Source organism: Muntiacus reevesi, chromosome X (assembly GCF_963930625.1).
Source record: "Muntiacus reevesi chromosome X, mMunRee1.1, whole genome shotgun sequence".
Classification (NCBI taxonomy): domain Eukaryota; kingdom Metazoa; phylum Chordata; class Mammalia; order Artiodactyla; family Cervidae; genus Muntiacus; species Muntiacus reevesi.
Window position 1 is genome coordinate 120,140,723 of NC_089271.1, and position 72,089 is coordinate 120,212,811.

Genomic DNA, 72,089 nt, shown 5'->3' on the forward strand with positions numbered 1-72,089 from the left:
GCCATAAGGGTGGTGTCATCTGCATATCTGAGGTTATTGATATTTCTCCCAGCAATCTTGATTCCAGCTTGTGCTCCATCCAGCCCAGCATTTTGCATGATGTACTCTGCATATAAATTAAATAAACAGGGTGACAATATACAGCCTTGACCTACTCCTTTCCCAACCTGGAACCAATCCATTTCATCTCCGGTTCTAACTGTTGCTTCTTGACTTGCATGCAGATTTCTCAGGAGGCAGGTAAGGTGGTCTGATATTCCCATCTCTTTAAGAATTTTCCACAGTTTGTTGTGATCCACATAGTCAAAGGCTTTAGTATAGTCAATTAAGCAGTAGTAGATGTTTTTCTGGAACTCTCTTGCTTTTCCTATGATCCAACATATGTTGGAATTTGATCCTTGGTTTCTCTGCCATTTCTAAATCCAGCTTGAACATCTGAAATTTCTCAATTCATGTACTGTTGAAGCCTAGCTTGGAGAATTTTGAGCATTACTTTGCTAGTGTGTGAGATGAGTGCAATTATGCGGTAGTTTGAACATTCTCTGGTATTGCCTTTCTTTGGGATTGGAATGAAAACTGACCTTTTCCAGATCTGTGGCCACTGCTGAGTTTTCCAAATTTGCTGGCATATTGAGTGCAGGACTTTAATAGCATCATCTTTTAAGATTTGAAATAGCTCAGCTGGAATTCCATCACCTCCACTGGCTTTGTTCATAGTGATGCTTCCTATGGCCCACTTGACTTCTCATTCCAGGATGTCTGGCTCTAGGTGAGTAATCACACCATAGTGGTTATCTGGGTCATTAAGATCTTTTTTGTATAGTTGTTCTGTGTGTTCTTGCCACCTTTTCTTAATCTCTTCTGCTTCTGTTAGTTCCATACCATTTCTGTCTTTTTTTGAGCCCATCTTTGCATGAAATGTTCCCTTAGTATCTCTAATCTTCTTGAAGAGATCCCTAGTCTTTCCCATTCTATTGTTTTCCTCTCTTTCTTTGCATTGGTCACTGAGGAAGGTTTTCTTATCTCTCCTTGCTATTCTTTGTAACTCTGCATTCAGATGGGGATATCTTTCCTTTTCTCCTTTGCCATTTGCTTCTCTTCTTTTCTTAGCTATTTGTAAGGCCTCCTCAGACAACCATTTTGTCTTTTTGCGTTTCTTTTTTCCTGGAGGTGGTTTTGATCATGGCCTTCTGTACAATGTCACAAACCTCTGTCCATAGTTCTTGATGCATTCTATCAGATCTAATCCATTGAATCTATTTATCACTTCCACTGTATAATTGTAAGGCATTTGATTTAGGTCATACCTGAGTGGTCTAGTGTTTTCCCTACTTTTTTCAATTTAAATCTGAGTTTGGCAATAAGGAGTTCATCATCTGAGCCACAGTCAACTCCTGGTCTTGTTTTTGCTGACTGTTTAGAGCTTCTCCATCTTTGGCTGCAAAGAATATAATCAATCTGATTTCGGTGTTGACCATCTGGTGATGTCCATGTGTATAGTCCTCTCTTGTATTGTTGGAAAAGGGTGTTTTCTATGACCAGTGAGTTCATTTGGCAAGTCTCTGTTAGCCTTTGCCCTGCTTCATTGTTGTGACCTTTTAAATCTTCAGCAAGTTTCATTACCTTAATGACTATTATGTTTGATGTTAATAGAGTTGTGCCAACATTTTGTGGTTTGCATTTTCCTGTTATCAGTTTAACCATCCTATTGATTTCTACATTTCTGTATTGGCATTTTTTCATTTTATTCTTTAAAAATATTTTTTTTAATCGGAGAATAATTGCTTTTCAATGCTGGGTTAGTTTTTGCTGTACAAGATGAGTCAACTATATGCTTGCATAAATCCCCTCCCTCTTGGACCTCTCTCCCACCCCACCCCATCCCATCCCTCTAGGTCATCACAGAGCCCTGGGCTGGGCTTCCTGTGTCATATAGCAGCTTCCCACTAACTATTTTACTCATGGTCATGTATATATGTCAATGCTACTCAATTCATCCCACCCTCTCCTTCTCCCCTCCCTGTGTCCACAAGTCTGTTCTCTACATCTGTGTCTCTATTTCTGCCCTGCAAATAGGTTTATTGGTGTCATTTCTCTAGATTCCATGTATATATGTATGTTAATATATGATATTTTGTTTCTCTTTCTGACTTACTTTACTCTGTATGACAGACTTTAGGTTCATCCACATCACTACAAATGACCCAATTTCATTCCTTTCTATGGCTGAATAATATTCCACTGCATGTATGGACCACATCTTCTTTATTCATTCATCTGTCTCACCAAATAGGGAATTCCAATAAAGAGAAATTATAAAAAATAAGCTTGATATAAATTCTGGAGCTGAAAAATATAACTAAAATGAAAAGTTTACTAGAGAGTTCAAAATATACTTGAGCTGGTAGAAGAAAGAATTAGTGAAATTAAAAATAGACCAATTGAAATAGGAAGGACAGGTTCTCTAAAGAAAGCAAGTTGAGAGAGGAATGATAAAATAGGTGTAGGTATAGATTAGTTCAGATTAAGGAAGATGAGGGAGTTTTTGTCAGATGGATTCTGTTCTTTTTTGATAGTAGAGATAAGGATGAATAGGTGGGGCACAGGGCAGTTTTAGAGAAGTGAAACTATTTTATATACATAATGGTAGACATATAACATTATGTATGCATCAAAATCTATAGAGCTGTACATCAGAAAGAGTGAATCCTAATAAAAACTGTGGACTTTAGTTAATAACAATATACCAACATGATTCATCAATTGTAACAAATGTATTACACAAATGCAAAATGTTAATAATAGGAGAAATTGAGTGTGAATGGCATGGAGGGAGGAGAGAGGGGAGGTGTGTGGGAAGTCTCTACTTTCTGACAATTACTCTATAAACTAAATTTTTTTTTTAAAAACTTTAGAAGATTTTAGTCTATTAAAAATAATAAAATATAAAGGAAAATATGGGTGCTGCTAATCTAAAAATTTTCCTGTTTAGGAATAATAGCAATAGAAATTTTCAAAAACTAAAAGAACTTATCCATTTGACTATACAAAATGAAAGTGAATTATATTATGGTGGGAAATAAGTCTCTAATTATTATTATTAAGTTTCAAAAACAGGAGCCATAAGGAAAAGAGTTCTAGATTTGAGTAAATATAAAAATTAAGCCTATGGACACCAAAAATTGCTACAATTAATGTTAAGAGGCAAACTACAAAAACTATTTGCAATAATCCTAACAAAGAGCTAATAGTACAATGTATAAGAGCTCCTTGAAATCCATAACAAAATCATTTATTTCTTCCAATTAGGCAAAATATAGTAATATAAAATTGACAGAATAAGAAACACAAATGTCTAATAAATGTGTCAAAATGTTTAACATTACTGGAAATCAAAGTCATACAAAATTAAACATTGATGAGTAACATTTTCTTGTTAAATTGGTAACAAAGAAGGTGCAATACCTCATGTTGGTTTAACCAACATGAAATTATGAAATTATGAAATTATGAATTATTATGAGCACTTTGATATGCTAGTTGTGTGTAGTATTGATATACCTTTGAAAGGGAATTTGATAGTAGTATTTACTTAGAGTTTTAGCAAGTTTAGATCCTATAGAATATAATGCCATTAAAAGAAATTTAGAAAAATACTTGAAAGATCTACATCAAAAAGTTGACAACATTCCTAAGTGATGGTATTTTTGGTGGGTTTTTCCATTTTCTGTTTTTTCTAAGTTTCCTCATAATATACCTCACCTTTATAATAAAAACAGGCTAAGAAAAAACTTAATCCATCTCTCAGTTGGCAAGAAAGGCTATCTGGTCATTTCATGAAAAGATCATGATATTGTGAACATAAAATTGCCCTAAAAAATAAAATTCTTTAAAAAAAAAAACAGAAGATAAAAAGATAATATTGTGTACATAGTGTTATCTGCTTTTTTCCAAGTAAACTCTCATTAGCAGTTTCCCCTGTCATAGTAAATAATTTTCAAACATCCAAAAAGACAGCTAGTGATAGGTAAAGGTCATAAAAAGATAAATTCATCTTCCTGAATTGATAATAAGGGGAGAAATAGCTATAGTTAAAGCAACATTGTTATTTTAAGAAAGTAAAAGTCATAGCATTAAATACAAGGAGATAAAGATTGTTACATGATAAGAACTAGCTTATCATCTCAACCAGTACAGAGTTCCCAAGGGAATTTTTTTTCACTGGATGTGTCTCTCTGGTGCACTATGTTGCATTTAATATGGAACTAGTGTGAAATAAGCACCTTGTCTGAAAGTAGGGATAGGAACTGTAAGATTTTATTCTCTGTATTTTCAACTTTTACAATGGAAAATGCATATACAGCTACTATCTTTTGCTTGAGACATTAGAAAAAACATACTAAACCATGCTTGGGTTTCATATTTATAAGGATTAAATGAATACACAAGCCCAGCGCAATTCTTATTCAATGTCTTGGTCTGCTCAGGCTTCTGTAACAAAATACCATAAACTAGTTGGCTTAAACAACAGAAATTTATTTTCTAACAGCTCTGGAGACTAGAAATGTCAGGTCAAGGTGCCAGTATAGGAGGTTTCTGGTGCAAACTCTCTTCTTATATTGTAGACATCTGCCTTCTCACTGTATGTCCTTAAAAGGGAGAAAGAGAGAGAGACAGTGAGAGACAGAGACAAGAGAGGGAGGGAGGGGGAGAGAGAAAGAGAGAGAGATCCTTTTGTTGCCTTCTGTTATAAGGGCACTAACCCCATCATAAAGGCCCTACCATCATGACATTTGGCAACGTTTTTTCCAAAGGTCTCATCTCCAAATACTATCACATTGAGGTTTTGTTGGTGGAGTGGGGACACAATTCAATCCATAGCATTCAAAAATACAAAAATCACCAGAAGACTAAAGAACTGGTTTGTCATTTGGCATTTATTCTTTGTTTGTTTTAGTATTTCTCATTTCAACCCCATTATAGATTATGGATCTTTCTCTTATGTTTCTTTATGTTCAAAATGATCTTTGTCCAAGACATGAAATAAGTTTTGGGGTGTATAAATTCCAATTTGAGCAAGAAAAAGTCACAGGACCAAGAAGAAGAAAACCACAATGATGACTATTCTTCTGGCTCCTTTTTCCATCACTTTACTCACACTTATCCATCATGGAACTGGAATTCCAATAGAGCTATTTTAAATCCTAAAAGAGAATGCTGTTAAAGTGCTGTACTCAATACACCAGCAAATTTGGAAAACTCAGCAGTGGCCACAAGACTGGAAAAGATCACTTTTCATTCCAATCCCAAAGAAGGCAATGCCAAAGAATGTTCAAACTACCACACAACTGCATTCATCTCACAAGCTGGCAAAGTAATGCTCAAAATTCTCTAAGTCAGGCTTGAATGAACCATGAACTTCCAAATGTTCAAGCTGGATTTAAAAAGGACAGAGGAACCAGAGATCAATTTGCCAACATCTGCTGGGTCATAGGAAAAGCAAGAAAGTTCCAGAAAAGCATCTACTTCTGCTTTATTGACTATGCCAAAGCTTTTGACTGTGTGGGTCACAAAAATCTGTGGAAAATTCTTAAAGAGATGGCAATATCAGACCACCTTACCCGCCTCCTGAGAAATCTGTATGCAGGTCAAGAAATGACAGTTAGAACTGGACATGAAACAAGAGACTGGTTCCAAAGCAGGAAAGGCTGTATATTGTCACCCTGCTTATTTAACTTATATGCAGAGTATATCATGCGAAATGCCAGGCTGAATGAAGCACAAGCTGGAATCAGGATTGCCAGGAAAAATGTCAACAACCTCAGATACGCAGATGATACCACTCTAATAACCAAAAGTAAAAAGGAACTAAAGAGCCTCTTGATGAGAGTGAAAGAGGAGAGTGAAAAAGTTGGCTTAAAACTCAACATTCAGAAAACTAAGATCATGGCATCCAGTCCCATCACTTCATGGCAAATAGATGGGGAAACAATGGAAACAATTACAGACTTTATTTTTTTTGAGCTCCAAAAATCACTGCAGATGGTGACTGCAGTCATGAAATTAAAAAAATGCTTGCTCCTTGGAAGGAAAGCTTGACAAACTTAGACAGCATATTAAAAAGCAGAGACATTACTTTGCTGATAAAGCTCAAAGCTATGGTTTTTCCAGTAGTCATGAACGGATGTTAAGAGGTGGACCATAAAGAAAGCTGAGCACTAAAGAATTGATGCTTTTGAATTGGGATGTTGGAGAAGACTCTTGAGAGTCCCTTGGACTGCAAGGAGATCCAACCAGTCCATCCTAAAGGAAATCTGTCCTGAACATTCATTGGAAGGACTGATGCTGAAACTGAAACTCCAATACTTTGATCACCTGATGCAAAGAACTGACTCATTGGAAAAGACCCCGGTGCTGGGAAAGATTAAAGGCAGGAGGAGAAGGGGATGATAGAGGATGAGATAGTTGGATGGCATCACTGACTGACTCGATGGACATGAGTTTGAGCAGACTCTGGGAGTTGGTGATGGACAGGGAAGCCTGACGTGCTGCATTCCATGGGGTCACAAAGAGTTGGACACTACTGAGCTACTGAACTGAACTGATCCATCCTCGAATAGAACGTTTTGCCCTAAACTGACTGCAGCTTTAGAGCATGCAGCTAAGGAAAGAAATCAAGAAAGAGATGAAATCTGGATAGCCAAAGAACCTAGTCTTTATGCCATTTACAAAATCAAATTTGCCACAAAATAAAATGAAACAGGATGTGCTATTTACATAGTTTCCAGGTGTAAAGACAGATGATTGTATATTTTAAAAACAGAAAATACTGAGTAATATGGATGGGGAAGTATTATTGTTAATATATTAGTTTTCAAATGTCTGATTTAGGCCATGGGTTTTCAGTTTACAGTAAGACCCCAGAAAATATGTTGCTGTTCAGTCACTCAGTTGAGTCTTGACTCTTTGTGATCCCATGGACTGCAGAATGTCAGGCTTCCCTGTCCTTCAGTATCTCCCAGAATTTTCTTAAACTCATGTCCATTGAGTTAATCATGGCATTCAATCATCTCATACTCTATCTCTTCCTTCTCTTACTTCCCTAAATCTTTCCCAACATTAGGGTCTTTTCCAATGAGTCAGCTCTTCACATCATGTGGCCAAAGTCTTGGAGCTTCAGTTTCAGCATCAGTCCTTCCAATGAATATTCAGGGTTGATTTCCTTTAGGATAGACTGGTTTGATGTCCTTGCTGTCCAAGGGATTCTCAAGAGTCTTTTCCAGTACCACAGTTAGAAAGCATCAACTCCTCCATGCTCAGCATTCTTTAGGGTTCAACTCTCACATCCTTACATTACTACTGGAAAAAACATAGCTTTGACTATACATAGGACTTTTCTTGGCAAAGTGATGTCTCTGCTTTTTAATACACTGTCTAGGTTTGTCATAGCTTTTCTTCCAAGGAGCAAGTGTCTTTTAATTTCATGGGTGCAGTCACTGTCCACAGTGATTTTGTAGCCCAAGAAAATAAAATCTGTCACTGTTTCCACTTTTTCCCCTTCTATTTGCCATGAAGTGATGGGACCAGCTGCCATGATCTTTGTTTTTTTAATGCTAAGTCTTAAGCCAGCCTTTTCACTCTTCTCTTTCACCTTCATCAAGAGTCTCTTTATTTCCTCTTTGCTTTCTGCCATTAAATTGGTTTCATCTGAATATCTGAAGTTATTGATATTTCTCCTGGCAGTCTTGATTCCAACTTGTGATTCATCCGGCCTGGCATTTCCATGATATAATGGCAACCCACTCCAGTATTCTTACCTGGAGAATCCCATGGACAGAGGAGCCTGGTGGGCTACAGTCCATAGGGTCACACAGAGTTGGACACAACTGAAGTGACTTAGCATACAAGCACGCACTCTGCATATGTTAAATAAGCAGGGTGACAATATACAGCCTTGACATGTTCCTTTCCCAATTTGGAACCAGTCTGTTGTTCCAGGTCCAGTACTAACTCCTGCTTCTTTTCCTGCATACAGGTTTCTAAAGAGGCAGGTCAGGTGGTCTGGTATTCCCGTCTCTTGAAGAATTTTCCAGTTTTTTTTTGTGATTGACACAAAGTCTTTAGCATAGTCAATGAAATAGAAGTAGATTTCTTTTGGAATTCCCTTGTTTTTTCTTTTTTTTTTTAATGATCCAGTGGATGTTGGCAATTTGAACTCTGGTTCCTTTAGCTTTTCTAAATCCAGATTGTACATCTGGAGATTCTCGGTTCACATACTGCTGAAACCTAGCTTGAAGGATTTTGAGCATAATCTTGCTAGCTTGTGAAATGAGTGCAGTTGTACGGCAATGTGATCATTCTTTGACATTGCCCTTTTGGGGGATTGGAATGAAAACTGACCTTTTCCAATCCTGTGACCACTGCTGAGTTTTCCAGATTTTCTGGCGCAGCACTTTAACAGCATCATCCTTTAGGATTTTAAATAGTTCAGCTGGAATTCCATCACCTCCACTAGCTTTGTTTGTACTAATGCTTCCTAAGGCCCACTTGACTTCACACTCCAGGATGCCTGGCTCTATCTGAGTGATCATACTATCATGGTTATCTGGGTCATTAAGACCTTTTTTGTATAGTTCTGTGTATTCTTGCCACCTCTTCTTAATATCTTCTGCTTCTGTTAGATCCATACAGTTTCTGTCCTTTATTGTGCTCATCTTTGCATGAAAAGTTCCCTTGGTATCTCTAATTTTCTTGAAGAGGTCTCTAGTCTTTCCCATTCTATTGTTTTCCTCTATTCCTTTGCAGTGATCACTTAAGAAAGTTTCCTTATCTCTCCTTGCTGTTCTCTGGAATTCTGTATTCAGTTGGGTGTATCTTTCTCTTTCCCTTTTATAATTGAAACTTCGTATTTCTTGTCCTTTGAGACCCACATGATGTGAATGCTTATACATTGGATGCTGTCCCAGGGTTCTTTTAAACTATCCTCATCTTATCAAATTCTCTTTTTCTCTTCAGCTAGATGATTTCCACTACTATGCCTTCCAGCTCACAGATCTGTTCCTCTGTATCATCTACTCTTTTGCTGATTCCTTCGACAGTATTTTAACATTCCAGTTATGGAACTTTTCATCTTTATTTCGTTCTGCTTTATAGTTTTTAACTCTTTGTTAAAATTCTCACTATGTTCATCAATTCTTCTCCCAAATTCATTGAGCATCTTTATGATCATTACCTTGAACTCTTTACTGGGTAGATTTTTTATGTCCAGTTTGTTTAGTTCTTTTTCTGACATTTTGTCTTGTTCTTCATATGGAGCAGATTTATCTTTTCTTCAATTTGCCAGCTCTCTATGCTTTTTTCTATGTATTAAGTAGGTAAGTTACATTTTCTGATTTTGGAGAAGTGGTCTCATGTAGGAGACACCTTATGGGCCACAGCAGTGCACTACTGGTCATCAGAGCTATGTGGTATAGAGGTGTCCCCTATGTGTACTTCATGGACCCTTCTATTGTGGCAAGGCAGATGAATGTGGATATAAATGTAGGCTGGGCTGGCTTGGGTTTCGTTGCAGCAAGGCTGTGTTGTCTTCAGTGGCTGCTAGCCCACTCATCAGTGGACCACATCTTGGGAAGCTGGGAAAAGAGCATGTGGGGTTCCAGTGCCTTTCAAAAGAAGCTTCACTGAAAGTACTTACATGTGTAATTCCATTATTTGAAGTTCTAAAACAAGTAAAACCAATATGTGGTGAAAAACATAAAAACAGTGGCTGCCCCTAGGGCATGAGGATGAGACTATTTGTGAAGAGAGCCTGAGGAACCTTTTCATATGAATCAGTCAGCCAACTCCTGGGGATATACCGTAGAGAAATGAAAATTTATGTTCATATTAAAAACTTATCCATGAATGTTCATATCTGCTTTATTCAAAATTGCCCGAAACCTGGAAACAACCAAAATGTCCTACAATAGACCAAGGGTTAAAGAAACCCTGTGGTACATCCACACAATGGAATACTACTCAACAATAGAACATAACTGCTGATACACACAACAGTCTCAATGAACCTCAAAAGCAGTATGTTTAGTGACAGCAGCCAACCTCAAAAGCTGACAGACTTAATGAATCCACTTACAAGACATATGCAAAAGGCAGGTTTTTTTGAGATGGAGAACAGAGCAGTGGTTGTCAAGGATTAGGTCTGAAGAAAGAGTTTGACAACTATTGAGAGTTTAAAGTGAAGTCGCTCAGTCGTATCTGACTCTTTGCGACCCTGTGGATTGTAGCCCACCAGCCTCCTCCTTCCATGGAATTCTCCAGGCAAGAATACTGGAGTGGGTTGCCATTTCCTTCTGGAGAAGGAGAGTTTAAAGTACTCTATAAGATTGTGTTCTTTTTGTGTGGCTAAGGGGCTTGCAGGGACCTTGGGTGGACACAAATCTATCCTCAAGTACATGCCCTGGATGACAGTCAGCAGAATCATAAGAAAGAGTAACTGATATGACTTCCCCAAAGGCCTGGGTGATTTAACAATCTCTTCCGCCTCCCAGCTCCTTCCTCTTATGGGTCCCTTAGATAGAACTCCCACAGAGCTTACTAAAACTTTGCTGGGTTTTTTTTCGGTTTTGAATTGACCAGTTTGGCCTTATCCAGGGAACCCTAGAAGCACTTAGCCTATGGGACCTAATAAAAGCTATAAATCCCAGATCCTGCTGCCTTCCCTCTGACTATAGCCTGCTCTGACCTCCTGTGCCACCCTCCAGGAATGCTTTGTGCCTCCTCCAGGTCTTATGAGTAATAAACTTCTTCATTTCACTTTCCCTTGTGGTCTTTCTTGAATTTTGGCTCACCATCCAACTCCCCACCCAGGGTTCTATTTAACAAGCTTTATTTTAACAAAAAGCAAGCACTGAACAGGGACCACAGTACCAGATCAGGGACTTTCTGAGTTGATGGAGCTGTTCCATGTCCTGAATGTGGTGGTGGATGCACACATGTATACCTGTGGTAAATTCATAGAACTGGGCTCCAAAAGAGGTTGTTTCATTGCATAATGTAAGAAAATAAAAAGATATAACACAGTGCCATGGACTGCATACAGAACTACCCTTACTACTTAGTAAATTCTTATTTTAGCACAACTATACTTTTATATGGGCTTCCCTGGTGGCTCAGTGGTAAAGAATCCCCCTGTCAATGCAAGAGAAGCAGGTTCAATCCCTGGGTTAGGGAAGGAAATGGCAACCTGCTCCAGTATTCAAGCCTGGGAAATTTCATGGACAGAGGAGACTGGCAGGCTACAGTCCATGGGGTTGCAAAGAGATGTGACTGAGCAACTAAACAGCATGTTTTTGCATATTTTTAAAAATATCTTTTATGTTGTATATTATATATCCATCATATATGTTTCCAATTCTTCTAACCATTATTCTGAAATGGTGGGCAGGTATTTTGTTCTCATTATTTAAAATGAAGAAATAAAAGGTCAGTAAAAGGCTAGCACCCTATCAGGGAAGCAGCAGTAGGTATAAAGTTTCTTACTAATCAAATCCAAACTACCTAAGGCATAAAGAAATAGCATTAATTTTAAAACGTGGGTCTCACACGTGGTTACTACTCCAACTTTCTAGGCTAAAGGTCCATTTCCATGGTGATATGCAAATGAAGTTGCAGGAGGCGGAGCCTGGCCCCGGAAATGTCGTATATGCAAATTGCGGGTGGTGGCATGGCCCACCGTTGCTAGGTGACCTTTTTTATGCAGGTTGCCAAGCAGGGCATCTCCTGGCATCTCTAAAGAAACATGACCAAGAAGTTAACTCAACCCCACGTGACCCTGATTCTGACCTTGCATACGTGCTGGTTGTGTCCTGCCCACCCCAATCTCCATCCCACTACAGTCTTACTGTCTAGGCCCCCGCCCCCATGGGAATTCATGTTAAGCACACTGTCCACCAACCCCTGCATCCCATACCATGACTTTGTCTGTCACCTTGCCGTCTTCGCCCTATTACAACACCGCCCTCACGGGACTGAGCGTCACCACCAGGACCCCGGTCCCTCTGCGGACCTGGCCTGGCTCCCACTTGCTCAGAGCCAATGGGGGAGCCTTCCATTCCCTTGCCTCCCCCAAGACCCCACTCCACCCCCACCTCTGCTGTAGCCAGCCTCTCCCACCCAGGGCCACACCATGCACTATCACCGTGAGCGACTTCTCCTTTTTGCCTGCCATCCCCGACTCCACCCACACTCACAACACTCCCCCTCAGCTCCAACCAGACCCCCGACCCCCATCCCTCCAACAAAGCGTGTCCCACCACCACCTTCCAGACCAAGTGACTGAAGCACACACAAGGATATCTTGAAACTCTTTATTGATTTGACATTACTGGGCCCAAGGCACTGGCCAGTGCAATCGGTCGGTGAGCAGGCCAGGCACCGGACAGCCGGAGGTCTGTCTGGGGGCCAGGGACTGGGCACTGGGTACCCAGGTGTAGTTGGGCACCTAGCGTGGACCCGGGGCCTCCAGGGAGATTGTTGTCATCCAAAAAAAGCCGCTGAGCAGAGCATTGTTGTGGATCGCCATGTCCACCAACTCGGGGGTGATGCACCTTTGACCAGTATTCTGGGCCTCGTTGCCTGCCAGCTCCAGGACCTTGGACGTCAGGTCCTGAATGATCGCTGCTAGGAAGACTGGTGCAGACGAGCTGAGGCGCTGGGCATAGTGACCTTTGCGCAGGAGGTACTCCATGTGGCTCACTGAGAAGGACAGCTCAGCTCGGGCGGTGCGGGAGCGGTGACGAGATGACCTTTGACGGCCCCTTTTCTTCGGCATGCTGGCCGTTGAACCCGCTTCCTCCGAGGCCTCGATCTGCAGTGCGGTGGGAAGAGGTGCGGTGGGATAAGGTGTGATGAGATGAGGTGCTGTGAGATGAGATGGCGGTGAGATGAACCAGTTGGTTCCAGTGTCTCAAGACAACTGCTACTCTCAGATCTCTACTCCGTATCCTAGAAACCACGGGCCGGCGCCTCATTGGTCAGGAGCATGCTCTGTGACACATAGACCCAGTGAGGTCATTGTTTCTCGCGCTCCCCACCCCGCCACCCAAACCCCACAGGCCTGGACCTGCAAAGAAATGACGCTGGCAGGATCCTTCTCACCCTGCCCACTGGACCCTCTCTGTCAAAACTCTCCCTTTCCACTTCACGGAACCTTTGTACAGAAAAGGCAGCAGACCACCCAGTGACACCGAGTATACACTGGCGGTGCTGGGCCACCATCATGACTGTATCTAGTTCCAAAATGTTGGCACCACTGCAAAGAGAAACCCCTGTACCTGGCCAGGCAATCACTCCCCATTGCCCCCTCCTGCAGTTTCCCCTACCCTACCCCACCCCATAGTCCTCAGGCAACCACTCATCAGCTTTCTGTCCACAGCACTTTGCCTATTCTGGAGACTTCCCAGAGATGGAGGCATACAATAAATATGTGGCCTTCTGTCACTGAGCATAGGGTTCATGCACATATGAATGAATCAGTAGCATGAATCAGTACTTCTTTCCTTTTCCTGGTTGAATAGTATTACACTGTATGGCTAGACTACACATGTTTTGTATCCACTAGGCAGTGAATGGACATTTGGGTGACTTCTCCTTTGTGCATACTGGGAATAGTGCTGTGATGGACATTCCTGTACAGGTTTCTCTTTTCCACTCTTTGGGATTTATGTCTATGAATAAATTTATGGGTTTATTTCCATACTATTAATTCTATTTCACTGATCTATGTGACTATCCTTATGCTAGTACCACACAGTTTTGTTAACTGTAGCTTTGGAGTAAGTTTTGAAATCCAGAAGTAGGTGTCCATCATGCCTCAGTACACTTTACTGAAATATATATTGTTAGTCTGTTTCCCAGCCTTCCTGAAAGGGACCTAGAGCTTTTTAGTCAGTGTGATTTTGAATTAGGAGAATACCTTTTGGTGACTATTGGACACTGACTCTGATCTCACACTAAATCCAAGATGGCCAAGTGTCACTATGGTCTATCAGTCATAGTAGGAGCTTATGGAGGTCAAGGGATCAATGAAATTTCAGCTCAGGCTCATCTCCACTGGGGCTGATGTGTACCCAAACCAATCCCATGCTTATCTACACAGTTCTGGAATGCTAAATTAGGATAGACATATTCAGCAACTGGCAGACTCCACAACACATCTGTTCCCTGACCTGCAGAGTGAGGGCTATTTTGGTAGGGATGGCCAAATGGAAGCAATTAGAGTTGCCTCTATCTAGAAATATAGTAAACCAAAAGCCTTGCACATACCTGAGTGAGATTTCAGAGATTTGCAGCACCATCAAGGGCTACAAACATGCAGGAGTGACGATTTACTCCATACTCCCATTAAAGTAGCCTATTTGGCCTGTGCAGAAGACAGATGGTCTTGGAGAATGACAGTGTATTTGCATTAGCTTGACCAGGTGGTGATTTCAATTTCAGGTGCTGTACCAATGTAGTTTCATTGCTTGAGCAAATTGCTACTTGCCCCCTTCATGGATCACAGCCTTGTTGTGGTGAAGGTGCTTGCATAACTCAGTGAAGCTATGAGCCATGCTATGCAGGGCCACTGAAGACAGATGGATCTTAGTGGAGAGTTCTGACAAATTGTGGTCCATTGGAGGAAGAAAATGGCAGCACACTCTAGTATTCTTGCCTCTAGAACTCCATGGGCAATAGGAAAAGGTAAAAAGATATGACGCCAGAAAATGAGCTCCCCAGGTTGGAATTTGTCCAATATGTTACTGGTGAAGAGTGGAGGGCAATTACTAATAGTTACAGAAAGAATGAAGTGGCTGGGCTAAAGCAGAAATGACGCTCACTTGTGGATGTGTCTGGTGGTAAAAGTTAAGTCTGAACTGTAAAGAACAATATTGCATAGGAACTAGGAAAGTTAGGTCCTTGAATCAAGTAAACCGGACGTGGTCAAGCAGGAGATGGCAAGAGTGAACATCCACATCTTAGGCATCAATGAACAAAGTGAATAATGGGAACGGGCCAATTTAATTCAGATGACCATTATGTCTACTACTGTGGGCAAGAATCCCTTAGAAGAAATGGAGTAACCATCATAGTCAACAAAAGAGTCTGAAATGCAGTACTTGGGTGCAATCTCAAAAATGACAGAATGATCTCAGTTCGTTTCCAAGGCAAACCATTCAATATCACAGTAATCCAAGTTTAGCCCCAACCACTGATGCTGAAGAAGCTGAGGTTGACTGGTTCTATGAAGACCTACAACACCTTGTAGAACTAACACCAAAAAAAGATGTCCTTTTCATCACAGGGGATTGGAATGCGAAAGTAGGAAGTCAAGAGCCACCAGAATAACAGGCAAATTTGACCTTGAGGTACAAGATGAAGCAGGGCAAGGGCTAAGAGAGTTTTGTCAAGAGACAAAACTGGTCATAGCAAACACCCTCTTCCAACAACACAAGAGATGACTCTACACACAGACATCATCAGATGATCAATACCAAAATCAGATTGATAATATTTTTTGCAGGCAAAGATGCAAAAGCTCTATATAGTCAGTAAAAACAAGACCTGGAGCTGACAGGACTCAGATCAGGAGTTCCTTATTGCAAAATTCAGGCATAAATTGAAGAATGTACTGAAAACCAATAGGCCATTCAGGTATAACCTAAATCAAATCCCTTATGATTATACAGTGGAGGTGATGAGTAGAATCAAGGGATTAGATGTGGTAGACAGAGTGCCTGAATAACTATGGATAGATGTTCATAACACTGTACAGTAGGCATTGATCAAAACTATCCCCCCAAAATAGAAATGCAGGAAAGCAAAGTGATTGTCTTTGGAGGTTTTACAAGGCAAGAGAGGTTTACCAACAGCTGAGAAAAGAAGAGAAGCAAAAGGAAAAGGAGAAAGGGAAAGATATACCCAACTGAATGCAGAGTTCCAGAGAATAGCAAGGAGAAATAAGGAAGACTTATTAAATGAACAATGCAAATAAATAGAGGAAAGCAACAGATTGTGTGGATCACAGCAAATTGTGGAAAATTCTTAAAGAAATGGGAACACCAGACCACCTTACCTATCTCCTGAGAAACCTGTATGCAGGTCAAGAAGCAACAGTTAGAACCGGACATGAAGCAATGCCCAAATTGTTCAATTTGTTCCATTGTTCCATTTGAACAATTATTCAACGTCCAATTTGTTCCAAATTGGGAAAGAAGTATACTGTCATCCTGCTTATCGAATTTATAGGCAGAGTATATCATGCAAAATGCCAGGCTGTATGAATCACAAGCTGGAATCAAGATTGCCAGGAAAAATGTCAACAACCTCAGATATGCAGATGATACCACTCTAATAGCAGAAAGCAAAGAGAAACTAAAGAGCCTCTTGATGAGAGTGAAGGAAGAGAGTGAAAAAGTTGGCTTAAAACTCAACATTCAAAAAACTGAGATCATGGCACCTGGTCCCATCACATCATGGCAAATAGAAGGGGAAAATGTGGATGTAGTAACAGATTTCCTCTTTTGGGGCTCCAAAATCACTGCGGATGGTGACAGAAGTCATGAAATTTAAAGATGCTTGTTCTTTGTAAGAAAAGCTGTTAGAAACCTAGACAGTGTGTTGAAAAGCAGAGAAATTACTCTGCTGACCAAGGTCCATATAGTCAAGACTATGGTCTTTCCAGTGGTCACATACAGTTGTGAGATCTGGACCGTAAAGTCAGCAGCACACCAAAGAATTGCCTTCGAACAGTGGTGCTGGAGACAACTCCTGAAAGTCCCTTGGACAGCAAGGAGATCAAACCAGTCAATCTTAAGGGAAATCAACCATGAATATTTGTTGGAAGGATTGATGCTGAAGCTGAAGCCCCAGTATTTTGATCATTTGATGGGAACAGCTGACTCATTGGAAAAGTCCCTGATGCTGGGAAAGATTGAGGGCAGAAGGAGAAGAGGGCATCAGAGAATGAGATGGCTGGATGGCATCACCGATGCAATGGACATGAACTTGGGAAAACTTTGGGAGATGGTGAGGAACAAGGAGGCCTGGGTGTGCTGCAGTCCATGGGGTTGCAAAGAGTGAGACAAGACTGGGAAGAGGGAACAACAACAACAGTGGTAATTCTATGTTTCTCTTATTGAGAAACCACCCACTTCACTGATTTCCACAGTGGTCTTCCATTTTTGCAATCCCAACAGTGTATGAGGGTCCCAATTTCTCCACATCTTCTCCAAAACTTATTATTTTTGTTTGTTTTGCTTGTAATAACCACCTGAGTGGGTGTGAAGTGGTATCTCATGGTGATTTTTATTTGCATTTCTCTAATGGCTAAAGATGTTGAGCATCTTTTCTTGTGCTTCTTGGACATTTGCACATCTGCTTTGGAGGAATGTCTATTCAAGTCCTTTGCTTGTTGTTTAATTAGGTTGCTTATCTTTTTGTTGTTGACTGGTAAGTGTTCTTTATGCATTCTGGAAAATAGACCCTTATCAGATATATGATTTGCAAATGTTTCTCCCATCCTGTGGGTTGTTCTTTCAATTTCTTTTATCTTTAAGTCAGACAGAAAGGAGAAATATCTATGGCATCCCTTATATGTGGGAGCTAAAAAGAAATGACACAAATGAACTTACAAAACAGAAAGAGACTCACAGACTTAGAAAATGAACTTATGGTTACCGAGGGGAAGGGATAGTTAGGAACTTTGGGAACATCATCTACTTACTGCTATATTGAAAATGGATAACCAACAAGGACCTACTATATAGCACAGGGAACTCTGCTCAATGTTATATGGCAGCCTGGATAGGAGGGGAGTTTGGGGGAGAATGGATACATGTATATATATGGCTGAGTCCCTTCTGTACTCACCTGAAACTACCACACCATTGTTAATTGGCTATACTCCAATATAAAATAAAAAGTTTAAAATTTGGGTAAAAAAAATTTCTTAAAGATTTTTCTATTTTTCATATCCTCTCTTGATTTTCCCTCCTTTTTTCCCGTTTTTCTGTATCTACATTGTCAGAATATATAGAGACATTACATACTACACATTATCTACTTTATAACCATAATTTAGCCTTGATTCTTAATCATAATTTTTTCTTTCTTTCTTTTGAAGTGGAGAATAATTGCTTTACAATGTTGTGTTGGTGTGTGCCATACATCAACATGAATCAGACATAGGTACACATATGTTCTCTCCTTGAACCTTCCTTCCTCCTCCCACTCCATCCCAACCCTCTAGGTTGTCACAGAGCACCAGATTTGAGCTCCCCGTGTCACACAGGGGAGCTCAATCCCGTGTCACACAGGATTAAAGTTCCACTGGCTATCTGTTTTACATGTGGTAATGTATAAGTTTCCATGCTACTCTCTCAATTCATCCCACCCTCTCTTTCCCCCGCCATGTCCACAAGTCTGTTCTCTATGTCTGCGTCTTCATTTGTTGTTGTTCAGTCGCTCAGTCGTATCTGACTCTTTGTGACCCCATGGAATGCAGCACGCCAGGCTTCCCTATCCTTCACCATCTCCCGAAGTTTTTTCAAACTTAAGTCCATAGAGTTGGTAATGCCATTCAACCATCTCATCCTCTATCATCCCCTTCTCCTCCTGCCTTCAAGCTTTCCCAGCATCAGGTTCTTTTCCAATGAGTCGGCTTTTTGCATCAGGTGGCCAAAGTATTGGAGCTTCAGCTTCAGCATCAGTCCTTCCAGTGAACATTCAGGGTCAATTTCCTTCAGGATTGACTGGTTTGATCTCCTTGTAGTCCAAGGGACTCTCAAGATTCTTCTCCAATACCACACTTCAAAGGCATCAGTTCTTCAGCACTCAGCCTTTGTTATTGTCCAGCTCTCACATCCATACATTACTACTGGAAAAACCATAGGTTTGACTAGACGGACCTTTGTTGGCAAAGTAATGTCTCTGCTTTTTAATACACTGTCTAGGTTTACCGTAGCTTTTCATCCAAGGAGCAAGCATCTTTTAATTTCATGGCTGCAGTCCTCGACCACAGTGATTTTGGAGCCCAAGAAAATAAAGTCTGTCACTGTTTTCATTCTTTCCCCATCTATTTGCCATGAAGTGATGGGACCAGATGCCATGATCTTAGTTTTTTGAATGAAAAAATGGAGATCCTCTGTCACTGTGGCAGGCCACTGCCGACTCATGCTTCCGCAGGAGGTCCTCAAACACTCAAGGGCATGTCTGGCTCAGTCTCTTGTGAGGGCCACTGCTCCTTTCCCTTGGTCCTGGTGCGTCTCCATTGCTGCCCTGCAAATAGGCTCATCAGTACCATCTTTCTAGATTCCATGTATGCTGAGTAGCTTCACTCATGTCCAACTCCTGCAGCCCCATGGACTGTGGCCCACGAGGCTCCTCTGTTCATGGGATTTCCCAGGCAAGATTCCTGGAGTGGGTTGCCTTTCCTTCTCCATATATCCTTATTAACCACAGATCTAAAAGATGCTGTCAGTTTGGGTTATATTTAAAGGACTAGAATATCCAAAATGAGGGATATGATAATCTTACTGTTCTCTGTCCTTTCTCAATGATGCCTGGAATTCTTTACTCAGTTTTGGGTGCCAGAATTCAAGAAGACATAAATAAACCAGCACACACTTAGCTTAGCAACTAGGATGGATGGAGAAGGCAAAACTATATTATATAGAGTGTTTGAAGAAACTGATCAGAGTGGCTTAGAGAATAGAAAACTGAAAGGGCTATAATCTCCACTCTGACATGTGAGTGAACAATACATTAATTAACCACTTTACTTTTTGGAGACATAATTAGGTTGATTACATAAGGAAGAATGTTCCTTATGTTGACAACATAAGGAAGAACATTCAAATAGAGTTCTCTGAAGATGGAATTGGTATATGTTATTTCTTTTGAGAAACTATTCTTGACCACTCTGTTCCTAAATTTTGGTTTTTTCCTTTCCCCTGTAGTACTAATACCTTGTATTTCCCACTACCATACATAACCTTTTCCATACTGCATTGTAATGGCCAGCTCTGTGAAGACAGAGACTTTAGCAGCCTTATAATGTGTCTAATTATTAAAACTGGGCACACAGGAGGCACTCAATAAATGGGTAGACAAATGAGGGTAAGGCATATCAGAACATAGAGGGTAAATACACAAAAGCAAAGGCAAATAGATTGAAATAAGCATGGTACATGTATGCCAGGAGATGAAGCAGGGAAGGCAAGTTGTATGAAGTGAGAAGAACTGCCTGATAGTAGTCAAGAGTACATATAAATATAAACAAATAAATAAATAAATATATATATATGTAAAATCAAGGTTCCCAGGTGGCTCAGTCATAATGAATCCACTCACAGTGCAGGAAACACAGGAGACAAGGGTTCAATCCCTGGGTTGGGAAGATCCCCTGGAGAAGGAAATGGCAACCCACTCCAGTATTCTTGTCTGAGAAATCCCATGGACAGAGAAGTCTGGAGGGCTTCAGTCTTTGGGGTTGCAAAGAGTCAGAGATGACTGAGCGGCTGAGCATGCATACTTACTCTAAGTTGCTAAGGCAGAGTGGAATCAGATTACAAAAGATCTTGAATGCCAGAGTGAAGAACTTCAACTTAATGAATAAGGCACTAAGAAATCATGTGAACAAACACCTTTAAATCTCTGCTTTAGACCCATAAATATCTGTTTTCTACATATTGATCCTCATGAAGATTAAGGACCACTTATTAGTTGATCTTAGGTGAAATTTTTTTTGTTTTTTACCAGCAATTTTTTAGGTATAATTTAAAATTCACCAATTGTAAACAGACAGTTCTATGAGTTGTGACAAATGAACATAGACATGCAAACACCACTACAATCAAAATAAATAGCATTTCTTTCACCCCCAAAAGGTCCCTCATTCTGCTTTGCAGAAATCTTGTACTTCCGACCCTCGTCCCTGGCAACCACTGATTTATTCTCCATTACTATAGTTTGCCTTTTCTAGAATTCCATATAAATGGAATCATACAATATACAGCCTTTTATGTATGGCTTCTTTCACTTAGCATAATATGTCTTCAAGATTCATCTGTGTTAGCTAGAAATATCAACAACCTCAGATATGCAGATGACACCATCCTTATGGCAGAAAGTGAAGAGGAACTAAAGAGTCTCCTGATGAAGGTGAAAGAGAAGAGTGAAAAAGCTGGCTTAAAACTCAACATTCAAAGAATGAAGATCATGGTATCTGGTCCCATCACTTTATGGCAAATAGATGGGGAAAAATGGAAACAGTGACAGATTTTATTTTCTTGGGCTCCAAAAAAACTATGCACGGTGACTGCAGCCATGAAATTAAAAGACGTTTGTTCCTTGGAAGAAAAACTATGACAAACCTAGACAGTGTATTAAAAAGCAGAGACATCACTTTGCCGACAAAGGTCTGTATACTCAAAGCTATGGTTTTTCCAGTAGTCATGTACAGATGTGAGAGTTGGACCATAAAGAAAGCTGAGCATCAAAAAATTGATGCTTTGATGCTGGAGAAGACTCTTGAGAGTCCCGTGGACAGCAGGGAGATCAAACTAGTCAATCCTAAAGGAAATCAACCCTGAATATTCACTGGAAGGACTGATGCTGTAGCTGAACCTCCAATACTTTGTCCACCTGGTACGAACAGCCAACTCATTGAAATAGACCCTGATGCTAGGAAAGATTGAGGGCAGGAGGAAAGGGGGATGACAGGGGATGAGTTGGTTGGATGGCATCACCAACTCAATGGACATAAGCATGAGTAAACTGTGGGAGACAGTGTAGGACAGTGAAGTCAGGCATGCTGCAGTCCATGGGATCACAAAGAGTCAGACACAACTTAGTGACTGAACGACAACAACAAATATTTGCTACATCTATCAATAGTCTGTTCCCTTTTCTTTCTGAGTAGTATTTATCCATTCACCAGATGATGGGCATTTGGAATGTTTATAGTTTGAGGCTACTATAAATAAATTTGCTGTGACCATTCAAATAGCAATGGTGATGTGCTTGATGAGCCCTTCAACTCAGACCAAAGGCGTCTAGCAAGAGTTGAATAGCCCTGGAAGTGACGACTGGATTAAGAATTCATCAGGACTTAGATTTATCTCTCCCTCCACTTGGTCTAATTCATCCATTTAAGGATACTCATTCATATAAGGGTATTGTTATTGGTGACTCCAAGTTGAAACACATTGACTTCTCACTTCTCTTCTGAAGACTTTTGTGCATACAGATATATTGTAGCCATTCAAATATTTGCATCTTCTCTTTCTCCCTCCTGTTTTCTCTATTTTCCCTGTATTTCTGTGCCTCTTTGCCCTTTTATTTCTCTTTTCTCATTTTCCTCCTCTTTCTGTCTTTTCTATCCTTCCCTTTCCTTATTATCTTCTACCTTTTGTTTCCCTTCCATTTCCTCTCTCCTTCCCTGTCATCTTCTAACATAGCAATTTATATTTACAAAATGTTTAAACCAAGGAAGTAGCCAATTTGCATGAGCTGTTACACACCATAAGCATTTTGTGCACTGTCAATTCATTTTATTTACTTGTTTTAACTATGAGGATACGAAGCACTCAGTCCCATTCCTATTACGTGAGATCACATCAGTCAATTACGCCTAATTTCCTATAGTGATTCTGAGAATTTCAGCTGGATAGAGCTTTTATGTTTTGCTTTAAAGTACGCAGTTGTTGATTCCTATGCCACATACCAACACCAGCCCTTCCTGCCCCCCATTAAAACTCCTATGTTTTGACAAATTGGAGTCATTAGTATTTCAGCCCTCTGAAATAGGTTTAATCATTCAGGCAGTGATGTTCTATGTTCAAACTTTTGTATTAACAAACTCTCTCTTTTCTTCTTCTTGTTAAATAAGAACCTGATATTTAAGCATCCTAGATTAGTGTTACAAGAGCACTTTCAGCCCACCCATGAGGATCTGTGCTCAGATTCTCATGTCCAATGCCAGAAAGCATTAAGGAGAATAAAGAAGTTCATTTTATAGCTTTATTAGAATTGCTCCTTTTGTACCTAGGCCTTTTTTTGTCTACAAGACTTTGGCTTAAGAATCTGTGCTAGTTAACTCAGATTCTCTTTCCTTTCCCAGGGTCATGAAGGCTTTTCTAAAAATGAAATGTGAAGGAGGGGGGACTTACTGTGGTCCAGTCCTGCTAGCTATGAGTGGGAAAGCACAAGAGTAAGGGGGAAGTGAAAAGGGGTTGCAGAGAAGTGCGGTGTCTAGGATATGCAGGGAAATTATACACATGTCATAGAACCAAACTGGAGCATCATCCACTTGGGATACAGCTTTAGGGAGGAAATATAAGTGAATGAAAGTGGAAGGAAGAGACAAGGGACAAAAGAGAGGGGGAAAGAGTGGGAGGAGGAGACGATGTCGAAGGAGGATTCAAAGACAACTACCTTCTGTTCCTTCTCATTTCTAGGCTAAGGTAGGCCAGGCCTACTCAGCATTCCGTCTTCTGCATGGTTTTCAGACTTCAGCATCTTCCTCTCGCCCTTTTAGATGCATTTTAGTTTGTGGCTGCTATCCAAACGTTGTTCCCATCCTGCTATTTTCACTGAACATTTCAAGTACAGGTCTGCCAAGCACAGAGCTGGGCTGTGCTATCACTCCCTTGTTTCTGACTCTATCTTTCTATTAATGCAGATGAAGATGAATTTAGTTTTCGGCGCAACCACAACACACAACTGAATAATATTGAGTTTACAGTCCCTGAAAACCCCTAAATCTTTTTTATGTGTGTTGCTACTTAGCCACATCTCATCCTTTGCTTGTACATCTGGGGGGGTTTGGACTCAAATGCAGAATTGCACATTCACGTTTGTGAATATTTAAAAATTATTTTTGAAGCATGTACTATTAAGCTTATTTCAGAGTTATTTTGAAAATAACTCTCATCAATTCTGCAGTCAAGTAAATGTCCTATTTTGTTTTGTTTTCATTCTGGCAATTAATTTTCAAAATGAAGGCACAGGTAATTAGACATTCAAGGGCATTTAAATTTTCAAAATTCATCTTTCAAATGTAAATGTTCTCAAATTTAACCTGTTGACAAATAGCAGGTTTAAATTCTTCATTTTGCTGTCTGTTTCAGTCTAAGGTGGAAAAAAAGTGGTATATGCCTAGTCTGTCCCCAGCCTCCTAAAGTGGTGCAATGCTGCAAAAACAACCACAGTCCCTCGTTGCTGGGCAATGGACAGCGTCACAAATCAAACTCCCTTCATTTTTGCATCTACTTGTCTAGCTTAATGTTGAGACAGTCACAAACAAGGTATCTGTTATATAAATGTGATTGTTAACATATTTCAGGAATATTTTAGATCTTACTTCGTGTTTATGTGTACTTAATGTGTTTTTAACCTTGGAAGAGATACACACTATTTAGAGCCAAAATTTAAATTGCATTAAAAGAACTCAATATAACCTTATTACCTTGTGATAAACAGGACTTTTAGAAAAGACTTTCTGTTTATATTTTCCATTTGAATGACTTCCAGCAGATGACATTAAGTTATAAGGTGATGGATTTATAAAATCATAGAATGTTCTTCTCATTTGAAAGGAAATTCAGGTTGTTGTTACTTTTTTTTTTTTTTTTTTTTTGCTAATCTCCTAGGGAACACAAATTCAAAGAAAACTCTCTCAGTCTGGGATGCCTTATTAATATATTTCCATTTCTGCTCAGTTCATGTCTAGTTCTTTAGTGTATCTGCTAACAATACTATTCAAGAACATCTTTCAAAAGTATCACAAGCTATTATGACCATTATCAGTTATAATAGCTACATTATATATGGCATGTCAACATTCAGCCCAAAGATACCATTGCCTCTGAACAGATTATTTTTCCTGCAATTAGGTGCTGTATACTAAGCTAGCTAAAAAAATAAGAATTGGCCCCCATGTACCAAGGCTCTATTTAGCAGAACTATCTTGAAGGAAAATGAACAAAATGAACAAAATGGATCTATGAGCACTTTGTAGGAAGGGAACAATGTGCAATACATAGATAGATATTATAATAAAAATAATAACAGTCATCAGATCTGACCTCAGGGAAACTGAACAGCAAAAGTAAAGGCAATTTCACAACCCTTATATAACCATCTTCTTCTTTTTTGTTGTTGTTGTTTTCTTTTGTTTCCATGGTGAACTGTATTTGCATGAAAGGCTTACTACTAGGATTAACTGCCCCCGTTAGTCCAACTTCAGCTCACTCTCCAAAAGCGCCTTACCAATTTTCCATTTAACCAAATATCCAGAAAAACTCAACTAAGCTGCAAATTAGTTCAGAAAAAATGGTCAAAATAAACACTGACTTGACTATCTCAAGACAATTTGGAAGAAGTTGAACAGAAGTTGGCCTTTGAAATGATACTGTAGGTAATATGGCCAACTGTGCAAACTAGAAATGAGTTTCTTCTGGTACAGTTAGCAACTTTAAGAAGAATAAGTTGGCAGTGCCAAAACAAGGAAACCTAACGGAAATAAGTGCTGTTAGAAGAGTGGAAATCTGATGCTTCTCATGATTATTTTTCTTTATTATATTTAAAATTGTAATATTTCATATTTATGAATCATAAACTAAATATATGAACTATAGATGATGCACACTGTATGTATCTAGTATATAGTAATTGTGCATTATTTATAGTTCATATATGTGTGTGTATATTTTCTCTGGCTTTTTTGCTTTACCTAGTTGAACATGTATTTTTCCCCTAATTTTAATATAAATTTAGACTAAGATAAATGTTGCAAGGATAGTAAAAAAATTTCAGCTCCAAAATTCTCAGATTCCCTAAATTTTGACATTTTAATACATTTGTTTCCTCTCTCTCTCTTTCTCTGAACAATTTAAGAGTAAGTTGAAAATTTAATATCCACATCACTCATGAGTGCGCGTCCCTGATAGCTCAGTTGGTAAAGAATCCACCTGCAATGCAGGAGACCCCGGTTCGATTCCTGGTTTCAGGAAGATCCACTAGAGACAGGAAAGGCTACCCACTCCAGTATTCTTGGACTTCCCTTGTGAAGAATCCGCCTGCGATGCGGGAGACCTGGGTTCGATTCCTGGGTTGGGAAGATCCCCTGGAGAAGGGAAAGGCCACCCACTCCAGTATTCTGTCCATGGGGTGGCAAAGAGTCAGACATGACTGAGCAACTTTCACTTTTCACTCTTAAATATTTAAGTGTGTATTTCTTAACAACAAGGAGTACTGCTTATTTTTTAAATATACCCTAAAATATTACTCAACCTTTTAAAAGTTCCTTTTGTAATCACAAATTTGTTTTCATAGTAGAAAATACAAGGATGAAGAAAAAAGAACATCACCAATAATTCTCCACAACATAAAGAAATGAGCAGCATGAACATTTTGTCTGGTCTTTGAGGTGTTGTCTATGTAACTTTTATGGTCTATCACTGATGCTATGTTCAGTTGCTTCAGTCGTGTCCGACTCTTTGTGACCCTATAGACTAGCCCGCCAGGCTCCTCTGTCCATGGGATTTCCCAGGCAAGAATACTGGACTGGTTTGCTATTGCCTTCCCCAGGGGAACTTCCCAACCTAGGGATAGAACCCACATCTCTTATGTCTCCTGCATTGGCAGGTGGATTCTTTACCCACTGAGTCATATCACTCATATTATAAGTTAAAAAATCATAATATTTCTCAAATGCTTTATCAAAGTTATTCTTAAAAATCCAGTACATTGACCCTCATCTTTTTCAGAGAAACAATACTGACATTTCTCCTGAAAATTCCAAGGCAGTTTTGCCTCTCTTTCTCCCCCAAACAGTTTGCAGATTCATTGGTTCTTATCTTCACAATATCTCTCTTCTTTCCTCTTTCAGTTTTCATTCACCTATTTATTCAAAATTTCTAACTACTTTCTATGCAAATTTGGGACCTAGATTCAAATTGTAGCTCCCCCTCTGACTAACTTGTGTGATCTTAAACAGGCTGCTTAGCCTCTCTGGGCCTCACTTTTCTCATGTGTAAAACAGGGATACCAATACTGATACACAGTAGTCCCCTCTTATGTGTGGTTTTGATTTCTTGCATTTCCATTACCCAAGGTCAACTGTGGTCCAAAAATATTAAATGGATAACTCCAGAGATAAACAATTCATAAGTTTTAATTTACATACCATTCTGAAGTAGTGTGGTGACTCTCAGGCTGTCCAAACCCGTCCCATCCATCCCCAAGCATCGACATCGTCTGCTCCTGGCAACCAGCCGTTGACATCATCACAGCCGGATGATCCATGATCTCCTGAAGCAGATGATCCTCCTTCTGAGAAACATCACACAGCCTCCATCATTCACCTCACTCCATCTCATCACGTAGGCATTTTATCACAATAAGGTATTTTTGAGAGAGAGAGCACATTCACACAACTTTTATTACAGTTGTTGCTGTTTAGTCACTAAATTGTGTTCGACTCTTTGCAACCCCATGGACTATAGCCCACCAGGATCCTCTGTCCATGGGATTTCCCAGGCAAGAATATCGGAGTGGGTTGCCATTTCTTTTCTCTAGGGGATCTTTCTGACCCAGGGATTGAACCTGCGTCTCCTGCATTGGCAGGTGGATTCTTTACCACTGAACCACCAGGGAAGCCCTTTATTACAATATACTGTTATAATTATGTATTTTATTAGTAGTTATTATTAATCTCTTATATGTCTAATGTATAAATTAAACTTTATCATAGGTATGTATGTATAAGGAAAAAAACATAGTACATATAGGATCTGGTACTCTTAGTGGTTTCAGTCATCCACCAGGGATCTTGGAAGGTACACAAGTCAGCATTCCACAAATGTTGTTTTTGTTGTTGCTGCTATTGTCCCTATAGCTGCCACAGAAGTGTTGTCAAGGTAAATGTGACAATGTATAGAAAATGCTTAACATGGTGCCCCACAAATAGTAAGCAAGTGATAAACAGTAACTTATTAGCACTATGTCTGTGTTAAGCAGAAGAGGTACAGAGATGAGTAAATCAACCTCTCTATTCTTGCAGAACTAACCATCCAGCATTTACAGCCATCAGATTAATCCAACCGTATTTCAGAGTTCAGTTCAAATGTGGCCTTATCCACAAGGCTTTCACTGATCCCTTCAGCTAGAAAGAATATCAAAAACATTTCCTTTTACTAAAATCTTCATGACCTTTTTTCCTGCACTTTTCTTATCAAATTTTAGCACATTCTCCTTTTATTGTTACTTGTTTACACATCATTGTTCTATTTCTAAACTTTTAGTTACTAGAAGGGCAGTGAATGTGTTTTATTCATCTTTTAGCTGCCAGAGTATACCAGAGGGTCTTGCATTCTTTTGCCCTTCCCTCTATCTTTCACTCATCTTATTCCACTAAATATGTGACTGTTCCTTGTTCATAGTGGACATTCAATAAAGGTTGCTTAAGTAAATAAGCAATGGGGTTAACCATTTGAAATTCAAGAAAGTGCATGTTATTTTCAAAAAGTATAAAATTTAAATTACTTCTTGAGGTCATAAGAACAGACTTCCACTTCTTTCTGAGTTTGTGCTAAGTTCCACTTGGTAACTTTTTGGCGCCATCTTACAGCTATTTCAAGTGGGATTCTTTCATGGTGTACATATTTTTAAAATATTGTCATGCTGTGCCCAGGATAGTCACAGAACTTCCACAGCAAGTGCTCCTTGTTGAAGTACAAAGTTATTAATAATGACAAGTCATTTGGATACTTTAATTAGTGTCTAGCACTATTTCCATTAGTTAATATATATTTTTAACATCATAATGCCCAATGACAATTGTACTGTTAATTTCCCTGGCACTGCAATTTCCCCAGTGGATTATGCCATCCTAAGTTTCCGGAGATCTTGTTAAAAATATTAAGAAAATATCATCTGTAGATAAAGGTCACACAGTTAATCAAAAATATTTTTAATGCCAGCTGGCCAAACCTTTTCCTCTACTTCTTTTTAAACATGTATAAGGCTTTTGATGATCTTTCTCCTACAATCCTACCCTTCCTCTTTCTTTTGTTCACATGGTTCTGAAGAAAGGGGTTCAGGGAAAGATTAGACAGAGCCATACAAAAAATCTCTTTAGTTATCCACCCGCTAACCAACCCTAGCCACTAACATCCACAAATTCAATTGTCACAGCTTGCAGAAAAGCCAGTTCTGTATCTTTAGTAACTTAAAGTTGTGAAAATTGCTTCTTCTATTGAAGCATTAGAAAGTTTGTTTATCCATATACCTAGTAAAAATATTCACTGATTAATATGTGGAAATTTTTGTTTTGTTCGCTCATGTATCCTTAAGACTAGAAAGCAAAGTACGTGTGCAATACCCCATTTGCCTAAGATCTCACAGTACCTAAACACTATGAGCTCTAAAGACTATTTTTTAAGTTGCTTTGAAAGAAGAGGTATGAAACAGCTGTTCTAATTTTTAGTGGGTGAATCTGATCAAGTGTTTTACTAGTTTCCAACAGTAATTTTCAGTATTTCTGAGAATTGGCATGAAAATCAGATGAAATCACCATTTGCATCAGAATTTGCTGCACTTAATTTTTACTTTTTTCCCCCCTACACAACATCTCCTTCTCTAAACTGTCCTCCTCCAAACCCATTCAAAGTTATCTACTTGGACACATTAAAGTCTGAGATAAACACTGATTTTTAAATTACCAGATCTCTGAAAGTGCCAATATTTTCATGTATGGATATTTAATATGCATAACTGTAATTGTAAACTACCCTGTCTCTGATTTTTTTGTTTTGTTTTGTTTTCTTTTGAAACAGAAACCTGAACTACTAGGAGACTGAATTAGAGGGACAGGTGGACAGTCAGCTCAAAAAGTGGCCTTTGAGCCTTGTCCCTGAGGATCCGTGCCCAGGATAGCATAACTAACGTCAGGGAGCATTAGAAGCTAGAGAAGGTCATTTTCTGCTTGGTTAGAAGCCCTCCCCTTGGGCCTAGAACATGACCTGGCCTTTCAATTTAGCACAAGGAAGAAATTTTACTAAAATTTACACATGGCCCTTAATGATCTGGCTCCTGTCCATGTCCCTAGCTTCATTTCCAGACATTTTCCACACACCTTGTGCTGCCATACTTTGCACTTCTTTGCCCTTCTATTCCCAGAAAAGGAAATCATATGGTGGAAAGTCAGGGACACATTGGGTGTGTGAAGCAGATGTTTTGAAGTAGGAAGCCTCGTAAGTGCTCTCACCATGCCTGATGATGGGAATGCTTCAGTCCGGAGGGCTCGGATGAAGAACTTCCTAGGTGCTGCCAAGCAGAATTAACTGTTTTCTCCTCTACAGTCTTTTTATCTGACGTCTGTCTTTCCAAACTTACCATGCTCTGCATTATATTATACTTAGCTGTGAATATGGTTATATCTCCCATTAGGTCATAATCTTGAAGGCAGAGTTTATCTTTATTTTCTCATCTCTCTCATCCCTTTCTACACTACTTTGGATATAATCAAGCTGCATCCACATTTTTTAAATGTTCAAAAAGAAAAATGATGCTATGGGAGCTGAGAAAATATCCATTTGAGTCCTATTCAAGTTTTCCCTTCCCCATCACTGTCCTGTCTCTACCGCTGCCACCATCACCAAGCTAAATCCCAGATACCACTGTAAAGAGATATGAAAAAAAACAACGTGATTAGGCTGAGGGTAACAAAGAGTTCTATATTCAGATTTAACTCACAGTTATTGAATACTCATTTGACTGATGAGGAGATGGAGACTCAAATAACTTTCAGTAGCTTGCCAAATGTCACACAATTACACAGCTAATAAGTGGCTCTGCCAGGCCTGAAATTCAAGCCCCCTGACACAAAGTTAAAATTTCTTTCCACAAACACTGAAACGTTTAGATGAACTTCTTTCACTCTTTACTTTATAATTCTAATGCACCTAGTTGTTTAATCAGAAACATATTCTGTGTACCCTCAGTCAGGAAGAAGCTAAATATTTTGAACACATAAGGCTCATTTTAATGTACATTTTTTTTTTATTTTTTTTTTTACTTTTTATTTTTTTTTAAATTTTATTTTATTAGTTGGAGGCCAATTACTTCACAACATTTCAGTGGGTTTTGTCATACATTGACACGAATCAGCCATTGAGTTACACGTATTCCCCATCCCGATCCCCCCTCCCACCTCCCTCTCCACCCGACTCCTCTGGGTCCTCCCAGTGCACCAGGCCCGAGCACTCGTCTCATGCATCCCACCTGGGCTAGTGATCTGATAAGACCAGAAACTATAAAACTCCTAGAGGAGAACATAGGCAAAACACTCTCTGACATAAATCTCAGCAGGATCCTCTATGACCCACCTCCCAGAATATTGGAAATAAAAGCAAAACTAAACAAATGGGACCTAATGAAACTTAAAAGCTTTTGCACTACAAAGGAAACTATAAGTAAGGTGAAAAGACAGCCCTCAGATTGGGAGAAAATAATAGCAAATGAAGAAACAGACAAAGGATTAATCTCAAAAATATACAAGCAACTCCTGAAGCTCAATTCCAGAAAAATAAATGACCCAATCAAAAAATGGGCCAAAGAACTAAACAGACATTTCTCCAAAGAAGACATACAGATGGCTAACAAACACACGAGAAGATGCTCAACATCACTCATTATTAGAGAAATGCAAATCAAAACCACAATGAGATACCATTACACGCCAGTCAGGATGGCTGCTATCCAAAAGTCTACAAGCAATAAATGCTGGAGAGGGTGTGGAGAAAAGGGAACCCTCTTACACTGTTGGTGGGAATGCAAACTAGTATAGCCACTATGGAAAACAGTGTGGAGATTTCTTAATGTACATTTTTATTTCCATGTTTGTGTTTTTGTGCCTTTATACAATGTTTTTTGTGTCTGTATATTTATGTATTCAGGTATTTAGTATACTGATGTCTTTATATGTGTGCTTATTTTTTATTTATGCATTTATCTATTTCCTCATCTTACCTGTAGGGCTATGAAACTCTTTCTCTCAGTGCTATTAGGGGAGAGCACATCAGTTAATTATACCTTAATACTCTATAGTTTTCTGAGCATATCATAAATTAAAATAGGTATTGGATTTTGATTAAAGGATCCCAGCTCTTGAGCTACTGGGGAACAGGAGAGAGCAGCTGTGTACAGAACCAAGTTGCTGAGCTTCAGAAAGCCCTTGAAGACAACAGAAGCTTTAGCTACAAAAGCAGGGAATAAAGAGAGCAAACACTACTCGAGCTTAAAAGAGAATGAAGAAAATGATGAAGACAAGTTTAGGAGCAAGCAAGAAGCACTGTAATGCTGCAAATGAACCAGGGACCTCAGAGAGTTTAAGAGATATAGCTGGCCTGGAGAAGCAGCAGGCAGAACCCAAAGAAAGGGCCAATGTGAGGGAGATGTTGTTTTCCACCTTGAAGGTGATTCAGGACCATGTGGACACTTAAAAAAGTACACAGGAAAAGCTCATCAAAGATCACAGGACTGAAAGAAACCCTGAGAGAGGAAAATTATTGAATAAATACCATGGAAGAGAGAATCAGTACAAATGAAGAGCAAATTTAGCTTCAGTCTCAAAAGAAAAAAAAATTTTAAGCAAACAACCCCTCACATTAGAAGACAAGGTGATGGATTTTGAAAACACGTTGGGGATATATAATATTTGTGTGCTTGGCATCTCTGAAGGTGAGGAAAGTGAGAGTAACCTTGAAACTGTTAATGAAATTATTGAAAATAATTTTTCCAGAGCTAAACATAGAGTTCAACTTACACACAGAATAAACAGGTCCCAATTCAAATATACCTCTCAAACTAAAAGTCCAAGTCACAAAATTGTACAGTTCTTGAATTTGAAAGGAAAAGAAATAATCTTGCAAGCTGCTCAAAAAAGAGAACTGATTTTCAACAAAGATAGGTCTAACACCTAACTATGCCTTAGTTACAGCGCAAGAAAGACAGAGTTGGAACAAGATCTACTACCAGCTGAAGTCCTTGGGCCTGAAGCCTCCGGTGAACCATCCAGCCAAGCTATCTTTTGTATTTGAAGATGAGAGAAAAATCTCTGACAATCAAGATGACTTCAAGGCATTTGTCAGCAATATTCCAAAACTCCTGGCTTTACTGCAGACAGCTGCAGCCCAGGGAGAGGGTGCTTCTGGAGATAAGTGACTAAACTGATTTACAAAGCTGTTTCTTAAAAAAATGCAGATCTCAGTTTTATGATTAATTGCTTTTTGGCCAAGGGAATTAGGGAAAATGATGTACAAATGTAATATTGACATTTGTTACTAAGAGTGTATATGTACATCTATGTCTGTATCTATCTATATTCTGCATGAAAAAGAGAAAAGAAAAAGTAAAAAAGAAATGGAAGGGATAGAGGAGGGATACATGGGAGAGAGGATATGAACACAGCAAGATAATTAGTGGTGAGTGGAATAGGGAGATATTGGAATATGATAGCTAAAATAGGAAAAAATAATTTTGTTGTGAATGTGAAAGTAATAACCTATACAAAATTAACAGATTCATTCAGAGAAAGAAAGTTTTCCCCCACCCTCTGTCAAGGGTACTTGGATCTTTCAGAAAATTTGACCGTATCTCAGAGCACGAAACAAATTAAACTCAGAGAGATGCATGTACATTGAAATGACTGCCTATAAACTGACATTTTAAGAAACAGATTGTAAACAGTGGGTGATGTTGAAGTGATGTGTTTTTAAACTGCTAATTTGTATTGCTCTTGCAGTTTAGATGTCTCCATTTAACTTTAATTATATAATTAGTTAATCATACAATAAAGGGAGCTAAAAGAACCCATTTGTTGACTTCTTTACTTTCCTTTGGACAACTGATTAAAAGTTCCCGACTGACATTACCTCCCTTTTTCTCCTCAAACTCCAAGCCACCCCCCACCTCAAATCCCTACAATTTAGACAAACTGGAGGCAAGTCAGACTCCGAAGCAGAAAAACAAACTTTCCTGGCACTGGCACTTTAAAGCATCCTGCCTGTGTCGGACCTAAACTGCTCATTGAAGCCACTCTGCCTTCCCACCAAGGCAGTGGGACTGAGCCCACCTCCTTCCTTCTGGGGCCATCAACTTCATCCAGGATATGAAAAGCAGACAATGAGACACTTTGCAGCCCACGTTCAGAGGTTCCCTTCATTTTATAAGTCTATACCAGAACCCTCACCCCCCCATGTATGCAGATGCACACAACATACAAGCACATACATAGGTTTTCTTCTCATTGCTTCTTATATAAACAAAAGGCATCTTGTGATACTAGGAGAATTATTATATGGGGACAGTGGGGCAATAGTTTACCTTTCTGGTAAATGATATATAGGTCAAACAGAACCTTGTGGTCCTGCTAGATGAGAACACCACAAAACATCTTTTTTTTCCTCTCCACCCATTAACCTTAAGTTATATTCACCTCGGCAATCACACTGTTGATTTGCTTTATGACAGGCATTTAGAAGCCTGATCATGCAGGTCTCCATGCCTTATGGCTCACCATGAATCTTTTGATTAAATAAATTTCAGTTCTGGTTCATCACTTGCATTTGATTTATTCTAGGAATCTTCCTTCACAGTCCTGAAAATACCCTCAGTTATAGCTTCAGGGAGTGACTTAATGCCCCAAACTGCGCCCTTAGTAATTGAAATCCTGGACAAAGGATATGCTGAAACTCAAGCTCCATGAGTGGGCCCCAGCTTCTCTTTTTACCTCTCAGAGAAGGTATTTCCCACCTCCAAAGCTCTGCCCCCACACCCCAGGTCTTGCTGTTGGAACCTAATTGGTCCAGTTGGGCTTTCTCACTGTTCCAGAGCACCACTTGCTTAGTACTACCTCTCTTCCTTATTTGTCTACTCCATGTACCCATTCTACCATGAAACAGGATTGTGGCTTAGACTTACTGGGAAGTGGTGTGTGTTAGTCGCTCACTCGATCCAACTCTTTGCAACCCCATGGACTAGCCTGCCAGGCTCCTCTGTCCATGGAATTCTCCAGGCAAGAATATTGGAATGGGTTGCCATTTCCTTCTCCAAGGGATCTTCCTGACCTAGGGATAGAAGCTGGGTCTCCTGCATTGCAGGAAGATGCGTTACCGTCTGAGCTACTATTGGGAAGTGGGAAGGGTGCTAAAACATATTGGCACCTCTTTAATGCACCAAATACTCTAGAAATCTGACCCACCCCAAAGGTGACTTTCCACACAGTAAAGTAGGGGGGACAAGGAATGCTTTATAATGATCATAATTCTCGAGAGTATGAAAATCACCAAGATTTTTGGTAGTTCCTGTTTACCACTGAGAATCACTGTCTTAAAATTTAAAACTGGAAGCGGTTTGCTAGTGGATGTTTAACAAACAGCTTTCTGAGGGGGAAAAAAGCCCTGATTTGTAGCAGTTGCCTATTGGTTGGTGTAAATTCTCTGGCCATGACCAATTTTAAGCCATGATATTACTAAACCCTAGGTTAAGATGAGATGCACACATTCAACTGTAGCTGGTGCCAGCACATCACTGGGAGGAGGCCAGTGCTCCTTTGCCCTGGGCTTCCCCTAGTTGGACTACCATAACACAAATTTAGCTTTAAAAAATCTCATTTAATTCAGTTCAGTTCAGTCGCTCAGTCGTGTCCGACTCTTTCCCACCCCATGAACCACAGCACGCTGGACCTCCCTGTCCATCACCAACTCCCGGAGTCTATCCAAACCCATGTCCATTGAGTCGGTAATGCCATCCAACCATCTCATCCTCTGTCATCCCTTTGTCCTCCTGTCCTCAATCTTTCCCAGCATCAGGGTCTTCTCAAATGAGTCAGCTCTTTGAATCACGTGGCCAACAAGCTTCAGCCTAAGGGCTTGCAGAGAGCAGGAAAATATTATCACTGCTTTCTGTACTACATTATTAACAGAGCATTTGATTGGTGCTTTTCTGTCTCACTTCCCTGGTGGCTCAGACAGTAGAGAATCTGCCTGCAATGCAAGAGTCCTGGGCTGGGAAGATCCCCTGGAGAGGGAAATGGCTGTCCACTTCAATATTGTTGCCTGGAGAATTCCATGGACAGAGGATCCTGGTGGGTTACAGTCCATGGGGCTGCAAAGAGTCGGACACGATGGAGTGACTAACACTTTCACTTCAAGTACATTCACATCTGTTTTTTAAATTAAAAATTTTTTACTGAAGTATGTAGTTGATTTAAAATGTTGTGTTAGTTTCAGATGTACAGCACAGTGATTAAATGAGATATATATATTTACATATATGAAATATTCTTTTATGAATATATTACAACATATTGAGTATAGTTCCCTGTAGTATACAGTAGGTCCATGCTTTTTACCTATTTTATATATAATAGTGTGTATATATTAACTCCAACTTCCTTATTTACCCCTCCCCCACACCTTTCCTCTTTGGGAACCATAAATTTGTTTTCTATGTCTGTGGGTCTCTGTTTTGTAAATAAGTACCTTTGTATCTTTTTCTAATTCCATATATAAGCAATATCACATATTTGTTTTTCTCTGTCTGACTTATTTTACTTGACATGATAATCTCTAGGTCCATTCATGTTGCTACCAATGGCATTATTTCATTCTCTTTTATGGTTGAGTAACATTTCATTGTCTATATATACCATATCTTCATTATCCATCCATCTGTTGATGGACGTTTAGGTTACTTCCATGTCTTGGCTATTATAAATAGTGCGACAATGAACATTGGAGTGCATGTATCTTTCTTAATTAAAATTTCCTGCAGATATGAGCCCAGGAGTGGGATTGCAGGATTATATGTCAACTTTATTTTAAATTAAAAAAAAATTCTTTTACTTTTATCATTCCAAGCTTCCAAAGCAGAGGTAGTATTGTAGTGTTTAAGAAAATTTTGCAACATATACAAGTATTGAATCATTATGTTGTATACTTGAAACTAATATAATGTTGTTTATCAATTATGTGTGCATGCATGCATGCTAAGTCGTGTCAGTCACGCCTGACTCTTTGTGATCTTATGGACTGTAGCCTGACAGGCTCCACTGTCCATGGATTCTCCAGGCAAGAATACTGGAGTGGGTTGCCATGCCAGGGGATCTTTCTGACCCAGGTGTCAAACCTGCATCTCTTGGGTCTCCTGCATTAACAGGTGGGGTCTTTACCACTAGCGCCACCTGGGAAACCCTTATCAATTATACTTCATTTTTATAAAAGAATGAAGGAACTGAGAAGTTGTTCAGTTACTTTGCATAAAAGGATTTTGAATTATTGGGGGATCGGGATGGGGAATACGTGTAACTCTATGGCTGATTCATATCAATGTATGACAAAACCCACTGAAAAATTAAAAATAAATAAATAAATAAATAATAAAAATAAATAAAAAGTTAAAAGTAAAAAAAAAAAAATCAATAAAGTAAGCAATTTTTAAAAATGGAGAAAGAAATGGCAATCTACTCCAGTATCCTTGCCTGGAGAATCCCCATGGATGGAGGAGCCTGGCAGGCTGAAGTCCATGGGGTCACAAAAGAGTGGGACATGACTGAGCGACTCAACAACAACAACAATGAAAAACCTGGAACCATGGAATTGTATATACAGATTACCTGGATATGAATTCTAGCTCTTCCAGTTGCTGGCTGTGTTGGCCTTGGGCAATTTGTTAATGGACCTGTGCTTCAGCTTCTTTGTCTGCAAAATGGGACTGATACCAATAACTAATTCCTAGTGTTGAGATTGAGATAAAATGAGTTCATATTTATAATGCACTTAGTACCTGATACAATCACAGTGATTTCTTCCTCTTTTTTTGAACGTGCTGGGTCATTGTTACTGCACGGGCTTTTCTCTAGTTGCGTCGAGGAGGGGCTCCTCTCCTGTCGCAGTGAACATGCTCCTCTTGTTGTGGCACATGGGATCTAGAGCACACAGGCTTCATTCAGTAGTTGTGGCATGAGGGCCCAGTAGTTGCGGTTCCCAGGCTCTAGAGGACAGGCTCAATCACTGTGGTCCAGGAGCTCAATAGCTCCATGGCATGTGGGGTTTTCCCAGATCAAGGATGGAACCTGCGTCTCCTGTGTCTCAGCATTGGCAGGCTGATTCTTTACCACTGAGCGACCAGGGGAACCCTATCATAGTGATTTCTAGACAAATCTTTTAAAAATAGACATGAATATTTCCACCCTGACAGATAATGAAATGAAAAATGAAATGTTAGTCACTCAGTCATGTTCGACTCTTTGTGATCCCATGGACTGTAGCTCACCAGGCTCCTCTGTCCATGGAATTCTCCAGACAGGAATACTGAAGTGGGTGGCCTCCTTCTCTATTCCCACCGCCCTGGTTTAGCCACACAGTAGGTGGCTCAGTGGTAAAGAATCTGCTTGCCAATGCAGGAGATGCAGGTTCAATCCCTGGGTTGGGAAGATCCCCTGGAGAAGGAAATGGCAACCCACTCCAATATTCGTCTGGGAAATCCCATGGACAGAGGAGCCTGGTGGGCTATAGTCCGAGGGGTTGCAAAAGGGTTGGATATGACTTAGCGACTAAACAACAACAGTAAATGGCTTGCTGTTCTCCATGCCGTACTTGCTGGACATTCCTGTTACAATCCTCTGATTCCCATGGCACCTCCTTCCTTGACCATCTTCTACTTGTTCTCTATCACTGTTTACCCTCAGCCTACAAACTCCTTAAGAGCAGAAATCGCTATTCTTTCTGTATTGTCAGCATCTGGAACAATGCCTGGCACAAAGAAAATACTCAACAAAAATGTGTTGAATTAATGGATGGTTGACTGCTGTGTCCTAGTCAGTATGTAGTAGTTTACAGGGGGCGGGGGGGGGGGTCCATTCAGTCCTACCCAAAAGTCTGTGTGATATTAAGCACAATTATTATCCCTATTTTACAAATAAGAAAATGAAGGCCTAGAGAGGTTAGATAACTTGTCCCCAAAATACCCATTTATATGGATATGGCTATTCTCTTCTTTTTTTTTTTTTTGGCTATTCTATTCTAATCAATACTTTATAATGGTATGTAGGAACAGAGGATGGCAGGAAGCCACAACTGATATCCCCATGAAGATATGACATTCAGTTTTCCTATTAAAACAGATGTTGCTTTATTTTTATGTAGTTTGTTCTCAAATTACAGTATTTTTTCTTTAGGTAAGTTTTAACCTTCTACGAATGTAAAACTTGTACAGAGAAAACCGTGTCATTTTCTTACAACAATCCACTGATCTCTGAGTCCACTGAAAGCTCTCCTTTAATCCCATCATATAGTATATGTCAGGAGCTTTGGTTAGCGCCTCATTCACACATCATCATTTGAAAAAGTTGTGGATGGTCAACTAAATTTATGAATTGTCTGCATCACTGAAATCCTCTTTCTCTGGGGCATTCGTGGAAAGCTGTACAGATTAACAGTAGTAGTATTAGTGGTAGTAGACGAGGCGACAGCAGCACCTATCCTGTAGCAGGCCTACCGTGCTGCAAGCTTTACCTGCACTCTCCCATCCAAGCCCTGTGAAGTAACTTCTGTTGTTTGATTTTGCAGATGGGGAAACTGAGACTCAGAAAGTGTAACACACTTTCCTGAGGTCACTCAGCTCTCGAATAGCAGAACCAGACTGAAATCCAAATTTGTATTAACATGTTTCGCCTGGGCTTTTATCCCGAGCTGGACTTTGAAGGCTGTCCAAGTTACTCAATCCTCTCTGAGGTTCAGTTTCCTCGTCTGTAAAATTGAGGGAAGTAACACATCCTTTAGGGGCTGCTATGAAGATTAGAAATAATAGATGCCCAAGGCCGCAGAGGCACATAGTAGGCATTTAAGCCTTGGTGGCGGTGTTTACGCTTCAGTGGGGGTGTGAAAGGAAGATCTGAAATCCCTTTAAAGGCATTGGGGAGCTGGAGAGAAGGGATCGACAGCTTTGCCCGACTTCAGAGCTGGCCTTTTCCTCTCCTGAATACAATGACCCAATGAAACTCAGCGATTAGCGAGGGGGTAGGGGCCCGGCAACCTCTGCAGGGAATCGGGAGAGAGGCGGGAGCTGGGGAGGGGCGTAGAAATCCCGGCCTCCGGAGGACTGCAGGTGTTAGAGAGTTGGTGTAGGTGGACTCCCAGAGCCGGGCGGAGGGAGGGGAGAAGGTCGGAGCGGCCGGGAGGGCGGGGGAGAGAGGGAGGCGGGGCCCGGAGACTGAGAGGCTGTCCTTAGACCGCTCTTCCCGTGCCGGGCAGTTTGCAGCATCAGGAGAAGCTCACTGGAGAATCTCCAACAGCGGAGCGGGCCTTCAACTACCGTAAGTACCTGCAAATGCGCGCACAGTCCAGTGGCTGAAGATTAAATACTGCCCATCAGATCCTAAACAAAACCCCGAAATAATTTCCCTGAAGTAATTAATTGCCGTAAACTTAAAGGCTCCCAAGTCTTTCCTCCCCCCACCCCCTCAGCCCTCCTTTTCGCCTTCCCTCCCCGGCTCCCAGCCGTGCCTCGCTGAGAATCTCTGGGCACTCAGATATCTTCCCTTTTCCTTCGCAGTCTTCCCTCAAATCCTCTAGCGGAACATGTACCCGGCACCCCGCCGAGCCCAAACCCTTTGATTCCTGGAACCCTCAGAGCCTTGCAGGGGGCGAGCCAGTAGACATTTCGGGTCTTTCGCCCTCAAAAGCACTGCGGCGCTGCCTAAGGGTGTGTGAAGTGCTTGGGGTGGAGTAGGAGGGGAGGGAGAAAAGGCTAGACTGCTGAAGATGGGGGTGGGGGAGTGTTGGGGTGAGGGGGGTAGTGTGAAAGGTCAAAAATGGGCGTGGCCAATTAACCCGAAGCCCGCAACTCCTTCCCTTGTTCCATGGACAGAAGATTCCTTTTGGCTGGATATAAACGGTAGAGTTTCCTCAGGAGGTGGAGGAGGGGTCAGCCATGCTGAGAAGCCCAGCTTCCTTATTCCCCTCAAGCCCCCAGGAAGTGAAACCCTGGTTTAGGGGTCCACCTGGCAGGACTGGAGTCTCAGTTGGCCTTCCTGAGTGGAATCCCAGTTAAAGCTTTCCCTTGGCAGTGAAACCTGAAGTCCCCCCCCCCACCCCCAGTAAACTGGCCAAAGCCTCAGGGGAACAAAGCAACAGGGTGTCACCAAGACTGGGCCCGGGCCTGGGAGTCTGTGGGAGCTGAGATGGAAATAGCATCTTTAGGGTCCTCTGCCAGATTAATGTCCCCTTTGGGAAGAAAAATAGCCAGTTTTAAAGAAATATTCACTATGTGCCTAGCACTGTTCCGGTATTATCTCAGATTCAACACAACAAGGCTAGCTAGATATTAGATAAGAAAAGTTCAAAGAAGGTAATTTGAGCATCCTTCGATGCAAAGTAAAAAATGCAAAGGGAAACTGTTCTTCCTTGGATCTCTGACTGTCCACCTGCTCCCTACAGCCCAGATGTTTGAATCTTCCCCCTTTTTCCTGCTCCTTCATCCCTCCTAGTCCTGGAGCAAATTAGAAGCTTTGATATCAGGATCAGTTTGGGGAAGCAAAAGCACCCATTTCTGCTCTGAGAGCTTCCTTTATCCCACTCTTTTGAAATAAAATTAAACAGCTAGGGTCAGACACAACCTCAGACCCTAAGTAGAGAGACGATAGAAGAGAGTCATCCTGAGTTTGTGTGATGAGCATACATCTTTCTTTGGCCAAAGGATACTCTGGGCCCAGGGTGGGTAGGGTAGGAGAGACAGAAAAGCATAAGGGGTCTACTTATGGACAGGTAGAGCCTGTGGTCAATAGTGATTTTCAAGAAAATAAGAAAGCCTCCCTGAACTCAAATATTTTTGCCACATTCCCTGAAATTCAGTTCTTTTCCCTAGGGGCAGTGAACAAAAATGCTTATAAGTTTTGGGGCGCCAATGAATCATTTACATTTCATATCAATTAGTTCAAGTAATTTGATTCTCCAATACCTACTCGAAATGGAGGTTTTGAGCTTTGGACAGGGGATGCGAAACAATAATGAAAATAATACTAAATTTGAAGCATTCTACAGAAGGGAAAGCCTGGATGGGATGAGACAGTAGAAGTGAGGGAGGATGAGAAAGGGGGAGAGGGCTATCTCTGAAAGTTTAATTTCTGGTTTTAGAGCATAGGCATTGGAGTTCAACATGGATCTGAATTTTGGCTCTGATATTTAATATCTTTTGATTTTGAGAAAATTATCTCTTGCATAAGCCTCAGTTTCCTAGCCAGCAAAATGGGGATGTAGAACTCTTCCTTTGTTAGGTTGTTGGAGGACTCTGACAAGAAATATACATATGAGTAAAGAATCCGAAAAGTTGACTCTACACCTCCCATCCCCCTCATGCCTTAGGGCTTCTGCTGGCCTGTATTAGGTCACACTCTGGGCTTCTCAGACCCTAGGGACAAACACATTTCAATAAATCTGATCTGGTAGATATACCAGCAAAGACCTTGAGTGGAAGAAGGGGGAAGTGGGGAAAGGGGACAAAGAGAACAAGTAGCTGGTAACCCTGCATGCCTGTGGGGGAGTGGAAGGTAGGTGTTCAGGTACAATTTAGTGATCCAAACTAAACTTTCAGGAGAAGGAGCAGTCCCCTGAGTAAAAATGCTTCTGCTTTTAGATCTCACCGCCTTCTGAGGGGCAAAGCCCTTTAAGACTCCGGAGGCTCCATGACCCTCGACAGGCCAGGGGAAGGGGCCACCATGCTGCGGACATTCACTCTCTTACTCTTTTGTGCTGGTGAGTACAAGGAAGGCGTGGCGGGGCAAGTGTCCCTGTCATAGGCACCCCTGTGAGTGGGCCCCTTGGGGAGGGAATGGAGAATACTGAGGTTTGAGGGTGATTGGGACAACGAGGGGCTCTCCTTTACCATAATCTCTCTTTTCAGGACTGAGTCTGGGTGTGACACCAATGGGTAAGTGAGTCCTGCCACATCAACTCCCTTCCTTCCTGAAGGCTGCAAGACATTGCCCCTCCATGGCCCTGGACATAACTGCCTTGAGATGCCAAGGGCAGTTTCCAGACTCAGCTTGTTAGGAATCAGGACCGCTCACTTCATGACTTGGTTTCCCACAAAATAGTAAAGACTTTGTCTCTTGCACTTTGTTCTCCAACTCACTTGAATTCCTTAAAACAATGTCCTACGGTCCCTATCCCACCCCCCCCCCATAAAAGCACACAACCCTGTCCCGAAGGAAAGACAAAAGGAGGAATGGGGAGGGTTGGGGCTAATTTAAAGGGGACATTGCAGGGGGCATGTTATGGGAGGGAGAGGGTTGGAACCACTGACATCTTTGTTTTCTTTGGGAATGACAGCAGTGATGCCATCTCAACCGGAGCTATGGATAGAATCCAACTACCCCCAGGCCCCTTGGGAGAACATCACACTCTGGTGCAAAAGCCCCTCTCAGATTTCAAGCAAGTTCTTGTTGCTGAAGGATAAGACACAGATGACCTGGATCCGCCCTTCCCGAAAGACCTTCCAAGTTTCATTCCCCATCGGTGCCCTTACTCAGGCAAATACAGGTCTTTACAGGTGCTGCTACTGGAAGGAGACAGGCTGGTCAGAGCCCAGTAAAGTTTTAGAGTTGGAGGCACCAGGTAAGAAGACAGAGAGATAATCAAGAATAAACTCCAACTCCTAGGACTCAAACTTGCCTTCCCAGAGCAGGGTTTGTTTAATTCATTTGCCTCAAGCGCTTGCATGCATAATACAGATATTCCACACTTGGTAAATAAGTGTCTCATTTCTATAGGTAATGCAGAGTGAGGCTGCAGACTCTGGAATGGATCTAGAGGGCAAGCTCCTCAACCTAGGGAATACTCTAGATGGGGAAAGAGGGGTGACAAATAAGTATCATACCAGGAAGACTCATTTAAGTAGAGCTCTCTGCGCTGCCTGAGCTGCACTACCCTTGCTCTGCCTGAATTCTAGTTCATTCTCTCCTTCCAGGCCAGCTGCCCAAGCCCATCTTCTGGATCCAGACTGAGACCTCCCCTCTTCCCGGATGTAATGTTAACATACTCTGCCATGGCTGGCTGCAGGATTTGGTATTCATGCTGTTCAAAGAGGGATATGCGGAACCCGTGGATTACCAAGTCCCAACTGGGAGAGTGGCCATATTCTCCATTGCCAACATGACACCTGAGAGTGAAGGGGTTTACATCTGCCGCACTCATATCCAGATGCTCCCTACCCTGTGGTCAGAGCCCAGCAACCCCCTGAAGCTGATTGTGGCAGGTGGGTGTGGCTATGGCTGCTGGGGTCTGATGATCATTGTCCCCGGGATCATGGTTGGATGAGCCAGGGTTTCTGATATGACTTTCCTTGCCCAGTTCTCTGCAAGGCCCATGAGCTAGAGTCATTTGATATTTTACTGAGATGCAAATGAGAATCACACATGCTAGGAGGCAGCTGTCTGGGAGCCAATCACTTGGCTAGTGAGTGAGTCCAGCCAAATGTCCAGCAGCTTCAGCTCATCACAGCTTTGTTGTTCTCTATTTGTTGAAAATCATGTGTTCATTCATTCATTCGGCTAATGTTTATTGAGCACTTAATATGTGCCAGGCACTGCCACTGCAGTCATGGAAACTGATTTTTTTTTATTTAAATGTATTTTTATTCTATTTGTGATTTTTATTTTTAAGTGTGGAAAACAGAGTGAATTGCTTGTGCTGGCAATAAAAAGAAACAAAAAATGACAAGGAAAGTGATAGTTCATATTTCAGAAATGGTTTTATAAATGAATTTAGTCTTGTATATACAGATCCAGTAAGGCAGTACCAAGCTTTAAACACAGTAGAAGCTTCTTCCAAACGCCTAATGTTAGACGCACACCACACCTCCACCCCATAGCCCAGATGCTTCTAGACAGAATTGGCCACACTTGCTTTAGTTCCTTCATCAAGTTAAATAGGCTTGGGGAAAGCTGTGGTGCTACAGAAAATACCCTGGACTTAAAAGTTTTATTCCTAGTTTCTAGTTCCACCTCTGACACCACCTCCCTGTGTGATATTGAGCAAGTTACTTCAACTCTGTGTTTCGGTTTCCCCCACTCTAAAATGGGATAACAGTATCTACCTGATCCACTGTATGATGCCTTTCTGTGCCTCAGTTTTCTCATTTGCAAAATTGGTATAATCGTAATACCTACCTCACAGGGTTGTTGTGAGGATTTGCCTAACATAATATGTGTACAGTGCCTGGCATATAAGTTCTCAATAAATGGTAGATATTAATTTTATTAGTATAGCTTTTTATTGAGGATCAAAGAACAAAAGTCTGTCTGTTTGAGCTGCGTGTTATGGATGCTTGTTGTACGAATGTCCTTCTGGTATAGATGCCACTAACACACACTTCTGCAATTACCTGTTCGCAGGTGTCCCCCACTAGGCCCTGAGCACTTAGCGAACAGGGACTGTGTCTGTCTCCTTTACTTGTATACCCCTAGATCTCCATGATGCCTGAGGTATCCTAAATGCTTAATGAACCTATGATAGAGCTGATCCTTCCAATAATGGGTGGGTGGGCCTACCTGGAATTGGGGTGGGTAAGAAGGAGTGCTTTGGGAGTGAGGTTTACCTTCTGTTGTGTAGTTTAATCTCTTTGGAGAAACAATACATGAAAATGAGGGTGTGGCCCCATTAACAAATGTTTCTTTGGTTTGCAGACTTACTGGCCAATCCCGACTTACTGGCCTCTTTCAGTCTCCTCTGGGAAGTAGGGTTTTCTGTGAACTGAATGTGTTCAAAAGCCATCCTTAATACTGCAGTAACATTCATGCTTTATGAAGAAGGAATCAAAGCAATTTTCAGAAGTTTGGTTTCTTGGGTGATTGGAAGAACTACATTTGGCAATTCAGAGACCTAAAGATAGAGGGAATTACAATGTAGACACTCCACTGAGACATACCCCTATACATAGTTAGAGCTCAGTGCAGTGAGAGAGTCTGGTGAGAGGGAAGGAGTGGAAGTGAACTTCCCCTTGGTTACCTTCTAGAAGAGGCAGAGATTCAGGGAAGAGTGAGAGAGCAGAGGGTAAAACTTCAGCTACCACTTGCTATCTAAAGAAAGTAGGAAAATAAAACCAGAATATGATGAGGAAGAATCACCCTACTTCTAACTCAGAGTCTCTTCGCTTTCTAGGACTCTATCCCAAACCAACTCTGACAGCCTACCCTGGGCCCATCATGGCACCGGGAGAAAGCCTTAATTTCAGGTGCCAAGGGCCAATCTATGGAATGACCTTTGCATTAATAAGGCTTGAAGACTTGGAGAAGTCCTTTTACCTCAAGAGGCCAATAAAAAATGAGGCATATTTCTTCTTCCGGGCATTGAAAATCCACGATGCTGGCCATTACCTCTGTTTTTACTATGATGGATCATACAGGGGTTCACTCCTCAGTGATATCCTGGAAATCTGGGTAACTGGTAAGAGAGGGGGGTGCCCTGGGACCTATGTTGGGGGTAAGGGTGTTCGGCTCTCTTTGGGCCCACTGGAGAACTTCATCATGCAGCCAGGGTTGATGGTGGGGGAAGGAGCAGAATTTGTATAACTGGGCTTAGGGTGGGATTTGCCAAGGATGGACTGGAGGAAAAGGAAAAGAACCTTAACTAGTGGGAGGGGTAAGTCAGACTTATTAGCCTTTGATATTTTGGGTCTCATCCTAGACACTTTCCCCAAGACCTGGCTACTTGCTCAGCCCAGTCCTGTGGTCCAAATGGGTCAGAATGTGAGTCTGTGGTGTCGAGGGCCAGTGGATGGAGTGGGGCTTGCACTCTATAAGAAAGGAGAAGACAAACCACTTCAACTCTTGGATACCACCAGTATCTATGATGACACGTCATTCTTCCTCAACAATGTGACCTCTAGTGATGCTGGCATCTATAGCTGCCACTATCTCCTCTCCTGGAAGACCTCCATCAGAATGACATCGCACAACACTGTGGAGCTTGTGGTTGTAGGCAAGTGCTAACAACTATTCTTTATTTTTATCTTCATTCCAGTGTTATTAGAAGGAGTTAGTGTCCCTGTACCCTTCTGGATTTATGAGCCAAAGAAAACCAGACTAGGAGGGTGGTTTTCTCCAAAACTTTAGGGAGCTTCTCTCCCAGTACTGTTACTCAAACCTTACCTCTAGGCATGGACAAGCCCCGATGGGACTCCTAGAAAACTTAGTTTCCTTAAGACCCAGGGAAACCTACAGGTATTGTTAAGTTTCTGATTGAAGGTAGGAGCCTAGAAGTCTTTAGAGGATCAAGAAATGGGCCAAGGAATTCTGATGCACAAATTTTGAAGCCACTGATCTAGTAGAGCAGAAAAAAAAGAGAAGCCCAATTAAGGAGTTGAGAAACATTTGTTGAGATGAGACAATGAGTTCAAAGTCACTTGTTCTAACTCTGGTCTCTGGATTGGTTGCAGATAAGCCCCCCAAACCCACCCTGTCAGCCTGGCCCAGCACCGTGTTCAAGCTAGGAAAAGCCATCACCCTTCAGTGCCGAGTACCTCATCCAGTTCTTGAATTTTGTCTGGAATGGGAAGAAAGAAAAACATCCCCAAAATTCTCAGTGGATGGAGACTTCATCATCAGTAATGTTGAAGGGAAAGGCACAGGGACCTACAGTTGCAGCTATCGCATAGAGGCACACCCTAACATCTGGTCACATCGCAGTGAGCCTCTGAAGCTGATGGGGCCAGCAGGTGAGAGGAAAACTCTTCATAGAGGTGCCCCCACCATGACTTTGGCCATGATACCCCTGGGATCCCAGAGTAATGCCCAGCAGGATATGGAAAGGGTAGTCGGGGGCTGGTTTGGGCATCTTTCTCCTGGGGTGGTCTCACAATCACTCAAAGGCAGTGAGCACGATACTTTCAAGGGTCCCTTTCTTCATGTAAAAGGTCACTTTTGCTTCAACTTCCCTTTACCTGCAGTAACCAGATTCCCCTTTCCCCCATGAATGTGTTCATCTGTCCCTGTCCCCATCAAGGTCCCTGTTTCTGGTCTTCTCTGGTCACAGGCTTTCTCACCTGGAATCACGTTCTGAATGAAACTATCAGGTTATTTCTAATCATTCAGCTTGTTGCCTTGCTGTTCGTAGTGCTATGGATAAGGTGGAAGTGTCGGAGACTCAGAATCAGGTAACTGTCTTATCCCAATGCCCTGCTCCTAAATCTAGCTGAGTTCAGGCTCCCCAGAGGTTCAGGAATGGGGTGTGCTCCAGTTGAGACAAGCCCCATGGGCACACCCTTTTTATCCTCCACCTTCAGGGATGAAGATACAAGGCTTTCTCATTCCAGCCATTTCTCTTTCATTTCATGGAGGGGTCAACTCCCCTACCAGAGGGTAAAGAAATGTGAATTTCTCAGAGACTTAAGAAGTCCTCAGAACCTCATTCGCTTATCCCCCCCAGGAGGGTGCCCAAATCTCCCTCCCAAGCCACCTTGCCTCTCACAGATGATCGATGTCTTCCACATTAACTTCATCTGAACTTTTTTTGTAAGAAGCAACACTGTCCTGTCTCTCAGAATGTTATCCAACTCCCATCCCAACTATTCAGCCTTACCTCAGCTCTCAAGGGCCAGCAAGCCTTGTAGTCCATCCTCGCTGCTATGGAAGCCAGTGTCTCTGCCACTCGGCCCACAACCACTGTGCAGAGCCTTCTGAGAATAGAGCCTTAGCCTGGGTGGGCAGCTGATGAGAGAATGGATTGGGTCAAAGAATCAGACTGCTTCCCCTGATCCATAAAGTGTCAAGTCAAACAGGTTCTCCTGCTGTTTACTTTTATTATTTTGTGTCTCCTGGGTCATCTCCTTCTCTCCCTTATCCCTATATCCTTGTGCTCAGGCTATTCTGCCCAAAAATGAGAAATGACAGCTCCTAGCTTGGTGGGGGCTTCTGCTCCTGAATGCCACTTTCCCCCACTCTCTGATCCTGGCTGTACCCCTCCCCCACCATGAGCAGAGGCCTTTGTGTGCCTGGGAGTATTCAATACACAATGGATGATGACTATGATTGTGTGTGTCTGTGTTCTCCTCTGAGATCTGAGGGACAGAGTGCTTGGGTAATGGGAAGGGAGCCACCTAAACCTTCTGCAAAACCACTACCCCTTTTGAGCTTTCCAAACGTTTCAGTGGGGGTCAGGTTCACAGAATCTGTTCTGAGTTCCACATACACTGTGGTAGCCTTCAAGCCAGAGATTAGAAAAAAATGTAGCTTCAAGTGCCCCCCACCTCAGCCCAGGACCACTGCAGCAAAGAATGAGTTCAGAAACCAGATATCAGAGAAGACAGTTTGAAAAGCACGTTGTCCTGACCAGGAAGGAAGGTCAGTGTTTTCTAAGTCAAAATTGTCAGGTAGATTTTGGCTTAATATAAGCTAAATCTATAGGATCTGAATCTACAGGACCTGAAGCTGCTGCACATTTCTAGTCATGATCTGGGTGGGGGTAGGGAGATCCCACTGTTGCTGCCTAGGTAACCCATCCACAACAAAGGCGGGTGAGGCAGGTCGGTTGGAGGACCAATAGTGCCATAATAAACACTGCTTCCAAACTTAAACTTGATGACTGAGAAACACCCAAGATTTCTCCCTCTGGCCCCATACCCATCACCCAGAGCTTCCGATCACACTGAACTCCAGGGGTTCTGAGAGCTGGAGTTACAAAGGTATTTTCACATCTGACATCTCAGTTCCAGCAACGGCCTAATCAGGGGCCTTGGGGAGCTGACATTTGATATTGTCTGGGGAGGGGGGAGGGGCGGGGCCCGTGGGTCATGAAAGAGCAAGAGGTCTGTAGGTGGTGAGGCCCTCAAAGAGAAAAGTCATCGATGTCAGAAAAGATGATATCCCATTATTCTGGCCATATCCAATCCCTATTGGGTGGTAAGTAAGCCAATGACATAAATTGCCGCCCCTTCTCTCCGCCCTCCCCCTAATCCCAGCAACTCCTCTCATCTCTTTTCTGGTCTTGCTAGAGAAGCCTGGTTGCTGGGAACAGCTCAAGGGGTCACCATGCTCTTCATACTCACAGCTCTTCTCTGCTGTGGTGAGTACAAGGGGGTGGGGAAGGGGCCTGGGCAGAAGGCCGGGGTGAAGTCCCGTGGGGGAGGGGGCAAATCCCTGGCAGCAATTTCTTTTGCAGGACTGTGCACTGGGGTATTGACAGAAGAGACTGGTGAGTTTTTCCTGCTCCAGACTGGGACATTCCTCCCTGGAGATCCGAAATAACTACAGTGTCAGTGTCAGTGGCCAGGGAGTGACTGGTTGGGAGGGAAGGGCAGCCAGGAAGGGGCACTTTGCTGAAGCTGCTGGCAAAATTCAGCCTCCAACTCCGCTTTTCTGCCTGCAAAATTTCCCCCAAGCTTTTGCATTTTTCTGAGGCTCAACTGAGACATCAGCGTCTTCTTTCCCCAGCACCTGCAGAAGGGAGGAAAGAGTTTGGATTGGGGTTGAAAGGGGAGGTGGGCAGTGTGATCTGGGGAGGGGGATTCAAGGGCAAGGAAAGGGGGAGGGGCAGGGGAGGGAGGATGGCTTCATTAACTCTGCTCTTTCTAGAAATAATCATGCCAACCCCTAAGCCTGAGCTGTGGGCAGAGACCAACTTCCCTCTGGCCCCGTGGAAGAACTTAACCCTCTGGTGCAGAAGCCCTTCTGGTTCAACTAAGGAGTTTGTGTTACTGAAGGACGGCACCGGGTGGATCGCAACTCGCCCGGCCTCCGAGCAGGTCCGGGCTGCCTTCCCCCTTGGAGCCCTGACCCAGGCTCACACCGGGAGTTACCACTGCCATTCATGGGAGGAGATGGCTGTGTCTGAGCCCAGTGAGGCACTTGAGCTAGTGGGAACAGGTAAGAAAAGGCCGAGCGTCCTCTCGGCATGATCCCTGGTGCCCCGGGACTCCAGCACTGCTCCGAGGCATGGGGAAATGCTCAGAGATCCAGAGCCCAAGGGACTTCTGCTGCTTGTAGGAGAGGAGGGGATTGAGATGGGGGAGGGGGTGGGGAAGAGGGTTGAGAGGAGACTGACAGGAAGAGCCAAAGGCCCGGCCAGGATGGATCTCTGTTTTGCTGACCGAGTGACTCCGCTCGTGTCCCATCTGGGCACCTCCTAACTTCGGACTCCTTGTCCTCCCTGTTTTGTTTTCCAGATATCCTCCCCAAGCCTGTCATTTCTGCTTCCCCCCCAATTCGGGGTCAGGAACTGCAAATCCGCTGCAAAGGATGGCTGGCAGGCATGGGGTTTGCTCTGTACAAGGAGGGAATGCAGGACCCCGTCCAGCGACTTGGTGCCGTTGGGAGAGAAGGCTTCTTTACAATCCAAAGAATGGAGGATAAAGACGAAGGCAATTATAGCTGCCGAACTCACACTGAAAAGCGCCCCTTCAAGTGGTCCGAGCCTAGTGAGCCCCTGGAGCTTGTCATAAAAGGTAGAGCTGAAAGGGGTGTGTGAGGGAGGAGGGGGGAAGCAAAGCTCCAGGTCAGACGCTCCTTTCCCCACAGCGAACTTTGCTGTTGGTCCTAGGAGCCTGTGTCCAATCTTAGAGCCAGGCAGGCGTGGCGCTGGGAGTGCCAGGGCCTCTGGCTGCATGATATTAATAGCCATAATTGTTATTAATAGCTGGGGTTTGTGGAGGGTGATTTAATTTTTCTAATTATTTTCATATCAATTATCTCCTTTAGCTAGAGAGCAAATAGTCAAAGGAGGTGGATCAGGTACCATTTCCCCTTCTTGTCCCAATGGGCAAACTGAGGCTCAGGGAATCAGCAGAGCCCCCGTGACTACCCATTCTTTTAGCTAGCTTCCATTGCTCAGTCTGCTGACAGTGAGGATTAGGCTTGAGGAGGTGAGGGGTGGGGTGAGGGGGGTCCCTGTGAAAATTCTATCTGCAAAGTGGTTTTGCCTGGATTTTTAAATGCACCTTCTTCTGAATGAAATACTACAGGAAGCCAAGCTGCTTTCTGGAACCAGTATTTGCTATATTATCTAGCTTGCTTTCTATTGATTTGGTTTTGGTTATGTTTGGTTTTTTGCCTTCTAGAAATGTACCCCAAGCCCTTCTTTGAGACATGGACCAGTCCTGTGGTCACTCCTGGTTCCCGGGTGACTTTCAATTGCTCCACCCCCCACCAGCACATGAGCTTTATTCTTTACAAAGATGGAAGTGAAGTAGCATCCAGTGACAGGTCTTGGGCAAGTCTGGGAGCCAGTGCAGCCCACTTTCTGATCATTTCGGTGGGCATTGGTGATGGAGGGAATTACAGCTGCCGCTATTACGACTTTGCAATCTGGTCGGAGCCCAGTGACCTCGTGGAACTCGTGGTGACAGGTCAGGACTGGGGAAATGCAGGCGGAGGTGGTACTGTCCCTGGGACAATGGGCAGGAGGGATGTCAGTGAGAGAGGAAGAGGTGCCCTTTCTAAAAGTCACCAAGAATGTGCTCAGGACAGTGCCTGCATGTGGTAAACAGTCCAAGTAAGGCAGATGCTTATATTATCACTATACGGGAAGATGAGAAGAAGGAGGAAAATAATCCACTTCTGGGGAAAGAAATGAGGCACTGGGGATGTTTCACATGTTGCCTTATTTCTGAAATCTTTTTGCAGCTTGGCCTTGAGCTTTAGGCCCAAGGTCCACTTTTTCTTTAGCTGGGCTACCAGATATTGGTGGGCTGGATGACCCTCAGAGAAAGGGTAAAGACCCTGAAGTGTCAACTGCATATTATGCAGTCATTACAAATGATGGTTTTCAAAGGCTGTTTAACATCATAGGAAAATGTTTACAATATAAAGTGAAAAATATTAAACTACACCACTGTGTATACAGTAAGCCCAATGATACAAATAGTTATAGTTAAAATGACATGGGCATGTACAAAAATAAATGGGAAGTAATACAGAAACATGTACAAAAAATGGCCATCTTTGAGTGGTAGAATTTTACTGCCTTCATTAGTTTTTTTTCTGTATTTTCTAGTTTTCTACAATAAGCATATATCGTTTCTTATAATAACACTAAAAAAAAAAAACAATGCTCAGGATGTGTGAGGCAGGATTCTCTCATATGTGTTCTCTTTAATTTCAGAATTCTACCCCAAACCCACTCTCCTGGCACAGCCAGGTCCCGTGGTTCTTCCTGGGAAGAATGTGACCCTGCGTTGCCAAGGGGCTTTCCAGGGCATGAGGTTTGCCCTCCTGCAGGAGGGAATCCCAGGTCCCTTACAGTTCCGGAGTGCCTCGGGGAACTCGGCTGACTTCCTCCTCCATGCTGTTGGGGCGGAGGACTCTGGGAACTACAGCTGTATCTACTATGAGACCACTATGTCAAACAGGGGATCATATCTCAGCAAGCCTCTTATGATCTGGGTGACTGGTAAGGACAGACAAGACATGGGACTGGGACAGAAGCAACTGGAGTAGGGGTAAGGGAGGGTAATCCCTCTTGGAAGGCTGGGCTAGGACAGGGAGTAGAACGGTTGTGTCTGGAAGGAGAAAGGTAAAGGGTGAATTCAGTGATCAGTTTGCATACTCACCACTTTCCATCTTTGGTCTCTTCCTAGACACATTCCCCAAGCCACGGTTGTTTGCTGAGCCCAGTTCTGTGGTTCCCGTGGGGCAGAATGTTACTCTCTGGTGCCAAGGGCCAGTACATGGAGTAGGGTACATTCTCCACAAAGAAGTAGAAGCCACTTCAGTGCAGCTCTGGGGATCCACCAGTAATGATGGGGCCTTCCCCATCACCAACGTATCTGGTGCTAGCATAGGTCGTTACAGCTGCTGCTACCACCCTGACTGGACCAGCCTCATCAAGATACAGCCTAGCAACACCCTGGAACTCATAGTCACAGGTAAGGGAAAGATTCTCTGGAGTGGGCAGAGGAGTATAGAAAAGAGGGAATTGGGCTGGCAGATGGTTCACGGGAAATGGTTTTCCAAGAACTCAAGGAGAGGCAGGCAGTAACTCTTCTCTTTATTGAGACTTCAGGGGTGATGCCCTGGTAAGTGGCCACCTCTCTATGAACCAAGAGTTCATTTCTTCTAGGTTTGCTCCCCAAACCCAGCCTATTAGCCCAACCTGGTCCCATGGTGGCCCCTGGAGAAAACATGACTCTTCAGTGTCAGGGGGAACTGGCAGACTCAACATTTGTCCTGTTGAAGAAGGGTATTCAAGAGCCTTTAAAGCAACAGAGGCCAAGCGGGTTCAGGGCTGACTTCTGGATGCCAGCAGTAAGCAGTGAAGATTCTGGGATGTACAGCTGTGTGTATTATTTGGATTCTGCTCCCCTTGCAGCTTCTAATCACAGTAACTCCCTGGAGATCTGGGTGACTGGTAAGGTCTTGGGGCTTTCAGTAAGACTCTAGCTTTTGTGGTTTTTTTAGTAGTTATCCCTAAGTTGGTAAAGGGCTGGGTTCGAGGCCATTTCTAACTCTGTATCCTGGTTGGTTGCAGACAAGCCCCCTAAACCCTCCTTATCAGCCTCGCCCAGCACTGTGTTCAGGCTCGGGAAGGACATCACCCTTCAGTGCAGAGGGCCCCTGCCAGGCGTGGAATTTGTCCTGGAACACGATGGAGAAGAAGCACCTCAACAATTCTCAGAGGATGGAGACTTTGTCATCAATAATGTAGAAGGAAAGGGCATTGGAAACTATAGCTGCAGCTACCGTCTGCAGGCCTACCCCGATATCTGGTCAGAGCCTAGTGATACTCTGGAGCTGGTGGGGGCAGCAGGTGAGATGATAATCCCTCCATGATTCTGGCCTGACACACCTGGGACCCTGGAGACAGTCTCCATGGAGGCAGGCCACACATGGAAGGGGAGGGCTTTGGAGTCAGAGACCTCAAGTGTGGTCATTTTTCTCCTAGGGATGGTAAGGAGGTGGAACCTCAGATTCACTCAAAGATAGTGACAAGGATACTTCCAATGCGTCTTCCACCCCACAAGGGAGGGCTGCTTCTGCCTCAGCAGAAGCACTGCCTCTGACCACCCCATCTGTTGTCCCAACATGTGGTTCCCAAGTGAACCCCAGTGGAGGCCAGATGAACGGGCAGCAAGTGAGCAAGGGGAACACACATGCACTAAACTCTATGGCATTGGTTTCTGCTCTTTGTCATCACAGGGCCTGCTGCTCAGGAGTGCACTGTCGGGAACATTGTCCGAAGTACCCTGATCGTGGTGGTGGTTGTAGCTTTGGGGGTGGTGCTAGCCATAGAGTGGAAGAAGTGGCCTCGACTCCGAACCAGGTAATTGCCTCATGTCAGCCTCCTGCTATGAACCCAGGGCTTCTGTGAAAACAATGATCCAAATGCTCCCCTAGCATCTGAGCCCGATAACTCAGCCTGCTTTCAAGTTGATGGCTCTGTATCCTCCCTTAGTCCTGTTTTTTTTTTCTTTTTCTACACAGGGGCTCAGAGACAGATGGAAGAGACCAGACCATAGCCCTGGAAGAGTGTAACCAAGAAGGAGATTTGGGCACCAACACCAACTCTCCCTCATCAGTCTCTCAGGGCACTTCAGTAGAGCAGCCAGTCCCAATATAATCATCTTCTACTTTACAAGAGCTTTCCTCTCCTCTTTTTTTATCCTCAGAGACCTTCAAATCTGACTGGTTTCCCCGGGAGTCCACACCACCTACTGTTCCTTGGCCACTAATCACCTGAGATGGGTCAAGGGGATTTTAGGAACTGAGAGCTCTACCAGGGTGAGAGGTTTCCTGAAGAGAGATTTCCCACCCCTGTAATTCCTCACTGTACTGATTTACTGGTGCATGAAAATCTATTAAAAATGTATTCTTCTGAATAAAAAGAGTATTCACTATTTAACTGCAAAAACTATGGTAGCAGTTTTCCATTGGTTTGTTATTTAAGATTTAGCAAAAAATGGTGTATTGGAGCTGACCCCCATGGCACAGTAAGAGAGCAGGGGGTTACTAACACAGAGAAATGAGCTCAAGGATAGGGTCAGGGAGGAGGGAATGCTCCAACATGTCCAATTTGGTTTCAGACATGGTTACTGAACAGAATGTCCTGTCATCCCTTCATTCTCCAATTCATTACTGAATGAATGAATGGCAATATTCTCTCCAAGTTGAGCCTGAGGAGGGCAAACACTTCAGTTACATACTTTCACTGTGGAACTTCTAGGTCTGTAGTACATCTGCTTTCAAACATTAGGATTAATCCACTGCAGAACTTGGAAATTGGGAAAGTATGCTTTGTGAGCCTTTCCCACCAATCACGAGTGTACATTAACTCACTCTCAAATGTAAATGATTGATAAAAATGGAATACTTTGCCCCTCCCTAAAGAAAGCCCTGTGTTTTTCTGGTGGGGGGAATCTCAGACAGCGAGGAAGCAGCTGCGGTGGTTGGTTTCAGGCAGGGGACCTCCCAGTGTCCTGTCCCAGTGTTCCTTCCCAGGACTCCAATTGGAGGCTAGTTCACACTCTGAGCCCCTGATCTTTCTCCTTGCATCAGCATGCACCCTGGTGAAAATCTAGTACACTTTAGGAGGCTTGGCTTGGGGAAAGGAGCTTCCCTAATTCCTTAAACCTGTTCAAGACCTCAGAAGGATTGATCTGTGGGTCCTAGAGGAGGTTGTAATCCCTTCAAATCTGACCCTAAAGTTCCTTACCCCCAACACTGTTTAATTTTAAGCTATCACTATTTAATAGAGCAATATCCAGGGGTGCTGCACACAGTGAGTTATTTAACCCTGCTTAGTATAAAATTTAGAAAGTAACTCCCATATTCTTATATCGGGAAGCTTATTTACCCAGCAACTTAATGAAAAAAATGCATCACATTTCCCTTAATCCTTACAGAATGAAATACTCTGAGTACTATAGACTAATTTGTATTAAGCTGTTTGGAATGTCGAAGTACAAAATCTCATTCTGATTTCCATTTGATGAGATTCTATTAGTCACTTATACTAATTTCATATAGTGTTTATAAAAATTGCATTTCAAAAGTGTTTTTGCATATGAATTTAGCAAAAACTAATTGTTGCTTTTTGCCCAGCACCACTCACTGCCTTCAAACTCTCCATCCCTAACCTTCAATCAAGCTGTACATTTTGAACAGTGGAGGGAGGCCTGTTTTTGGTCCTTGCTTTTCTGATAGAATTCCTTTGATCAGGTCTGATTTTGTTTTCTAACCATTGGATATTGTCGTGTATTGTCAAGGCTAGCAGTGGGGCTGTGCAAGTTAGCAAGTGATCACTTGATTGCTTTAGCTCTTCACTAAGGGAAAGAGAGACGGAAAGAAAAGAGAAGAGGGCCAAGGACTGAAATTTATAGAAGCCTCTGAGTTAGAAAAGTAGGACAAAGATGAAGCAAAAATGACAGAAAAAGACTCTTGTGAAATCTTGTGAACCGGGGTCTCCTGTATCAAACAGATATCCATGCAATCAGAAAATTTTGATCAACCTTTCAGTGAAAAACAAATATAAACATGTGACACTGGACTTTTAGTTGGTTTTCTGAAAGTATTCACATATACCATTCTTTCACTGAGAGAATCAAGTTTTATATGATTTAGAAGGGGAAAAAATAGTTGTCAATTAACTGAAATACTTAAAGAGTGGCTTTGGGTTTTAACTTCCCTACTTACTGTCAGAGCTATTTCAATGAATTAAATATCTATTTATAATGCAGAAGTCGTAGCAAACTATCTCAATGAATTAAATATCTATTTATAATGCAAACGTAGCTTGTTGCTGACAATGCTCCACATGGTATGTTTTTTTCAACCTGGTTGCCATGGGAATCAGTCCCTTTACCCCTGGCTGGCCTCTAATCAGCACAGCATCAGGTAATCTCTGGGAAATGGAATCTCAATTAGAATGGAATGGACCTTTGAGAGAAGAATTTGCCTCTGGGACTCCAGAAACAAAGGCCAAAAATTCTCCCTTCAGTTCTGAAAAAAAAATGTAAAGTACCCTCCATCCGTGGGCCACATCTTTGGCCTTAGCATCTTAGAGTTACAAAGATTGTCAAGGTAGTGTGGTCCAATCCCCAACCCAGTACACAATCTCCTTTATAGCGAAGCTGACAGGTAGGTACACAGCCTCTTTCTGTATACCTCCAGTGATGCGGAGCTCACCACTCCATGAGACAATCTGAGAATTTCAAATTGCTTGATTGATCTCCTATCTGTGTATACTCCCTTCTTACTCATTGGCTCTAGTTCTGACCCAGGTTGCAACCTAGATGAAATCTACTTCTTACACATAGTAGTTTTACAAAGTTTGGAAGATATGAGTTGTCTTCCTTGAGTCCAGAATATCTCACTCATGTTGTTTCCAGGGTTTGGCCAACATTCAATTGCAAATGTATCTCTGTAGTTAACTCTTAATTATCTGGATTTTGGAGAGGGCAGAGTTCATGCCTACCCAACTCCTGCTGGATTCAACCAAAACAGCTCTTTTATATATTCATTATATATTATTATTGATTGATTTTATATATCTGTTAATTACATAGAATATTAAACAATGATAAAAGATGTGATGAAAAACAAAGTGGAGAAAGGAGATACAGAAGGGTCTGTTTTATGGGGGAAATTGTTTCAATTTAAAAAGAGTGACTGAGTACCTCACTGAGAAGGTTAACATTTGACTTATGATTACAGGATATGGAAGAGTAAGCCATACAGTTATCTAGGCAAAGTGGGTTCTGGTCAGAGAGAACAGGAAGTACAAGAGCCCTGAGACAAGAGAATGCCTGGCTGGTTTGAGAAGCTGACTAGACTACAGTGGCTGGAGTGGTGTAAGCAAGGGGGAAAGTAGGAGATGCAGTCAAAGAGGTAATGGGAACCAAGACAAGCAAGACTTTTGCAGATCTTTGTAAGGACTTGGCCCTGCACTCTGTATGAACTAGGAAGCCACTGGAGTGACATGGTTAGACTTACAGAGACCTGGGTTCAATCCCTGGGTTGGGAAGTTACATCGGAGAAGGGAAAGGCTACCCACTCCAGTGTTCTGGCCTGGAGAATTCCATGGACTGTATAGTCCATGGGGTCACAAAGGGTCGGACACGGCTGAGCAACTTTCACTTTCATCCTGTCTTCAGGCTTCCCAGGTGGCTCAGTGGGTAAAGAATCCACCTCCAATGCAGGAGACACAGGCAGACAAGGGTTCAGTCCCTAGGTTGGGAAGATTCCCTGAAGGAGGGCATGGCAACCCAGTCCAGTATTCTTTCCTGGAGAATCCCATGGACAGAGGAACCTGGCAGCCTATAGCCCAAAGGGTTGCAAATAATCGGACATGTCTGAAGCAACTAAGCATGCATGCATGCCTCCTGTCTTCTGTGTAGAGAATAGACTGGGGGCCAGGGTGGAAACAGATATCTACAAGGAGGTTACTCTAATAATGAGGCAAGAGATGGTAGGCTAGGTCAACCCAGTAGCAGAGTGGTGACAAAAAATGGTTGGACTATTGATATAAGCTGAGGAAACAGCCAATGGGATTTGCCGACAAATTGAATGTGGCATATGTTCTATAAACATTCTCATCAGGAAAAAAAATAACTGTTTCAAATATTGCCTCACTGCTTCCTTCCTGGGGTTATTTTAATCTCATCTTTAAGAAAGGGTTTTCTAATGCTCCCCAATCCAGGTCACCACTTCTGGCAGTTTGTCAGTGAGCTTGTCACCGTCCATCCAGAAATGTAAGCAAAATGAAGCCCTACATGTCTAATGTGATCTGACCAGCACAGGGTACAGAGGACAGTGAAATGATCATTTTCTGGGATCTCACCTCACCATTTCTTTTAATGCCATCTAAAATTTCACTAGTTCTCAGGCAGCCAGATTACACTGTAGCCTCAGAGGAAACTTGTGGTCAACCAAAACCCACAGCTCTTTTTCACACAAGCTCTTGCCAATTCAATCCTTTCTTGTCCTTCTACTGTACAAGGGATGTGTTACTTTGCAATTGTCTTAAACTCAGATTTAAGATTTGACATTTATTCCCATTAGGTTTCATCCTATAGTCCCCAGCTTATGGGAGTCATGTATGACCACTTAGTCAGTCGCATTATATATAGCACACATATAGGTACTACCTCATTCACTCCTAACAACAGTCTTGTGTGACCCTGTGCTATTATCATCCTCATTTTTATTTATTTATTGATTGATTGATTGATCTTTTCTTTGGTTTATTGATATCATCCTCATTTTACACAGGAGGAAACAGAGGCTCAGAGAGGTTAGGGAACATGCCCAGGGCCATTCAGCTCACAGCCAAGGTCAGAGCTGAAATTAGAATTCCATTTTACCTGACTGCAAAGTCAGATTTTCCCATACTAAACTTTGATTAGCACAGTTCCTGGAACAGAGTAAGCATACAATAAATATTTGCTAAATTGTCCACCTTTGCACCGTTCTTTTTAAATTTATTTTGTTGAACAGACACTCATATTCACTTAGTTAGACTTGTGTTACAAAGCTTTACATTTATTAAGCATCTTAATCTTTACAATAGACCTGTGAGGTAGGTTCTATCATTAGTCACATTTCTTACAAAGAAAGAAGCAGAGCCATAGAGATTAAGCAACCCCCATAGGTGACACAGCCAGCAAGTGTCAGAGACAAGATAGGGACCCAGGCAGTCTGACTCCAGAGTTTGTGTTCATAACCACTAAGCTATGTTGTCTCATCTATTCTGAGATCCTGACCTTGACTCTCAAGGGAAGCAGGTGCCTCAGTCTAACTCACTGTCCCCTGCTCAGTGCTAAACCTGCAGCCCTCCTAGTGAAATCTACTTCAGCCTCCCCCTTCTCTTCCATTGCCTTTCCATACCAATGGAAGCTGGCCTCTAGGCTTATTAACCAGGAACGCTTGTTCATGCCCTCAAACTTAGTCTTGATCTCTACCCAGGACCTGTGATGCCCTCCTTGAGGGGATCTTTCAGAGCCAGGGATCAATCGAACCTGCATCTCCTGTGTCTCTTGCATTGGCAGGCAGATTCTTTACCATAAGATTCTCTACCCAGAACCTCCCAGGACTCCACACTCTTCTGTTCTGCTATGGACCAACATTTCAACTTCCACCACTCAAGGAGGCAGCCAATGTGATGAGGTGGTAGGTCAATGGAGTCTCAGAGAAGAAAGATGTTCCCTTGGCTCACTCCCTATCCCCTCAAATAGGTCCTAGGCCAGACCATCATATCAGACTGTATGTTAAATTAACTCCATAAGACCCTGGCTAGAGTCATATTTTAAACTGGGTGTGGTGAAAGTGTTAATCACTCAGTCGTGTTTGACTCTTTGCGACCCTGTGGACTGTAGCCTGCCAGGCTTCTCTGTCCATGGAATCCTCCAGGCAAGAATGCTGGAATGAGTAGCCATTCCCTTCTCCAGAGGATCTTCTTGACCCAGGAATTGAACCCGGGTCTCCACATTTCAGGCAGATTCTTTACCATCTGAGCCATCAGGTTGTGGTATGGGTGTGCAGAGAAATCAAACCATTCACATGAGTTATTAGTCTATAAAGGGCGATTTTTGTAAAGAAATCCCTTCTCATTTCAGAAAGCCATCTTTTGTACTATATGCTAAAGACTCAAGGGTAATCTATTATAAATGACATCATAGACTAGTAGAATGTACAGAGGCTGGAATTATTTTTGAGCTTGAGGCAAATCCCATAAAGGGTGGCAAATCATAAGAGATTTCAAAACCAGCCAAAGCTCCCTTATTTGCAGGATTCTTACTCAAGCAATTGTTCTATTTTAATACCAGCAGTCAATTTTGGGAATTCATCAACTGATGTCCCAAAGTTGGACTTGATCATATGTATCTGGACACAGTGAAAGAATGAAAGACTTAAAAAATCATAGAATTTGAAGGGCCATTAGATGTACTATAATACACACACTTTCTGTAACATACCAAACAAGAATTTGACCAAGTCTCTGCTTGAACCCTTCTAGGGGAGGGGTGCAGGGGGCTTGGAGGCCCACAGGAAACTTAATATCTATAATGAATAATTGTCCCTTCAATTATCAGGTAGCTGTAATAGTGAGGAAAGTTTTACTTTTCTGGTACTGCCATCTTCCAATTTTCTTACCCATTAATCCACAGAAAAATGTCTTTGTGTCCCCATGGACTGTAGCCTGCCAGTCTCTCTGTCCATGAGCATTCTCCAGGCAAGAATACTGGAATGGGTTGCCACACCCTCTTCCAGAGGATCTTCCCAACCCAGGGATCGAACTCAGGTCTCCTGCATTGCAGGCAGATTCTTTACCATCTGAGCCACCAGGGAAGCCCAAGAATACTGGAGTGGGTAGCCTATCTCTTCTCCAGGGATCTTCCCCACCCAGGAATCAAACCAGTGTCTCCTACATTGCAGGCGGATTCTTTTCCAGCTGAGCTACCAGGGAAGCCCATATAACACAAAAGCATTCCTTAAATCTTTCTTTTACAAGTAAAACATCCTCATTTTCTTCAAATCTAGAAACCTGAATAAAAAAACACTTTAGAAATACCAACTTTGGATAGAAAGAAACTATCATCTCCAATGTGGTGGACAGTGTATTTCCATTAATATACTCTTCAGATCTCAATAGCATATTTAGCAACCATAGAACACTATGGGCTCATACTAAGTTTGAAGCTAAAGGAAACCCCTATGCCTTTTATAGAAGTACTGCTAAGCCTTGCCTTCACTCTGAATTTATGTAGTTAATTTTAGAGCTGAAATATACAGCTTCCTATTTGTCACATTGTGACAAATAGGAAGTTGTAAGAGTTGTGTTTTTTTTTTTATGTTCAGCTTCACAACTATTTGTCCCCTTGGAAAATTACTGAATCTTTAATCTCAGTTTTCATGTCTGTAAAATGGAGATAATCACTATTTTAATTTTGCAGGTTTGTGTTGAGGACGAAATAAAATAATATATGTGAAAGTGCTCTACAATACAGAAAAGTACTGAGTCAGTGTAAGACCTGATGGTGACCACAATGAGGGTTTTTATTTTTTGTTGTATAACATACACAGATATCCCTACAAGCTTTGTCTTAATCCCAAATTTAGTCAATGTCTCACCTTTATTCGAATGTTGGAAAGCATTTGCATTCCTGGATTTATAATAATGGACTAAATGTATGCATTTTGTATGTGATCATTTAATGAGTTAGTTGCTTCATAGTGTCTGACTCTTTGGGATGCCATGAACTGTAGCCTGCCAGGCTCCTCTGTCCATGGAATTCTCCAGGCGAGAATACTGGAGTGGGTTGCCATTCCCTTCTCCAGGGGAATCTTCCCAACCTGGGGTTCGAGCCCCCATCTCCTGCATTGCAGACAGATTCTTCACTTTCTCAGTCACCAGGGAAGCTGTATACTAAGCTATATACCACTTTCCTGGTGGCTCTTATGGTAAAGAATCTGCCTGCCAATGCAAGAGACACAGGAGATGCAGGTTCGATTGATCCCTGGCTCTGAAAGATCCCCTCAAGGAGGGCATGGCAACCCACTCCAGTATTCTTGCCTGGGAAATCCCATGGAGAGAGGAGCCGGGTGGCCTACAGTCCATGGGGTCACACAGTCGGACACGACTGAGCAATTAGCGCACATTTAACGAGTTAAACATTCAACCACCCATACTATTAGCTCACACCATTTCTTCACCTGCCTGAAAGGACATCACAGGAAGTGTTTGTCAAGATCCTTGCCAAAGCCCAGGTAAATTATTTTTGCAGCCTCCTTTTGCAAGCCCATCCAAAAGGAAATGAGCTTAGTCTGGCATGACTTGCTCTTAATGAACCCATGCTGGTTCCTAGTGATTAGTAAGTCCCTTTCCAAAGGCTCAGAAATCATCTTCTTAATAATCCATTCTAGAAGTTTGCTGGGGATCGACATCAAACTAGCCATGCTAGCACATGTAGTATCGCCTTTCTTTGTGGGGAAAAGAAAATCATTATTTTATTTAGTCTTTTGGCACTTCACTCCTTACCGATGTCTTGGAAGACTACAAAGAAAGGTATCCAAGCTTATAAGACAGACCAGGAAGAAACAAAGCTAGATCCAAAGCTATCAACACTTTTCCTCATTTTTCTGAAGTAGGAGAATTCATCTTTATTAGAGTGATGTAGATGTCATCTGCAGTTGAGGGTTATAGGGGTTATATATGGCATATAGAGGTTATAAGCCATATTTTAGAAAACCCAGAATGCCAGTGGGCAGATTGGTTGGTGATGCAAAAGTGTTCTTCCCAGGTGATGCTTTACAAGAGCTCACATTTCTTCTAGAACAGTGTTTCTCATAGTTTAATGTGCGTATGAACTACCAACAGATCCTATGAAAATGCACATTATGACTCAGTAGATCTGAGGCAGGGCTTGAGTTTATGCATTGCTGCCAAATGCCCAGGTGATGCCCATGCTGTGGATATATAGACTACATTTTGTATAATAAGAATCTAGAATGACTATTCTAGATCTTGGCTACACACTACAACCATCTGAAGAGATTTAAAAAATCCTGCTTTCCACATTAAATAATCAGAATCTCTGGAGTTGGGGCCCAGAAATGTGTTTTTCGAAAGCCCCTCAGGTTATTTCAATGCACAGCTAAGGTTGAGAAGATTCTTGTAAAACTAGTTATCTGCGATCTTTTGGCTGATAGTTTTCAGGAGGTCTCAAAATTTATCCCTGACTTATGCAACTCTTGAAGTGGTAGGTTCCCATCTGCCTATTATAGGCCCATATATAAAAACATTTTTTTGTAGTAAAATATTGTTAACCTGAAAAGTAAAAGTGAAAGTCACTCAGCTGTGTCTGACTCTTTGTGACCCCATGGACTATAGAGTCCATGGAATTCTCTATGCCAGAATACTGGAGTGGGTAGCCTTTCCCTTCTCCAGCGGATCTTCCCAACCCAGGGATCGAACCCAGGTCTCCCACATTGCAGGTGGATTCTTTACCAGCTGAGCCACATATCAGAAATGTAAGCCTTAAGAGACAAGATTTCGTGGTTGGCGATTTTAGGATTTCTTTTGCTTTCCTACTGCCGCCTACTACCATAATTGAGGGGCCAGAAGGGTAGCATACGTGGGAGGAAGGTTAGGTTAGAAATAGTTTTGTAGCAATAAAAACTCATGTCCAACAATTGACAAAGGACTACAGAAATGGCCAGGTTGTGGTTTGGCTCAGACCTCCATGGAGAACTCCACTAGTAAACGTCTCTCTTTAGATGAGGGTGAGTATACACATAAAACAGAATATGCCTTATGGTTAAGCAAACCCTGTCTTCATTGATAGTGGGTCAATGACAGTGGAGGCGGGTTAGACTGAGCAGCTAAAAGAATTTGACACAAAGAATATTCAACATAAGACAAATCATTCAAAGGTAGACTCTTCCATGAAGGTTCTCCAACAAAGGTTAAGGATCTACATTACGAAAGGACAAAAACGTATCAGAGAGCGAACATTGGAATTTTACAGCACTGGGTATTTCTTAGTTGAGCAATCCTGATATAAATCCTCTCCCTGGCAGCCCAGCAAAGGGAGAAGGAGTATCAGTCTGCGGTGGGGTGTGTGAAGGGCAACAACTTGGCTGGCACTCCAGCTGGGGGCATACCAGAGGGAGAAGAGCCAAATGAGGCCAGGCTCAAAGGGGAACAAAGAGCAGGCTGGATGGTGGCAGGCCTCAAAAAAAGTTCTAGGCAAGAATACTCCCTCAGCAGCTATCCCTGCTGGCGCCAGACCTGACAATCCTTTGGGACAACGTAGAAAAAGGCCACTTTGAGGCTTGCTAATAGGATCACCATTATGACACTACTGACCAATTTATAACATCAAGAGAGTCAACATTTAGCAAATCCCCTCTCTTTACACACCAGGCATACATTAGAGGATCTAAAACAGGAAGACCTGGTAGGGAAAATTTGTGATTCCTGAATACCTTTTAACAAGGGCCCTGTCAGACAATTTTCCAGTGACTCATCCTCCTGAAGAATCTTCTGAAGACAGAGAAGAAATTTCATTTACCTTCCCTTCCTTCAGAATCGAGCCTGCCCCTACCCCTTCAAACTTCACACACTTCTTCCAACATTTCATTCCAAACCTTCTAACAATGTGGTAGTCTAAAAGAGAAAAAAATCCTTCCTGTAGTACATCATAGTTCCAGATGCCATTCAGTATGGCATCAGTGGTTCAAGGGTCACCCTTTTGAAGGAGACAACTCCATACTGAGGGGTTTGTTGATGTAAACTCCTGGGGACAATTATTTAGTCTGCCAGCGGCTATGCACTTTATGCATTTACCTTCTTTCTTTCAGGGGCCCTAGGCATTGTTCTGTGCTCATTTAAATTGTCCCCTCTCATCCTCCCAAGGTTAGCACACAATGATACTTTTATTTCTCCTTGTCTGGCCAAAAGCAAGCCATAAACCCTTTTGATGTGGCATGGAACGTAAACAGCTCATTTTATGCTGTAGTGAAGAATAAGAGCTTTGGAGTGAGTGAGCCCAGGGTTTGAATCTCCCATTTTGCAACTTACCAGAAGCATGCCCTTGCACATCCACTAAAACTCTATGAGCCTCAGTCTCTCCTTTTGTCAAATGGAAGCGAATAATAATAGTGTCCCATTCTGAGAGTGGTTATGATGACTAGTTATGATGTATGTCAAGTGCCTAACATGCAGTAGGTAAATGGTCAATAAATAGCTTTAATTATTGTTTCCTGTGGATTATTTTCTTGGAAACTATAGAGAAAACAACTAGTGAGGTTTGAAAGATACTAATTGCAAACAAAAAATGAAGGCTACAAAGTCACAATAATCTATAAGGAAAATACAAGAGAAAATTATAAAAATCACAACCTGAGGTAATCACAGAAACATGAATAGAAATAACCTTGATAAAATTAAAAAAATAGATTAATTATTTTAAAAAACAAAAAAAAAAGAGAGAAATAACCTTGAGCTGTCTCTCAAGTTCAAGTTTTTTTTCCTTCTTTTTTTCTTTAAACTACAGTCTACTTCTCAGGTTCAAGGTTGTTTTTTTTTCCTGGCCCAGACATCAGGCAAGCCTAAGATCACATGCCAGTGATGCCCCTTACTAGCTCCGTGACCTTGAATAAGTCCCTTAATTTTTCCCAGTCTCAGTTCCCTCATCTGCAGAAGAATAATGAGTTCTCAATTCATCTGAGTGTAGTAAGGTTGTAATGTGTTCGTCACAGTGTAAGAAGAGCCCAGTAAAAAGAAATTGCTCTCGTTAGCTTGTGCTCATACCTCCTAGGTCCATGAATTTCTGGGGCTATGCTGATAAGATTCCATCCACATCTGAGAAGTTCTTTCACCTTCTCTTTACTCCTTGATCCTCTTTGGCTTTCTGGGAAAACAAGCTGGCTTATTTCCATCCACTGGTAGAACTTACTTATTTCAATCACTTCATCAAGGAGGAAAGGAGCAGAGGATACAAACCCAAACTGCAGAAGAGCCTAAGACCCTGGCGAGCAGAATGGGAGACTGAGAGAGAAAATCTTTTCACTTTTGCCTTCTTGGCCCCTTGTCTACACCTGCTAAAAGTAGGCTAGGTAGTTCTGGAACGGAGCACAAGGAGACGGCGTGTCAGCTCTGCTGCTCCCTCCAGTGGTGGGGCCTGGAGAAGTCATGAGTTGGAGACAGGGTAATCCTGGTAAGACTCGTGGAGTGAAGCAAATGTTAGTGACTGCCATAATAATAATGACAACAAGAAGAATAATACCCCATGGTAGGCTCATAGGGAAGAAGGAATGGTAATAGCAAAAACAACAATAATAGTAGTATTTGGTGGACTTCTGGGAGAAAAAGACAGAGCTTCTGTAAGATTCATGGGTAAGCATGGATAATGATAATTATTCTTAATATGACAATGCGTAAATATAGATGCATATGTGCTCAGTCATGTCCAACGCTTTGCAACCCCATGGGCTATAGCTCTCCACGCTCCTCTGTCCATGGGATTTTTCCAGTTAAGAATACTGGAGTGGGTTGCTCTTTCCTTCTCCATATGACAAAGATCATGGCAATGCTTAGTGGGCTCATGAAGAAGAGAGGATAATCATGATTATAAAAGTTAACACTTATCAATTACTCCCTACATATCAGTGCTCAGTGCTTTGTATGTACAATTTTACACAATCTCTCATGGGACTTGCACCTCAGAAAGATTAAGCAAATTGCCCATGGTCGCAGGGCTAGCAAGTGACAAAGCCGGTATAAAATCTTCGTCTGTCTGACTCCAAAACCTATGCACTTTTCCCTTTACCATGTAGGGTCAATGGAGAGGAACCAGCTGACCTGGCTGATTAGGACCCCCATTTGCCTTCCACTTCCTCTCAGCAACAAATGTCTGCAGGGTTCTGAACACAACTGACTTGTTACCATGGAAGCCTCCCTCTCTCCCCTAACCTCTTTTAACCAGTCCCAGAGCAGGGGGCTTCTGGAAAATAGAATCTTCCCCCATCTCCAGTAGGGTGGCAGACATCTCACTAAATGGGATGGACTAATATCCAGATTACCAGGTGTGTCATCTTCTCATAAATGTGTGAATTGAAGGACATGAAGAAGACTCCTTCCCCCTAATTGCTAATGCCCGAAATTAGACCTTTGGAACATTCTGTCCCTTATCAAAATGCAAATACCTGTTTTGATTCATCTACACCACAGTGTGAACCTTTTAGTTCATCATTTCCATGAAAACTACTCTTGGAGACTTTGGTAATGTAGTTAGATTGATCGGCAAAGTCCTTCATAATATCCACTCTCAAACTCCATCTCCAGGTTCAATTGCCTGCACCCTCCATCCTAACACTTCCCACCACACACCAGCCCAAACCAACAACTTCTAATATGTTAATATGCTGTCTACCTGGAATAACCCCTACTTTCTCTTTCACCTAATTCTTCACTGTCTGTCGAAATTCAGCACAGACACCACCTCCCTCCAGTAATCCTCACCCACCACCACCACATGCACACAGCTCTGTTATCTGGCTTAGGTCACCAGCCCTTGTGCTAGTAAAGCAGCTTGCATTTTAATCTGGCTTTTCATCTACCTTCATAATTATATGTATGGTATGTATAATTATTGTTGACATGTGTTATTGTATTTCAGTTACATATAAAACAGTATTTATCTAATAAGAATAATAGTAGTAATAAGTGCTCAGGGTTAAAATATACAAATATTGCAGAAGATTATGAAATAAAAAGTAGAATATTTTTATATCCTTTCCAGCACAGTCTTAAACTCGAGGCAATCCCTCTTAACAGTTTATGTATTTTTCAAAAAATGTTTGATGCATATATAAGAATATCTGTACATGCTCTCTTTACACACAAACAGGATCATACTGTTCTGTACTTTAGTTAGGTTTGGTTTGCTATTAGAGTTAACAGTGAACATTTTTTTACAAATGTGTATTTGCATGTTCATATTTGTATACCCTTAGGATAATTCTTAGAGGTAGAATTATTGGGTTAAAGAGTATGGCCTTCTGCAATCTTGATTATTACATCAAATTGCCCTCCAAAAGTATACCCATAAGCTATAGTCCAACTGATTATGATCAAGAGTTTGTGAATCCCTACATTCTCGGAAATATTAGGTTTTGTTAAACTTTATCATGCTTTAAGTGTAGTAGGGAAATTATATCTTGTTGTTTTGATTTGTTTTTAAATAATTATCATCAGGTTTGAGTAGAACTTTTTAGGTCTGTTGAATATTTATTTTTCTATTGAAATTTTTGTCCATTTTTTTCTATGAGATCTTTGCCCTTCATGCATTGTAAAAGTTTTTCATATATATTTTTAAAACTGTTTTTTATTTTAAGAAGGATTCTAAAATTCCTTTGTTATATGTGTGACATGATTTTCTTTAGTTGGTCATTTGCCTTTTTGTTTGCTTATTTATTGCCATAAAAATAATATTGTGTAGTTAAAAGTGTCAATCTTTTCCTTAATAGTGTCTGATTTTTGTAGCATGCTTAGTTAGAAAAGTCTCCTTCATTGCAAGATTATAAAAACAATAGCTCATGTTTTTGTATAGTACCTTATGTTTTTTTTCTTTTTTAGAGTTTTAACTTGTTGAGTGATCTGGAAGTTATTTTGGTATAAAAGGTCAGGTAGGGATTCAGATATTTTATTCAAATGGCTAACCATTTAATCACTTCGTATTTGTCAATGTTTACTTGTCTCTCCTGATAGAATCTAAGCTCTTCCAAGAAAAGAACTCCACCTTATTAATTGTTGTAACTCAACATCTAACACTGTACCTGGCACATAAGAGCACTTGCTGAGTACGTGTTGAATGAATATCGGATACTATTCAATTTCCTGGGTTGGTGAACAAAGCCTGCTTGAAAACAATTAGAAGCCTATATGTGCCACATTTTGCTAACTCCACCTCGAACCCAGTGGGAACCTCTTCTCATCAGCTACTGTCTGGTACCTATAACTTCTTATCCAAGCTAGATGATTAAAAAGTCCAGGTTGATGTGACTAGAGCCTAATTAAATATTGCAGGCACATAGTAAAAGGAAACATAATAAAGCTCCATCTGGCCAAGAAGCCCCTTACTCCATAATTACTAGTGCTTGAAATTCTATCTTTGGGACTTTATGTCCTTTATTACAATACAAATATCTTTTTGAGCTGTGCTACTTCATTCGTTCACAACACAGTGTGATTTTTTTTTTTCTTTGCCTGATTTAATGCAAAAAAAAAAATAAATAAAAGTCTAAAGTTTTGAGGGGAAATTCAGAAAGAAGTAAAGGCCATCAGAGGGTAAGAGAGAGAGATCACCAAGGGATGGGGGAGCAAGAAGGATGCACGGAGGAAAGCACTTAAAGTCTATGTTCTAACAATGGCACTTTAGTGTACCAAGCTGCCTAATCACAAAATACATCATCCCACTCAATCTCTTCCTGAACCTCAGCAATCTAAACTCTCTAGATTCTTTGGATGTATTTGTAAGGGACTATTTAGATTAGAGAAGATTACATCAGTCACTTAAGGGCTAATTTCTTTGGAGTGTTTTTGAGAATTTTATCTTGAAAGTGCATATGGATATTATATTTTTTTTAAAGACTGTAATAATTGATTCTGGTACCCAAAGTACCTTCTCATCCTCTGTTGACCCTAAACTTAGCATTTACCTGATTAAACGTATTATGGGGAAGGAAATGGCAAAAACAAAAGGTCAAGATGAACCTCTTCATTCTTCTAATTTGGGGTTTTAAAACACATATTGTCAAACTCCTGCTTCCTCGTTTTATCTGGCTGGAAACTAACCCAAAGTTTAAGGATCTTAAATTGGTGAGACTTGCAAACCTGTTAGGCACCTGGGCCTGTGCCTTTGGGGTTGACGTCAATGAACAATGGGGGTTAAGAAAGTCATTTTCCTGGTTTATTAGAATCTCTCTCTTTGGGCTCAGGTCATTTCTCACAAGCCCTGGTCATGTCGTTCTAAGCTTCTTCCATCACAAGCTGTTTTTCATTTCCTAGTTTGTATGAAAAATTGACCATAAAAAGTCTGTACATGAGCCACTTGTTTATTGCTAATCCTTCCCTGGAGTTTGAAGGGAATGAAATAACTAATGGACTCAGAAATTAAACCCTTATTAAAAGTGTAAATTCAATGGAAGGTGCAGCATTTGAATTAATACCCATTCATATCTTAGCATGAATGAGTCTTGGAGTCATCCCTACGGAAACTTTGAAGCACAGTATATGAAACAGCAGAGCACAAAAGGCAAACAGGGCACACTGGACACTTGGGGTGAGAGTACCACCAGCCCTAAAAAGACCCTGAAATAAGAAATAAGATAACAAAAAAGAATCCTCAATTTTCCTCAATTCACCTGAAATCTAGTCCTAGGACTGAGTGCTCTGGAACTTCCAAGTAATTTGTTAACCCTGGAGTATAATAATAAGAAGAAATAATATTAGGTAACATTCATAGTGTTGAAGCAGGGTACTCAGAAATTAAACTGAATTTAA

At 41.8% G+C, this 72,089-nt stretch overlaps 2 protein-coding genes across 3 annotated transcripts; one reads left to right on the forward strand and one right to left on the reverse strand.

Moving 5' to 3' along the window:
- Positions 1-12,499: 12,499 nt before the first annotated feature.
- Positions 12,500-12,829, reverse strand: LOC136154682 (histone H2A-Bbd type 2/3-like). Its single transcript, XM_065916869.1, has one exon. The coding sequence runs from the start codon at positions 12,827-12,829 to the stop codon at positions 12,500-12,502; it is 330 nt and encodes a 109-aa protein (XP_065772941.1).
- Positions 12,830-40,291: 27,462 nt separating this feature from the next.
- Positions 40,292-55,927, forward strand: IGSF1 (immunoglobulin superfamily member 1). Of its 2 annotated transcripts, none has more exons than XM_065916427.1 (20): positions 40,292-40,417; positions 42,736-42,854; positions 43,003-43,029; positions 43,431-43,715; positions 44,068-44,355; positions 46,260-46,544; positions 46,785-47,078; positions 47,536-47,814; positions 48,132-48,252; positions 50,089-50,159; positions 50,256-50,288; positions 50,669-50,959; positions 51,259-51,537; positions 52,150-52,437; positions 53,193-53,480; positions 53,668-53,955; positions 54,150-54,437; positions 54,558-54,836; positions 55,226-55,349; positions 55,511-55,927. In XM_065916427.1, the coding sequence occupies exons 2-20, from the start codon at positions 42,785-42,787 to the stop codon at positions 55,644-55,646; spliced, it is 4,014 nt and encodes a 1,337-aa protein (XP_065772499.1). In that variant the 5' UTR covers positions 40,292-40,417; positions 42,736-42,784; the 3' UTR covers positions 55,647-55,927. The 2 variants fall into 2 exon arrangements, with proteins under 2 accessions (XP_065772499.1, XP_065772500.1); XM_065916428.1 differs by having other exon boundaries at positions 43,434-43,715.
- Positions 55,928-72,089: the final 16,162 nt, after the last annotated feature.

Excerpts from the sequence above, each read along its gene's own strand:
- LOC136154682 (XM_065916869.1), bottom strand. The coding sequence starts at position 12,829 with ATGCCGAAGAAAAGGGGCCGTCAAAGGTCATCTCGTCACCGCTCCCGC.
- IGSF1 (XM_065916427.1), top strand. The coding sequence starts at position 42,785 with ATGACCCTCGACAGGCCAGGGGAAGGGGCCACCATGCTGCGGACATTC. Across the intron at positions 42,855-43,002 it reads TCTCTTACTCTTTTGTGCTG|GACTGAGTCTGGGTGTGACA; the intron begins GTGAGTACAAGG and ends CTCTCTTTTCAG. Across the intron at positions 50,160-50,255 it reads CACAGCTCTTCTCTGCTGTG|GACTGTGCACTGGGGTATTG; the intron begins GTGAGTACAAGG and ends TTTCTTTTGCAG.